We start from the raw sequence: 72089 nt of genomic DNA, 5'->3' as shown, positions 1-72089 counted from the left end.
CTATCTAGACATACTGGGACCCATCTCACTGGCTTGCTTTCAGACAATTAAGGAATCAGTGTACATCCTCAATAAGAAAAGCAAAATTAACTTACTTTATGGATCTGATCTCTAAGACAAGATCTAATCCAGGTAGATTTTGAAAATTAGTATATTCTACTAAGAGCAAGAATACAAATTCATGACCCACTCACATTACTTACAACAACTCTTTTATCCAGGCAAAGTGAAATGTGTTTAGCTTTTAATGAGTATTGCTGCAGTTGGCCACTTTTTTGAAGAAGTATGCTCAGGGTATGATAACCAAATGATGCGATAAAAGCTAGGACCTTCAAACCTTACCTCTTTCCCTGAGTTCTCCATCCTTTTTCCTCTTCCTCAGTTGCTGAAGCTCTTAAAGCAATCAATACCAAAAAAGCAACAGAAGATAACTTTGATTAACTCTATCTGCTCCCTTTATCACTGACTGCTGACTGCTTAACTAATATTTTCAACCCAAGTATTTATATCAGTATAATCCCAAAAGTCTGGAAAGCAGCTCATTTCATTCCTCTTCACAAAGGTGGAGATACTCTTAGTCTGTCATAATAAATAAATAATTATCAGCCAATTTCTAAACTGCCCTGCCCCTCAAAGATCCTTGAATACTTAGTCAGTACCCAGCTCAAATGTTATTTAACCAGATACTCTATTCTGAGTCCCTATCAATCTGGATTTAGAACACAACGTAGCACAATCTCTGCTGCCACCTTTGTCTTAAATTATATTGCATTCAGTGTAGATAATATGATGCATTGTGCAACTCTCTTTACTGTTGATCACTTAATACTTCTTGACAGAGTATTAGACATTGGCATGAACTCGTTGAGTTACATGTTAAGATGGTTTAGTAACTATCTTTCAGACAATCAGCGATGTATAAAAGTTGGCGATGTAACATCTGAGTTTCTTACAGTAACTAAGGGCATCTCTCAAGGTTCCATATTAGGTCCAGTATTAGTTACCATTTACATTAATAACATTGGCAGGTCCATCAATACCTGTGATTTACATTTTTATGCAGATGATACAATTATATACAGTTCGGCAAACACTCAGTCAGCCATTGATTATCTGCAACTCTCATTTAACATCCTACAATATGCACTTAAATAAATACAGACAAAACTAAGTTCATGTTTTTTCTCCAGAGTCAAGGAAATCAAGGGTAGTCTTCAAATCTGTCCATATGGCACCCATCGTTGTACCAGAAGGTACAATACACAACAGATACAATACAGAAGGTATAACCCTAACCCTCTGTCAGACGAGATCAGCACCTTTATTTATTCATCTACAAGGGATTGCTTCAAAAATTGCCACCTTACCTATTGTCACTCCTGTACCAAAGACATTACACTCATAACACCTGTTGTTAGGAATGGCTTACACTTTATGTTCCTGCAGGAAACACTAATCTTGAAAAGACAGCTTTCGGACATTTTGCCCCATTTTTCTGGAATAATTTACAGAGCAAACTGAAACTTGATGCTCTGATATGGGGCAATTCAAACATTTGCTTAGAGATTACATTCATTTTAAGAGTACACGTTTTATTTTATTTTAGTTTTGATAATTGTTTTTATACCTACACCAAGGACATTTTAGAATGCACTATTTATAATGAATCTATAATGCTGTTAAACTGTCTAAATTAATCCTAATTCAGATTCAGATTTATGAAAATTTCCATTCCATTTTTAATTATTCATCCAACATTTCCATCACTTTTCATGTGTACAAAGCCTGCCTGTTCAGAACAGGCTGATTGCTTGGCCTCTGGAATTGCTGCTTGCAGCAATACCACCTCTGCCGTTGCAGAGCTGGAGAACCCTGGCTGTTCGCACCCACTGTATTAGACATAGGCATGCATCTGTCCCCCCCTTAAAACCTTATGAACAACATCAAAATATACACTGCATACATGAAAAGCAAAATGTACAATCATTTTATGTATTAAAAAGGTCAAAATACAATCATCAGTAGGGGTGGGAATCACAGGGTACCTCATGATATGATTCGATACGCGACACATAGCCCATGATACCGATAATATCACAATACAGTGATTCTGCAATAATCAATATATTGCAAGAAGAAGAAGACAAAATGGCCATAATAATTGCAGGATTTCTCTGTTTATTCACTGCAAGTCAGTTTCACAGAATTTGACACAACTGAGATGAAACACTGAACAAAAAGTGCATAAAGTCTTAGCATAGTGCCTCTTTAACAAACACACTGACTGAAACTTGTCAATGTCCACATGTGCCGTCACATAAACTGGTAAAAGTCCAAACTGTAATAAAACAGCACAGTTCTGCAGCAGAACAAGTTTCTCAGTCTGTTCAGTTTTTCATACAAATTTTAGTGCTTTGCAAGCATAACCAACTTGTGTATGTACACAGAAAGGAAGCTTTGCTTTAAACATTGCTTTAGCTCCTTGAGAAAGCATTAGCTGCTTTCTCAAGGAGGAGGTCAGGGTGGATGGCGTTACAAGTGGCTTTGCATGTTCGTGGTGTTGCCCATGTACTTTACTTTTACCAGACAGTTCTTGCGTATCGCGTAGTCTTTATCGATTCGGTTTGTCCCGTCAATGTTGTAAAAGCTGAAGTCGGTCCAGACTTTGGACTTAAACGTGGCTGGGGCCTTATTTTAAAAAAATTAAATATTTATATTTGGTGCCAGCATATCGATACTCATATTGCACAAGGAAGGACGATGATATATTGCCATATCAATATTTTGTCCCACCCCTACTCACCACTGTATATGCTAAACTGTAAATTCAATTTAGCTGAAGCCTTGTTAGGTATAACCAGCAGTGCTGAGAGAGTGTGTTAATCCTTACTAATTCATCAGCCAACAAAACAAAACTGTCAGAAATATTCCTATGCTTTCAGAATTCCAGATGTATATGTTAATAAGATGTGAATCAATGTGGGATTACAAATGAACACTTCTTAGCTTTTGTTTCCAGTGAAGTAAAAACCTCCGCCGGGACTTCACCTGGATTTGATGAAAGGAGACAGGCCAGTGGAGGTGAGCTTAATTATCTCCTGTTCATCAGACTGTGCTAAGACCTCACTGACCTCAGCCATGAACTGAGCAGCCTGACCTCAGAGGCAGGACATGTGCTGGGTGCATTCTAGGGCATCAAGGGTGTCAGTCAGAAATACTGAATTTATGTTTTTTACGTGAAACAATGATCCAAGTAGCAGTCCCTCTCATAACAACTGAACCCAGAGTAATACCTGCAAATCCTATTTTTCTATCAGTGATTCAGCAACATGTGTTGGACATTGGTACTGTATCTTTTCTATTTAAGACCATACACAATTAAATTGGGATTAACAAATAGCTTCACTCACAGCAATACAGTGCTATAATTGGTGCTAAACCAGTGCCATTGCCACCCTGTTGGACCCTGATATTTGTCTGACTTTTATACAGATACTGTTCATCCCCTCATGTTCAACAAATTTGCCAATATAACTCATTAGGAATACTTTTGTGTGAAGAGCATTAACAACTACCATGTAAGAGAATATTGTTTGTCATTTCATTTAGGTTATTGTTCATATTGTATATGTTTTACTCTGGTCTGCCTCCCTTTATGTGTTCCATCATTATAAAGTTTAAAGGTGCATTCATTGATTATTTTATGCCCGCTTGAGGACAGTAAAACAAGCTGTAAACAGAAGATTGACATGTTATCATCTCATAAAGTCGTTATGGTTGACACGTTAATAAACACAAGCCAACACAGAGCAACATTAGCATTCCCTTGGAGTCACTTCTGTCCACCCTTTCAAACAACTCCTGAGAAAATAACCCGTCTCTTTAGCTGTGAATGTGCCACTAAGTTCACTAGTTCACTAGTCTCTTAAATTTGTCTGTTGTTTTCAAGCTGGACAGTTGTCTTACAGTGGGTTTATCCATGCTTTTTTTCTAAACAAGCCATTCCTTGTCGTTTGCAATAGGGTTGATTAAAATGAAACACATCAGCAGAGATTCGGTTCATAAAATCAAAATGATGAGCTGCAAGATGCTAAAGTGCTCTGTACAGCTAAGAGGATCTGCAGCTTGCACGCTCACATCCATCATCACTCTTCTGCTGCTCGCTCACTCTTGCAAGAGCACTCACTCCTTACGCTCCGCCACTCTCTCTCTTTTGCTCGACCACACAATCTCTACACATAGCACACACATGCAGTTGTTTATTAAAACAAGGAAACTCGATTTACTTGAGAAAAAGTCTGCAGGCAGCGACACAGAAGACTGCTGAAATGGCAGGAAGTGAAATCCTACATCAGAGAGCAGAGGACGAGGCGACTCTGGTTGTTCTGACCGACCAATCAGTTGGCTGCAATGTTTTAACTCCACCTTTTAGTGTCGGGTCAGTGTGCTAGATACGTCAACAGAAGGGTGACGAAAAAGCAGGACAGTATGGAACGGTTGTTTTGCTACCATCAACAAACTTTGACAATGGAAACGCAAAACTTAACTAACCCCGACTGCTCGGTGGAAACAGGGCTTATGTATCGGCAAGCAGCACTGGTCTGATGGCCCTCATAGTTTCAGCCAGAAGATATATGCCAATAATGCTGTTAAATGAACATAATAAAGTCACAAAATGTCAAGAAAGAAAATATTTATACACGTACTTTCCTTACTAAACAGAAAAATACAACTGTGGACCACACTTCATTCAAATTCGACATAAACTAAATAAAACTCACCAACACAGTCTTGGTTTGTTCCCCAAGTCACAGATTATATGTGAAAATATTCAGACTCTTCACACTGTTTTCACCCACGGCTGATGCCCCACTCTCTGTCGCCCTTCCTCCCGCTGCACACCTCTCCCTTCCCCGCCTGCCGTGTCTTGTCGTCCCCGAAGTCATAGTCCTGATCAGAGCTGCTGTAAATCACCTCCATACTGTATACTCTGTTGTCATGCTGCCCTCTGTCAGTCTCAGAGGCTGTGTTCAGCCCCTGTTGAGCTGAGTCCCAGTGATCCATAGTTTAAAATCAGTTTCTGAACTTCTGTTGCTGTGCATGTTCATTAGTTTCTCTATTCATCAAATAGATGCATTGTGGTCCTTTTTAGAGGCATAACAGTAACAGAAAAAAATGGAGGTAGAAACAATCATATTGGCATTTTTACTGTCATCTTAATATACAGTATGTCTCATCTGTCTCACTGTTTTGCACTCAATAAATAAATGAATGAAAACGATCCTTGGCCCTGATGCTTCTTGTTCAGCACATGGGACTATGCTGTGACGAATATGCCTGGAACCACACAAGGCCCAGCAGGTTCCATTAGACTTCACCATGTCGTTCGGGGCATCTACACAGGGCCACATTCTGAGGGAAAAAAACCCAGACCCAAAGAAGCATGGCAGCAGGGGAGCTGATGGCAGGGGAGGATGAAGAGCTGAAAGGCCTGCTGGGATTTCCTGAAGAGAAGATGGAGATAGGCGTGCACGATATCAATCTTTGTTTGCCTCTGTTGGTTCTCAGCAGGGTGTAAAAAAAAAAAAGTCTGGATTCAAAGAGGAATCCTTCCTTTCTCCGCAAAATACTCTTGAATGTGAGCAGCTCCAAACTCCAGACACATTTTCGGAAGAAAAACTGCATTTCTTGGGATCTGACAAAGCTGAAGATTGACAGCTGTAGGGGCATTAATAATTCATAGCTTGTGCTGGTTTTCATTCTAGACAAAGGAGGTAGCCCCAGAAAGCAAAATCTGAAGTCCAACAACTAAGAACAAACACTTTGGTGTTTTGAATCCAAATGTGAATTGAAGCTTTTACGACAGCCTGAATATTATTTTATGCCTCTTTGACTCATATATTCCTCCAAAACATGTGCAATGAGTTTGTCTGACTCTACAAAACCAACAACGCCCACGAACGCATCTCAACCATGACCGGGCCAACCGAGACATCCAGAGGCTTATGAAAAGGAGGAATTCCTGTGTGTCCGTCTTCGATGAAGAGGAAGTCATCAATCCACACAGGGACACAAAAAAATAACACAATGTGCTTTTTCTTTAGTAAAAAGGCGTTTGATTGAATACATTCTTGTTCTGACAGGAAACTGATCTGTCCTTCTGTTGTCACAGAGTATGTTGACTCCGTTGGACGCTTCAGGAACCCGATTCAGACAGCAGTTGTCCCAATAAATGTCAGTATGATGCTGTACTTTTACTACAAGTCTCAGTATTATACGATAATACTGTATCAATCGTCTATACTGTATATGTATATACATGTATATATAAGGGTCTTAACGCCTTGACACAAATCCTCTTAATACTATTAATTTTGTTGATGCGCGATGAACGCATGCATGTTATTACCTTCAGTCAGCTCTGTACTTTGGGAGATCAGAAGCGATGCAGCAGTAACGTTGTGGATGGCAGCAGAAACAAACCTCCTTGAGCAGAAATGGATAAAGAAAAGGGTCTTTTGATTGGCAAGTTCAGCTTCAAAGCCAGATAGTTCTTTCTACAAGAACAAAGTTATTTACATTTACAGTCGATGTGAACTGAGTTACCACCAGAGTACGTCCAGTCTCAAATACCACTTGCTGGCTGAGCACACAGCTGATGCAGAGTTCCCCCCCCCCTCGTCAAAGGCAGACCACGCTGTATAGTTTGCAACAGAGACGCCTGGACAACTCTACATGAGACACACTTTCATGCTACAGCTTGCAGGCCGATTAACATTGTTTAGTTAAGTGTAAAGTTGGACACTGCATTGTGTTAGTATTACTAAGTAATGTTACATTCAGGTCAATATGCCCATCTGTTGTTGCTTGCTGGGCTTGAGGTTGCCATGTTATGCTTTCAGCATATTTTTGCAGCATGCAGTACCTTTGAGGTTATTCTGGAGAATATTCTGGGCAGAATGTGTCATTGTGTTGGATCTTTGCAATAATAATAAACATACATTTGCATAAAGCAAGTGTATTGTCCACTCTCATGTTAATAACTTCATACGAGTTCTTGTTAATCTGGTTAATGTTTCAGGGTTCCAGCTGCTGATTATCAAACTGTATTCATCTTTTATTACTTACTCTCCTCACACATCCCCTCCTGAATATGACTAATTAAACCATTTGACTCTATTTTTTTCGACTTGTAAAAACTCAGGCTTTCTAATTTCCTGATGCTGATGCTGCTCTGATTAAGTATCACAAAGAAGCAAGCAGGATGTGGTGATTCATCCATCACTGTCACCTAGCTGAATCAGAAAGATCCTGATGCGTCTTGTCTCCTGGTCAGTGTAGTTACTTGATGATGGTGCATGTGCCTTTGGTTTAGTAAAGAGCACATCTGCTTGTTCGTAACTTCCACTCCACTGATGTTTTCTTGTGCTCTTTTGAACTAACTTCACAGCAGTGCCAGCAGAAACCGACATTCACTTTCAGAAGTGTGTGTTGCTGCTTAAACACATCAACCCGTCCGGAAAGTATTTTGATATGACAATTTTTGTCATCAGATTTATTCTGCTTTTATCATGAACAATATGATTTGGCCCATGCCTCTCTGAAAACAACATTGATGTCTAAGCTTGTGCATACTGAAGAAATGTCTTGAAGTGTGATCTTACAATATTGCCAAGAATACATTCTCAAACTTATCTTTCAAAGCCACTTAAAACTAATGTTTGCATCATGCAGCATTTTGTAAAAAACCTAAAGCAACACAAGATCAACCCTGAATGTGAAAATTTTGCATGATTAAAAAAGGTACACAATACAGGACTTTCCCAAAACAAACAAACAAACAAACAAATAAACAATGTGTAGACTCTCAACTGACAATCTCACTTTAGACCACAAAGCTGCAACCCTGAGCTTCATCACCCTGAACACCACCCCTGCACCAAAGAGGCCATTTATCACATACCCGAGCATTACATATAAATATAAATATTACATATTTTATCTTAATCTTATTTTACAGTAACGATTAGTTTCTCCATCCGTCCTGTGCTAAATGAGACTCTGAATATTGCTTTCTCATTCTTAGGCCTGTCTGATTTAGAAGCGTATTGGGTTTTTACACTCTTCAGTTTTTATCAGAGCGTGATAAAACCACAAGCACACTGGATAATATCAACATCTGATTTACCCTGTAGCTAATATTAATTAGCTTGCAAATAGCTTGTTGCGGCTTGTAACTGCTGTTGAGGCATACAGGACAATAACTGTTTGTTTTCATTGAACAATGTCAATAGTGTAGTGAAACTAAATGTAATATAGTCCATAAATAAGCTAAGAACATAATCACAAGTGTCAACAAATGAAACAGTACTGAATCTTAAGGGTTACAACTTTAACATACGTACTTAAAGGGGTTGTTGAAAACATTCAGACACTAAGTATTCCATCTCCCCCTACCATTGCATTCATGTCACCCCGCTGTTGTTGGAATCATCTGTTCTCTTAAGTGGTTGCCAGTTTGTTGCACATCTTTAACACTAGCTTGCTGATGTTAATGTTGCTGATGCAAACAAACGACAACATTGCTAATGCTAGCTAGCTAACGTTAGGGCAGTACAGTATGCTGGGTCATATATTAAGTAGAACTCGGCCATTTTTCTGTTTTTTTCCACAAACTGGCAACTACAATGACTCTTAATCAGTGATGAGACACGGATACAACGTGATACCAACAACATTAAAGGACTGGCTCACAAACCTTGTTAGAAGCTGGAAGGAACCGTCAGAATTCTTACACAGAGGTAAACAAAACAATCATTTTGGACCTGACACCTGGCCGCCATGATTAGTGATTATTATCCTCTTCTCCATTGCTATACATGAATGTTCGAACATCACGGATGTTAATGTAATGATGTCAGTATGAATGTGAACAGCGATAGGCTTTCACAACACAGTGTCACGCTATATAATAACCTTTGCTTGAGTTTATAATTTTCAACTCACGTGAATTTGTGCCAACCAGCGCAAATAAACTTGAGTTGGCATCTATTCGTGTCTTGTCAGTAACTTTGTATATAATCCAGATGCGCAATTAATGTTGGGGCCATCTGTGAGTGTCTGTGGCCCTAGTTATTGTGCTGTGTTATCGTTAACATTTAAGGCTTTAACTAATATCTTACTGGATTTACAGTAACACACACGCAGCTCTGGTTCCTCTCATTTACATTCTCCTGAACACCTTCTGTATGAGTTGTTCTTTGTGTGAATCATACTTGGTCAGTAGCTGATTTACTCATAAAAATAGGAAGAAAATGTCACAAGCCAGGAAAGGAATAGTAGACATACCTGTAATAGACTGTGACAAGGCTATGAACTGAGGGTGAACATTGACTTCAAAAGAACTCAATAAAGAAACCGGTATTTGTGACAGTGAAATCAATGTTATTTTTCTCTCTTTTTTTCTATTTTTACACCGGCGGCTTCCTAGGCGAGCGGCGTTGTCAGATATTTATGAAACAGTTGAGTGAGAGGGCTGTAATTGATATGACTGTTATTAGAATTCATCTTTGCTTGATATTTGTATAATAAACTATAATCCATACCTCTCACTTGGCTGTGTGTGAAATGATGTGGAGGAGGATTAGCAGGTCCCTGGAGAAATCTCCCACTGAGCTGACTTCTCTTTCATGTATTCACTTTTGTCTGCATGCTGCTAATGGTCCCATCTATGGCTAAAAAAAAAAAAAAAACCTTGAGAGTGCTAATTAAGTGATTTTTTTAAGCAAACTGATTTTGATAGCGTGTCTCTAGCACATGCTAAATGTGTCATTTTCTCCCCATGTTGATGAGAATCTCCTCTGAAGATTTTGAGCACCTATCTGTTCCTTCCGTTTGATTCGTGTCCTGATTGGTGACAGGTTTTGCTTTTGAAACGCCTTGGCTCGTCTTTTTCGAGTGCAGTGTGAGGTTTGTTTTTTTTTCATTGCTGCATTTTTCACATTAGTGTTGTACTGTGCTCTCTTTACAGCCATTAATAATTGCCCCCACCACATAATGAAGTGTCTCTGTGCCTGACAATATGCTGCCTGCTGCTAAACAAGACTCCAGACACCCTTCAGCACCGAGGCATGCAGGCTTAGACTTATGTTGTTTTTCCACCAGAGGGCAACATGGGTACTGTAATCCACAAACACCCCCTACGTCTCCTTCACTCCACACTCCTCTAGATGTAAATTACATTTTTTCTTAACATCTACATTTGTTTTGCAATACCACATGCCGTTAACAGTCTGGATAGATAGAAGATGGATGGATGAATTACGTTTGTTTTAATGGGAAAGCCTGTCTTTCACACTATGTCTCAGTATGAGACAATGAGGGAAAATAGAAAACTCAAGCTTTATTTCACTTCAGATTTTACTTGTTTATGAAGGATACAATAAAAAGACCAACATTATCTACCTACTCTTCTACAGTAGAAGCTGTTATCTGTATTTTGAATACATTAAATTAAATACAGGAGTACATTGTGGCTGTGAGTTAAGCATACATTACACAGCTTCCACCTTTAGGGGTCTCTCCAGCTCTGTGCAGGCCCTGCCGTCTAGCCAGTGCAGATAAATGGCACCTCGTTAATCAAATCTGCATGAGTGCGCTCAGGTTGCCATGGCAATAATTATCAGAGCTGCCTAATTAACTTTCTCAATTGCTTAATGATATACGACCCTCTGAACTCCCTCATTTTTTTCCCTCTAATCCAAGTTGTTGTGTTTTTATTCCTCCATTTTCACTCCCCGGCGTTAACCCGTGACCGCCAAGATAATAGAAATTATAGAGAAATTAAATTCAGCACCACATCATTTCCTGTCGGCCCACACCAGCCTGTTCCCGGGCTGGTGTCAAACTTCACATGCAGCACGGGCGCACACTACTGAGTGCCGACGCATGTAGCCGACGTGTGTCTGGCCTGTACAGTGTGTGACTCGCATACTTTGTCTTGTGCAGTGACCTCGTGTGACAGCTGACTGAAGGTTGGGAGCAGCGGTCCTGTCGTCCCTGATCAGCCAGGCGAAACTCTTGAGATACACCCAGACAGGGGGAATCGTACCTGGTGACACCCACCCTGCCATCCCCTGTCACAGTCGACCCCCCTGTACTGTCTACTGCCTTTCCTTGCAGCCTCCTGTCAGCCTGCAGCCCCCTCACTGGCTGCAGTCCACTCCCAATGTTGTTCTCTGTTAGTTTTTCACATCTTTTACTAAAGTTCACAAGATTCAACTGTATCTGGCCACCACTGGAATACTGGAAAAGTACTATCTAGTCACTGTCCAACTTTTTTATGGTGTTGTAGTTTCAGAAGCTTGTGCAACCTCTCCATGAATAAACAAGAAGAAGCACCAACAAGAAATGCTAAACTGTGCAGTTTCTTGACCTGAAAATGTTCCAGGGCATGAATATCAGACCAAATTGAGCTTTTTCTCCTCTAAAACCCTCATTTGTGGAACTGACACTAGCAGAAAAATGAGCCATAGTTTGCATCCTGTCTACTACCAAATGTCAGCTTTCTTTTAAGCCTGGCCACAATCATTACTTAATATTAATGGATTCATTTAACCAAACTTTTAATGGATAAGTTCAACCAAAAATGAAAATGCAGTCATTATTTACTCACCCCCATGCTGATGGAAAGTCCGGTGAAGTTTCATAGTCTGCAAAACATTTCTGGAGCTTCACAGCAAAACAGCGTTCTCCTAAACAACTGAAGTAGCTGGGGAGTTGTTTTGAAACATAAAAACCAACACACACACACGCAAAAAAACACATAAAATGGCTCCATACAGCTAATCCAAGTCTCCGGAACACCCGAGATCCTAAATTGAGACTTGGATTAGGCTAAATGAGCTAAATGGAGCCATTTCATGGTTAGGTTTTTTTTGGTTGTTTTTTAAAGTTTTAAAAGTCCCCAGCTATTTGAGATGTTTAGGGGAATGCTGCAATGCTGTTTTGCTGTAAAGCTCCTCATAATTTTGGTTATCAGAGAAATATAAAAAAAAGAATGGAAGCAATTGAGGCAGATATATCCTGAATTTTACCCCTCACTCTGGGTCATGCCCCTTAAATTCTGGATTCTACATTCCACATCATGCAACTTAATGCCAGCTCTGATAAGTTCCAGTTTTTAACAAAAATATTTGCTGCATTCCAATACCCATACTGCCATACTATTTAGTATGCCAGTATGTCCCAATACATAGTATGTCAGATGCCAGAAATACAAGGATGTCCTACGACATCCAGGCCCATTTTGCATCATGCAAGCCAGTGTGCTTTACTGGCTATTCTGACCCACAATCCTCTGCACAGAAGAAGATATGTCATGATCACTGAGTGGTCGACAGAGCACAGACAGATTATAGCTCATTGACAGATGACAGCTGTTTCAGATTGCACACTTTTTCTTTTTATTTCAGATTTTAAGCTCAGAGCTCTGATGGCTGTTTGAACAAGAGGGTCAAAGTTCAGTGCAGGGCAGCCGCAGTATGTACTGAAAGTGAAAAGATAAAGTATACCTCTTGGAAGGTCCAAGCTGCGAAAACCCTGATGACATCACTAATAACATCATCAGGGTCAAGAATGAAGTTTGGAACTCAGATTTTAAACCAACATTGACAGGAAGTTGTTTATGAAATGAAAAAAATGTAAATATGGACAACCACAATTCCATTAAAAACAGGGCAAGCTCCATCTGCTGATTAGGATCATGTGATATGACATAAAGCTCCGGAGCAGCTTCTAAATGGAGCCCACATTTCCATGATCAAGAATGAGCTTTGGACTTCAGCTTAATGTGTGGTTTAGTTTGGAGAACATGTTGGTAGAACCCCAGTTCTGTTCACGTTGCTCCTCTCTGTGAACCCTCAGTTGTGACGGTCGTGCAGAGGCCATGTTACACTGAAAAGTGGCCGTCCAGACCCATGCCTGAGGTCTGGGATCAGTGCTGGGTTAGCAGACCGCAAGGCCTGGAAGAGTTCATGTGATTAACTTTCTGCAACCACCATCAGGAAGCTTTATAGGACTGGGTCAAATCAAGCTTTGGCAAAAAAACCCTTACAGTGTGGTTACCACCAATGTCTGCCATATGTCTGGCACCGCCCGTTGACACAGTGTGATACCATTCCACTTTTTATTCCTCACATAACCTAATTTCACAAAATCCTAACCTTCCTCCGTTGCCTTCTTTCTTCCCCAGAAGACCTACTTGTGCTTTAATTGTACCTGCTTGCTTTTGTTGCTTTAAAGCCAGTGGGGGAAAAGTGGCAGGGGAAAGATTATCTTTGTAACACCTCTGCACTGCATCACAGTGTATTTTTTTCCTCTTGTGAGTGGATTTCATGGTTGAGAGTGCAATTTGAAATAGGATTAACAGTAGGTGTCGGGTAGTGTTAGCTAAACCTCTTTATGTCAGGTACGGCGGAGAGAAGTCTGTCACTGCGTCTGCCTGAACCCTTTCACCAGTGAACATTGCTTGAGGGGGGATTCTTTAAATATTACTAAAACTCTATTTGTATTCATCAAAGGGCTGTGAGGCAGGCAGGCTCAACACAATGCTGCGATTTCTACCAATAAAAAGCAGAAGAAAGTATACACGTGCATGGTATTAGACAACCTCAACATGTACTGCCAATATGGGAGCAAAATGCAGCCTTTTGTTTCTCTGGGATAAAAAATAAATAAATAAAATCTAAAAAGTGCTCCATCTCTTTTCTGTCTCAGTGCCTCTGTGACATTGGGAGGCCACATGGTTGGCTGTGGCCCAGACCCACAGAGAGGATGCATTCCTGGGATGGCCATTGGCAATGTATGAGCTGAGATGCCCGACCCTCCGCTCCCACAGTTTCCGCACACAGCAGTGAGTCCCGCTTGAAAACAACAGTTTCGGCAGGCTTATGTAACTGGGGTTGGTTGTGAAGAAGAGGGAGGGCTGGAGGGAGGGATTATGGACCGGTGGAGAGAAAAAAAGAGGGAAGGTTGTTTAAGGCTGAGCATTGAAACAAAGTAGAGTACAGTAATTGACTTGCCTAGAGCTAGTGTCTAGCTCAGAGATTGTCAACTAAGTGCAAAAGAGGACAAACTCTATGCAGGTTTCATTTTAAAACATTTCAGTCATTAGTCTTTTTCTTTAGTTGAGCATGTGCTAATTAGTTACTTGAGCTGCTGTAGTCTTTGAAATTACAGAAGCAACATGTTTTAGACAAATTTTGTCAGAGCTCATTTGTATTCAACCTTAAAGGGGCAATTTGTAAGATATGCCTAAATTTTAGTTTCAAACATTCAAAACGTGAACATTATCAATGGAATGTGAACAATAGTGTTGAGGTTATGTCAAAGATGTTAGTAGAAGTTAGCATGCTAACCAGCTAGCCCAGGTTTATCATGTCTCCTAATACCACTTTGTATTGCAAGAGGGGATAGGCTGATAGATCCAAGGGTTATCACCACTTAGTCGGCTATATACTACTATAAGTAGACTAAATAAAATTAACTCACAAAATGTCAAGAAAGGATTTTTTTTACACCTATTTTCGTCACTAAACAGAAAAATACAATTGTACATCATCTGAGTTGAGTTTCTCTAACTGAGTTTCTTTCTTTTACCAAACTAAAACACTCTCAATTGCCTGAAGAACTTATTGTAAAACACACACTATTCAAACTCAACATAAACAAAATAAAACTCACTGAAACAGTCTTCATTAGTCTTTCCACCATCACCTCTGGTTAGGTTGAAATAAATCCTCATTGTACAAAGCAAGATGTAAAAAATATTCCATCTCAACACGCTGTTTGATGTCTGACTCTGGCTCCCTCCACTTAGCTTTACAGCTAACTGAGCAACTTGCTAACGGCAGCTAGTCGCTACAGCCAAAGAGTATAGTGAGCAGTTAGTGGTTATGCTGCAAATAGGTCAATTATGACTCTTTCTATTATGAATTGTGCCAAGCGAGCATTGGACTAAATAGGTACCATCTTTAGATCTGGTATCTATTTCATCTATGGGTCAGCAAATCAACTTCATAACATGATAATATATTGGTGTTGTGTTTACAGCTTTTCCCCCCATGCCCCCTTGTGGCCAAATACTGCTAGAAAATATAATTTTGGTTTATTAAATCTTCTCTCTGGTATTCAGAGTTTTGTTTTAATTAGTTAAGTTTTAACCTTGAAAAGCTTCTGGTTCGCCACAAACTGTGTGAGGAGAAATTTATTGCAAGGTCCCGACAGATTTATTTCCTTTGTGTTGGGTTGATATGAAGACATCGGTGGGCAATGGTTGAGACTCAGCTTTATGATTAAATGCAGTGAAACAGGTGAGTCAAAAACTCATGGTGCAACCATCTCTTTCTTTCTGTTTTGCCTCATTATGAGCACAGAGGAGCACATCCCAACTTTCCTGATTGGAGGCGTCAGTGGCAGCAGTCAGTGTTACTCAACAGTTGAAAGCCTCAGGGTTTCCCAAGGCAGGGAGTGGCACCCTCTCCACCAGTAAACACATCAATAATCCCGCAGGTTGACTGACTGGCTCACTGGATAAGGCATGAAAATGAGGGAGGGAGACCTGTGGAGAAGAGGCAATTAGTGTTCACTCTAAGGTGCACGGGACCTCGGAGTAGTTAGTGGTGTAGTGTTAAAAAGGAGAGTAAGCCCTGCTGGTGATCAGACTAATGCGAGGAGAAAAATCAATTAGCTTCTCAGAGAGGAGTGAACGCAACCTTTTTATGAACCCATTTTCATGTACTGTAACTTTCATAAACTTTAACACCACTTACCATGCTATTTCCATGTATTTAAAGGAACAGTCAGACATTTTAGAGTTTACACTTCTTCGTCATCTTAAAGATCAGTCTAAATGTAATATCTGCGTCCAGTACAAGCAGGCTCTGGATGTTTATAGTCCAAGTTTTGCACGAAAACAATAAGCAGCAGGACAGCGCTAACATAACTCTGTTAAAAGTGTAAAAATATGCCTTCAGCAACTCCAAAGCTTTCCTTCTCATGCAACAGAAACAGAAATGTAAAAACAAGACGTTGTGGTTTATGCGTTTCACAACAAGTCTCCATACCTAAATGACAAAGTAGGTCATGTCAGTTGCAAAACAACCCACATAAATGTTTGCTACATCAACACTCTGTCACCTTCATGGTTAAAGATGCACTGATTGATTTTTTATCCACTTGGAAACAGAGGAACAGGGTTAGCGGTTGGGTTGACTTTAAACACAGATGACATATTATCACCTTATAAAACTGTTTGGGTGAATGTGTTTAATGTATTGTTTCCAGTCACCTGATAGCGTGTCACCAACTTTGTCTGCTTACTGTTTGGTGCTGGTCAGGTGATTTGCTGAGGGTTTTTAAAAGCCTTCTGATGAAAACAGCTGCCTGCAACTGGAAAGTGTGATGTAAGTGGTCAGACTGAGCCAAAACAATAAAATCAGAGACCATGAAACCAAAACAATAGGCTGAAAGATGGTAAAACTCTTTTGAAGAGCTGAGGGGAAATGCCAAGTTGGGTGATAATATTCTGTGGGTTTGTCACTATGAGTAGCTCCTTTCAAGTTACACATAGTCATTTCATTCATTGTTTATATGGAAATATTACTGCAGCTTTAAACACACAGTGTGTGATTTCTACTGCTCGTGATCTCTCAGTCATAGCAATGAAAACTAAATTTGATGATGTCGTGAAGTAAGTTGGGATCATGGGAGTTGTTTTCTTTATTGTCGAACAACCACCAAATCTATCGGATGTGACTCAGGCAGAAATGCTCACGGACATGTTTTAAAGTTGGATTCACTTTATGTTTAGTCTTATTCACCAACTTCCTTCCTTACACTCGGACTTTCTCCCTGTAGCGCCAGGTAACCAAATGAAAGACACTGTTAGTTTAAGTACTTAAATCATGGACTTCTCTGGTCTGGTTTGAGCATTGTTGGAAACATTTGTGATAATGTACGTACGAAACTCAATAATATATATACATACAGTATATATATATATATATATATATATATATATATATATATATATATATATATATATATATATATATATATATATATATATATATATATATGTATATATAAAGGGTCTAGTTGTTTTTAATGATGATGATTAATTGATTTTAATTCACATATTATGTCTTTAAGGTTTGGTTAAGTTTAGGGAAGTAAAACCTTATGGCTCAGGAAAGATTGTGATCATACTCAAAAGAAGCCAAGAGTTCAAAGTCGGGACGCTGTGTTGGTCCAACCATTCACCACAAATGCCTCCATAAGAGATTTTATGGCATTCTGACATAGTCATGCTATGTTACATTCAGTCATTATTTGTGTGACCATGACAAGTTGCTTGACAGGGGGAACATAAACATAGGTTTGAAGAAACAACCACGGCTGTCGTTCTTCTGGTGGAGAGCTCTCAAGCCAGATTCCAAAAAAAACAAAAAACCCCCAGAAAAAGTCGGTAAAAGTCCTGTGCTCATTTGCCCTGACCATCCACCCAGACCTCTTCCCTGTATGGGCTTTGCTGCTCTTTATGCTACTTTGCCTGACTTCCACCATTGCTTCTGTAATAATTACTGCAGCTGCTAGAGGTCGCCTCCTGACAAGAAACATCAGTATTGGTTGAAATAAGCTGCTTTCATAGTCGATCAGTATGGTTGTTTTTCTGTTGAGGAGGGGCTGTTACTTTCATACATCGTGCTAAGCTAGACTAACATGCCTCAGAACTACAATATGTCCGTGGTAGATGCCCGGAGAAGAAACTGATATAATTCCTCTCATCTGACTGAAGGTTTAATGGCAAGCATATTTCCACAAATATCGGACTGCTCCTTTAAATTTATGCCACCCTAAAGCATCTGTAAACAGATTTCTGGGGTGTAAGTTTTTTATCTTTCACTACATCCCTTCATTTGGGCATCAGCGGGCTTAGAGATAAACACAAAGAGGCAGCTTGAGGGAGGTGGCAGTGACAGTCAATATGCATATCATCAATATTTGATGCTGAGAAAATAGAAGGACAATGGATAAACATGAATCTCACACAAATCCAGTTGGCAGCATCAGTTAATCTGACAAATCATTTCTGGAAATGAAACACTGATGTAAAAATATGTTTCTTGGAAGAGTTGAATGTTCAGTCTCTTCTTGTAGTCACTTCATATTTTGCACAAACAGCCACAGTATCTTTGACAAATCCACTCCCCCTGTGTGAAACCATGTAATTCAATTCGTGTCCAGCCGTGTGACTCATGTTTCTCATGTTTACGCTGTGGCGGTACATCACCTAGCTGTGATGACGAGGACTTTGCTGTAAGCCACAGCTGAACACCCTATATCCACCCTGCTGGCACTGCTTCAGTGTTTTCATTCCATATGATAGGAGTCACACCACATTCCTGTTACAACTTCTCTGCGGCGCATAAAAATCTCCTCTGGAAACCGCAGAGCCATGTGTTTTAAATTTTCCCTCTGTTTGTTCCCATTTACAGCATCTCTCTCCACTTTTTCTTTTTGCTCTCTCTCTCACACACACACCAACACAGATCGCTCACTCTCTTCATGTTGATAGGCCCATTTAGTCCTCATGAAAGCATTCCATTTAGGTGCATTTGAGGTTATGGTTGTCACTGACAACCGGCTGTCAGAGAGTGGCAGCCTCTGTCAGTGTTGGGGGTTTCCAGACGAGCTTACAACACACAGAGAAGCTATTGATGGAGGCCGCTTTATGGACTCAGACCCACAAAGGGGAATGGTGTGTGACAAAGACAGCAAGGGTTGGTAGTTTGATTCTCTGACCCCAAAAATGGGAAGAATCAACACATCTGTTAATTAGTCGTTAATGCATGGTTGAGTTGGTTAATATCTTGAGAGAGCAGGGTGGTTTCATCAGTAAAAAGTAATATGATTAAGAAACGAACAGTTCAGACCTATAAAGCAAGTGGAATGTTGTAAATGTTGATGTATGAAATGTGAACTCAACACGTCGACCGGGGAGAAAGCAGGACTGTAGCTACAGTAAGCTCATTTCCATTGTAGAGACCATTTCAGAAACTCTCGTTATGACCTGAGGAAACAGTCTAAATTAAGTTCCTCTGTCAGAATTCCTTTACTTTGCGGGACAGCTGGATTCACAAGATCACAAGATGATGCGATCTCACAAATCCATCTTGCCAGGCTTCAGGCTATGCACTTGTGGCATTGAACTATTCGGCATCCTTTGAGTAGCTACTGGTAGTTAGGGCTGTGGTTTAGGTGTGATGACCAGCGAGAGAAAGATGGAAAAGATGTTTTCACTCTGTTCTTGACTGGCTTTTGGCTCTGCTGGTGGTAGCGCTCTTCTCCTCTTGATTTGATTAGTTGAAGTTAGCCCGTGATAAACAGTGATAGAAAGATGGTTTATCCGATCACCTGCTGAGCGCCTGCCCTTTTCCAAACAGTTTCTCACGGTTCCTTTTCATATGGTTCTGTGCTACAGACCATCTTGCACATCAGGTTAATAGTTCCTGGTACTGAAATAGTCCCCTCGGATCTTTTCTAGGAACCCTCCAGAACCTTTTCAGAAACATTACCTGCCTTTTGGCTGAGGGTACCAGAATCTAAATGTAGTGTCCCAGACTGAGTTCTTGTTGCCAAACACTCACTTCAGCAGCAACGTAAAAAGTAGGGTGCCCTTATTGAAGCAATGTATGTAGTAGGGGTGTTACGTCTGACTTTCAAACAAGAGACCAGAGTCGTGTCACAGACCTGCAGTAAACACGCCTTTTACACCGTGTCCTGGATGCGCATGTCCGATGTGAGGTGATGTCTGATGACTGCTGTCCAAGCTGAATCTGTTAAATATGCATTCTGCTACGTCATGGGAACAAAACACGTACCTATCAGCTGTGAGCTGGGGATCTGATTGGAGACTTAACCACTAGCGTACAAGATGGGTGAGTTTGCTTAGATAGCCTTTCTTCCCAGGCTTGTACGTCTTTAATAGAAAACGATTTTTTTTTTAACTGCGATATTTAGAAGTTTCTTGACAATATACAGTAGCCAACAGCACAAGATTATCTATTTTCTTAACAGAAACTCTCAGCTCCCTGGCGATCCCCCTCCGGCTGGCACCTTATTTATGTTTTCGCAGTAAAAGGAGAGAGTTTTTGAATCAGCTCTTACTCGTTCATGTTGCACTTTCAACGTCAGTGACTGAAATGAAAATAGAAACAGGGCGTGGCTGTTTAGGACATTCCAATAGGAAACAATAAAATCAAGATGATTTTCTTGCTCGCGTCACATACTGTGAGGATATGGTGTTCCTCACTGCAACCTCAATCTGTCCCTAATCTTAACCAGTTGTTTTAGTTATGCATGCTTAAACATACCTTAACCACATTTTATTTGCCATAGCCGCTCTCTTTAACCTTTAGCATACCAAAGCTGCCAAGTCCAAATATTGTAGAAAGCAAGAACTTCATGAACTTTAAAAACATTTGCATTGGACTTAAAAAAACAAAACAAAATGCCAGTGACAGTAACTCGGGGTTTTACAGAATGGACCTTTATTTATTTTCCGTTCAATAAAGATGCACACACTGCTGTTAATTTATAAATCCGTTATTTTTGACTAGATCTGTTTGAATTTGACCAGCGAAATGACAAACAAATGACAGCTCCACAATCTGTGGAGAAGACTTTCAAAAAAGCATTTTCACTTTTAGAGAAAGTCGAAATAAATTCAACAGCTTACATTTAATACAAAAAAGAAAATACTGAGCCTCTTCCTTTTGTTGGCGGAGGTGCAATGGAAGGGTTCATGACCTCAGTACTGCTAAAGTTCTGCTTCTGGGAGTAGAGGATTCACTTCTGGTCATTTATCAGCTGTACACGGTGTTTTACTCAGTGACCAGTTTCTTTGTTGAGGCCTGCGTTAATTGATTTAATCGACAGTCCTTTGCTAATTAGGTTATTAAAAAACAAAGAACATAATGTTAACGTTTATCTTTAATAATCAGTAATTGAATTAAAACTCATGGTGAATGCCACATGTAAAAAAAGAGGATAAACTACAAATATGTGATTACATTTGTCTGTACATGGTGAATATAAAAGACTGCTTTCAGAAATTGTATTGTTGGGAATATCATCCCCCCTCACACACACACACACACACACACACACACACACACACACACACACACACACACACACACACACACACACACACACACACACACACACACACACACACACACACTCCTCCTCCTCTGGAAACCTGTTCTGGAGGGAGTGACTTGATCCAGGCGGCGTCCAATTATATGGAAGCAGCACTTATTCCACTTTATTCCAAGCTACAGTTAAGTGGCTTGGAGCCTTCAGAGACACACGGGCTTGTAGTATAAAGGCAGAGCAGTAGGCAGAGAGACGGCACCCATGTGACATGTGAACGGAAAGCTAAAGACAAAGGTAGAAATATCTACTACAGCAAGTGAGGCGTCTGGCGGCGCGCAGAGGAGACGCAGAGGATGCTCCAAATCAAATCCATGAGGGCTCCTTTTTTTCCCCTCGTCTGGAAATTCACGGCTTCATATAAATGATTCATGAGAGCCTGTTTCTATTTCTAAGGGAGTAATTGCGCTCGCAGTGAGTTTCAGCTGAAGCCGGTCACCAAGCAATCTGCAGAGAGACGCTAGTAAAGCTGGGATCAGAGCCTGGAGAAAATTATAAAGTCTATTAATTTGTGGAGTTTGATAAGCGTTCCTTGAACCTGCACTGGACCTCATCTGTCAGAAGGATCAACTGTTGCTACAGCCGGAGCCAGCGCGCACACACATACACACGCACACACACAGACATTCTCCAAGTGTGTCTGCCTTTCATAATGGATGTTTGACCGTCACTTGGTCCTGCATGCAGCCACACAGCCGGTGTTGTGCAATTAACATGGAAGAGAGACTGATACTGTTGTTGATGCCTCGGATACACCTTCATCTGTCCTGATGCCACATTGTTGCACTGAGGAGAATGATAATATCCCACACCGCTGCCGGCTTTTTCATACTGGTTCATCATCTCTGTGTGTGAAACAATACTCATTTATTCTCTTTTCTTTGTACACGGGACCACTTTGGGCATCTGAACTCTCTGGCAGACGTCAAAATTGACAGGCTTTTTGTTATAGTGACCTTGCCCGGTTTTGACATCTGTTCAGCGGGAGATCATCATGCTGATGATGATGAAGAACAGCGGCATGGATGCGCATCAGGTTGATATCGATTCGGAATTTGAGCCTCACAGTCGGTCGCGGTCGTGCACCTGGCCGCTGCCGTGTCCGGAGGATTTCCCCGGGGGAGAAGAGGCGAGCCGAGGTCTGGCCCTGGCATCGGTCAAAGTGGAGCAGTACAACGTGCCCGCGTGCCGGGCCGAGAGAAAAGGCGGCGCACCGGCGGAGATCAAGCATCCAGCCGGCGCCCCGGCCCCGGTCGTGGCCGCTCCTGCCTGCATGTCCGGGGCTGCGCTCGACGTGGCCGGCCAGCTGCGCAAAGCCAAGTCCTCCCGGCGGAACGCGTGGGGAAACATGTCTTATGCAGACCTCATTACCCGTGCCATTGAGAGCGCCCCGGAGAAGAGACTCACTCTGTCCCAAATCTATGACTGGATGGTTCGCTTTGTTCCTTATTTCAAGGATAAAGGCGACAGCAACAGTTCAGCCGGATGGAAGGTAGGCCACATGAAAGAATTTTCTGACACCACATGGTAAAGGTTTAGTGGAGAAGCGGCACTATATTTAGTCTTAGTCTGTGTCTGCAGCAGAACTCCTTTTCTGCATATTTGAAAGCCACATAATTGAGCCCTGGTCCCGGCAATTTATGTCAGTGGCGTGTCCCCGTGTCACTCCACACTACAGTGCGTAGAAAGGGGCGGTGAGCATGGTTGAATAAGGGTTCACTGAGTTCATCATATTTAGGGATTGCAGCCTGTGCATATAGGAGTAGCCACAAGGAGCCGAAATCTCCCTCTCCACGGTTCCCTTTGGGTAGGTAACTATTACGCGCTGTGACGCATAGGTAAAGCGTTTGCTTCCAAGCCAGTATTACTCTGCGCTATCGGGTCACACGGGGGACAAAGTGTGCCCTCGGTCCGACTTGGAGCGTCACCCATGCCGCCGGTTGGGTGCTCGGGATAAACCATTTGGAGCCACCCCGCCCCCCTGCTATCCAGTGCGCGCACGTTAATTTACGCACAGGCTGTGCGAAAGCATGGCACAAGGCGAGGGGTTTAAAAGGACAATAACAAGAGATGATGACATGGGGTGTCACAGCAAACAGATGTAACTACAGATTATCCCTTAAATTCAAATTAATATGAGGTTAATCTAATAGATTGGTTGCTGTAATCTACTTAAGTTTACCACCCGTTCTGTGTAAGGATTAATGGTCTTTTGTTTCCATGCCTTGTACTGGAGCTTCCCCTCATACTACCCTTTGTGTTTGACAAAGTTTTGCTTCTACATACAACTTTATCAAATTTTCATCTATTTTATCATTTTTAATACAGCTCTACTACTTAAAATGACAGTTTAGTAAATTCTGAATAAATGTACACTGTATACCTACATCTTAGATAATATGTAAGTCGTGTAAACACAAGTAATTCATATTTTAATCAGATTTTTCAGGAAAGAAGAAGAATAAGAAAATTACTTTTATGTGAAAGTCTGATTTTCTGTGTCTCCTCTTGTGTTTCATGCTCTTTTTTCTGTAGTGGGAGTTTCGTCAAAGGGCTACAAGGGTCAACACTGCAGTTAATGGGAATTTCTTAAATGCTGGATACACACTGTTAACTTTGACAGAACAGAGGAGTAGCCTCAAATACTCCCTTCTTGTTTAATTTGACAGCAACTGATTCACTTACATTGTTCTATTCAGGAGCCTGAAAAACAGGTGCTTTTAACATGAGAACAGCCTTAAAGGTGGCTTGGAAACACGTTTAAAGGGCTCCTCCAGTGATTTAGGATTTCACTTCTACAGAGTTGGTTAAGTCACAACAGACTTGTTAAAGAATGAAAACTGAGCAGCAGAGGCCAAGATTTCCTGACTTGTAGTCCCTTGTATGGGTCGAGCTCCAAACACACTTTGTCCTACAGTTCCCATAATGGAACTCAATAACTTTCCTTGTTAGACTCGCTCTGCCAAAATCTTCCAAACCCCACACTTGTAACACAGGCTTTCCATTAAAATTTATTAATTTAATATTAAGCCTTGAGCACAAGCTGAGATAACCCTGGTGACATCAATGTGACATCATCAGGGTTATTTTTTTTAAAACTTTAAATCTCCCTCAGCGGCGACAGAATACATTATACAGTTGTTTAACTGAGCTTCAAGTGTAAAATCATACCTGCCGACATTTAGCTGTAAAAAAAGGGAGATTTTCAAATGGGCTCCCCTCAGTGTCCCTCCCCACATTACCCTACACCACGGATTGATAGAATACATACAAGGACGTAAAAAAAAGAGTAAAATTACTTTTAAGTGTTGAATTCATCACTGACAGTAAAATAAAATAAAAAAGTTCATAAGAAGTCAACATCTTAAGTCTACGCCACAAAAAGAGGGAGGTCTGGCAATATGTGGAGTGAAATCTGGTGCATATTTCCTCTTCTTGGGACCTGTTTCATCGTTTTTCAACCGCACACTGAGGAGAGCAGAGTGCTTGAGCTATAGTGCATATATGAGTTTGTATCACTATGAAATCATGAGGTTTTAACCAATCGGGAGCACAGTGGGATAAAGGGTTAAAGAAAAGGGAGACTCCCACAAAAAGTGGGAGTGTTGCAGGTATGGTAACTGCCCCTTTATTATTTTTTTAATGCTTTTAAACTTTGGTGGTTTGCTTTCTTGTGTGTTTGCTTTTCTGACGCAGCCTGGTCATAGAGTGAACGCAGAGGAAGGGGAAACACGAGTTGCAGTGGGATTAACAGGCTATTCACACCATCTGTGTGCGTGACATTGAGTTGATCCAAAATGCCTCTCCTGTCATGTTATCATATCCTTACAGCGCTTTTTTGACAAGTGCCATTGTCTTCCTTCTTTTTGTCCCTCTCATATACAATGTTTTTTCACTGCTTCCCCCTGCAAAGACATCTCATTTAGCTCCATACCACAGTCCAATTGAGCAGTATTAAGACGCAGATTAATCTCAATAAAATCACTGTTTGATTTAGGTCCGAGCGCTGCGGCAACAACCGCTCTCTAATCTTTACGGTACAGGGTTTTTTTAAAAATTGGATTTAAAGCGGGGCTTAATACCCGGGGCCTTGTTTGTGCTGCCCAGGGATGCCCAGCTTGATACCCACTCCTGTTCCAGCTTTGCGCAGAGGTTTTGATTGGTTAGTCTGGCAGGGGAGCTGATTGGTGGAGAGCGGCTCCAAGTTGAGGCGAAAAACAACTTGTTTCAATCATACTAACACACGAGGAGAGAGACACACACACATCCACACACATGTTGGACTGTAACAGTTGGCAGCGACTTTAATGAGATTTGAAACACGGAGAATCGCTTGCAAGCACACGCGCACACGCACATACACACACACACTTGTGCACAATATGTATACACTCTCACACATTCCTATATGTTTCTGCTTAGATTGACTTGGGGAGGGGTGGTGGGTGGGTGGGGATGTATATGGATGGATGGTTGGATGGGGTGAGTGGGAGGGAAATAAGATCCAGTCAGAGTATTGCTATTAAAAGCAGTCTTTAAGAGCTGTTGTGTAATCCTGTCTGAGAGCTGCTGCTCAATTCAGCCGCTGGGCTCTTTGTCTTCATCTGGGCCGGCAGCTTCTCCTGCCTCTTAATACCACACACACACACATACTGTACACACACTGTTGAGGTGTCACTCACTTGTTTAAGTGTCAAGCGCTAACGCTACAGCGGTGAATTGGATTTCTTTCACGTGTTCTCACTCTTCTTGTGTCCACTGGTAGTGTATAGATTTCTTTCATTGTGGCTGCACACACACACAGTGTTGCTTAAGCATCTGGCAGGTTACCATGAAGACTATGTATGGATTTCTCCAACTGTGGTTCAGTAATTGCGGTCAAGTGTTTGTTATTGCATATGAGGTGGGAGGCTGTGTTTGGTCATATGAAGTGAGTTCAGTTCTGTAGGTGGTCACGGTGGTGGCGGTGGTGGTTGTGATGCGGGGGTCTGCACTCATACACACACACACACACACACGATGTGGTGTTCATTTCACAAGTGGCTCTGCGTGGGAATGGATGTGCTGAGCTGTGGCCTGTCTGCAGGCTGTACTGTACACAGATGTAACGTGGTGCAGGCAGGTAGGAGCTCACTGACTCCACCTGAAGGCTTCACACAGCAGCACGGTAAAGGCAAGTTGTGGGTGTATGACTGTTGTAATCAGTGATATAATGAACACACAAGCTGCAATACGCACAAAGATCAATTATAATTTAGAAAAGCATTCATTCCTATGTCCAACTTAACACCCTCTTCTTACTTGAACAGACCCCATTCACAAATTCAATGTGTTATAAAGTAACTGTATGATAACTAACCAAAAAAAGGGATTTAGTTTTTAGTTACTCTTTAGCTAAAAGGAATTTGGTCATTTTTCCACTTTTAACTAATACAGGAGAATTACTTTCAGTATCACAATATGTATTAGGGGAGTGATTTTTTTTTTTCAGGCTATGTAACTGCTCATGAATGCATCATTCTGGGAAACCTTTGGACAACCCAGTTATCAGAATAGATTTTGGCATTGTTCATTTCTGCAAACCACGACTATTTGGTGGAAGGAAGGAACTTCATTTCTTCATGTTGCAACCTGACATTTCTTGAGGTTAAATTCTCAATTTTATGTTGTGACAACTCTGTGCTTATGGTCTGGTTAGGTTTAGCACAAAACCCACTTGGTTAGGGTGAGGAAAAGATCACGTTTCGGCTTAAAATACGCTTACAAATTGTTGCGCTCACAAATGTTGAAACACAGTCTTGAACTGCGGTCACTTGCTTCACAGCCTTCTCGCATGTAAATCCATAACCATCCCCTAAGCTTCCATATATGAAAGTTACGTCATAAACACATGATGTGAACATGAAATGACACGTATTGTTGAAATAAAGTGTGTAGCCTATGAGTCATACAAATGTGAATATATCAGTGGTTTGCAGAAATGTTAGCTGACAACATTTGATCCTGATGGCTGGATCAGTTTAAATCTACTGTCAAAATGATACACAATCCATGAACACCTATTCATTGGAGAGTTTTAATACCTGACCCAAACTCTCGGGGTTCTGGCAAAGTGTGAGGTTTTGTGCATTTGGGTTTATTACATCTGCCAAGGAGGTTATGTTTTCACCCTTGTCGGTTTGTCGGTTTGTCGGTTTGTCAGCAGGATTACACAAAAACTACAGAACGCATGTCCACGACCCACAATAGACCCCATTAATGTTTGCTGCAGATCCGGACAAAGGGACGGATACAGATTTTTTTTTTCTCACTTTCAGTAATGTATGAAAAAAAAAAAGAAATATAGCTTTTAGCATTGGGCAGGTTAGGATCAATGTTTGAGATCTGTGCAGAACTCTAGTACATGGACAGGTGCAGTGGAGACTAAATGTAAGTAAAGTAAATATATGGAATACATGAAAAGCTCCCATACACTGTCAACACTTACATGTATGCGTTGTGGTACAACAACCTTCGCCTGGCATTTTATTTAGCAAGTCTGTCAGCTATCGAAGAAAGAACATATAGAAAACAGACACCTGTTAAGGATTGGTAGACGAGAATTCATTTTAAAGGTGATACACTGTAGGGCCCCTCATGCACCCAAAATAATCTGCCAGAGTTATAGAGTTATAACAGTTTTGGTACTTTCATATGAGAGATTTCTGTGAAATTGGCGAGTGCATTCTGTGTGTTTTTGTCTGTGTTCTTCTCAGTGCGGCCAGAGATTGGTTGGAAACGGATGATGTGTCCAATAATATCCAAAGACTTTTCTTTCCAAAAGTCCAACTTTCCTTTTTATTTAGTTGTGAATGTTTAATGTGTCTGGAAAAAAAGTGAGACATAAGGCCTTAAAGCTCAGCAGCTAACCTTCGGCAACACAACCAATATAGGTTCGTAGATGATCCATAGGTAATGTACTGAAACTAAACTTTCTATGAAGGATCTAGGATTCTACCTAGGAATAATGCATGCAAAAATATGGTGTTAAAATCTATTACAGAAAATAAAAAGGATGTTAATGCAGAGAAACACTGTTTAAATTACAGTTTCTAAAGATATGTCAGCCCTAAAAATAGACCGACTGACTTTAGGTTGGTTTACCTTCTGTTCTCTCCCTCATTACTTAGAGCAAAAGTGGATCTTTACCTCTAATATGCTTCTAATCTGCTTGTAATGCATCACAATGCACTTCACGTAAAGTATTACCGCCCACGCTGATGGCCATCACCTTGTTCTGCTGAGATTCTACTTGCAGGAGATAGAGACAGAGAATAAGGTACACAGCACAGAGAGAGACAGAGAGAAAAAAGAGGCAAGGCAAGGAGACATTTTGAAGAACAAGGTATTATTTGTCCTGCCAATAAAACCTTTTTTGAATTGGATTCAGAATTGAGTGGGAGAGGGAGAGAGGCGGGAAGAGAAAAGATAGAGCGAGCGCGAGAGTGGTGGCGGTGGCCCCTGCTGCTGAGCACATTGATAGCAGCCTTAATGCCTGTGATGCTCCAGTGCCAGCCGAGACAGAGGGGAATTGGTTGGAGATGGTAGAACAGGCTTAGAGGGTTCCCTGTGCCAGCCGGCCTGGCGCGGGCTCAACAGAAAGCCCTCTGCACTGCTACACAGTTATTGTTATTATCACAAAGGCCCAGCAGAAGGAGAGGCAGCTCTCGAGTTGGCGGGCTTGGCGCTGGGTTAACCGGGGGCGGGGAATGGGAAGAGGAATTTGGAAGGCGAAGGGGGTTGGTTGTTGAATCTGAGACTATGGTAAAACTCATCTGATCAGTGCTGTGAATGGAGAGAAAACAGTTGGGCAGAGTCGTTGAGGGCTTGAATGGAAAGGAGGCCATGCGGAGATAGACAGATTTTGATCCGAGAGGATCAGTTGCCTTGTCAGTTGATGCCGAGCTACAAAAGGCATTAGAATAGAACGCGGGCAGATATCGCTTCAATCTGGAGAAGGGCTGGGATGTAAACAAGGGATGCACCGACAGTGGAGGCGGGGTGTTCACTGCTTAAATGAGTCATAGTGGTTGGAATAGAACATAATATTCTCGCCCTCAGCCCTCACACTTCAATCAGTTGGAATAAATCAGCTGGAATAAAATGTTGAGAAACACTCTACAGACGGAAATTCCAGAGAGAAAACCGAGTCCAGACACAGAACAGTCAGTCAGGCAGGCGGATCTTGGGAATCGTGCCTGGTGGTGTGTCGTAAAATGTCGGCCCAGCACACATTCTCTCCGTGTTGTCTAGCAGACCTCAGGGCTTCAAAATGTTCTGGTGTCTGGCTCGGACGATGAGCAGAGTGCTAGTCGAAAAACATTCAGTCCTCCGTCCTCACTGTCAGACTGTGACTCAGGAACAGGTCAGCACCTAATATCGTTACACCACTAACGAGGCCTTAAACGACCATAACAGGGGATCTCTATCATCTTTGCTCATGTCCTACAAATCATTTTCTGTTGAAAATGTCATTCACATTGCCAGTATTTTTTGTTTTTAGCTCTCTAACAGATCATCTACATTAACATTTGTTCTGAACATTTTTAAAAGCAAGCTATATTAATGTTTTACTGGTTTTTACTGGTTTCCCACCTTTCGGGCCAACCCGTTCTCACTCCTAACCTGTCTAATACAGCAGCCTGATCAGTGGCACACTGTTCTAAGTTCGACGCTGTAGGTACTCCTCTAGCATCACATCTTGAAGTGTCCCTCTTGTGTAGTCGTATAAAGAGCGATAGAAGTCTTTGAAAATTGTTCGGGATGACTTCGAAATACAGTCACTCTAACAATCCCAGTCCATCAATTCACGGCAGCACCAAGCTGATTATTATCCCACTGGAATCAGAGAAAAATGTTATACTGTAATCATGCCTCTGAAATTGCACTAAATTTTAATGTGATTAATGACACAGTTGCTTCATAAAGTATTCAACCCCCTAACTTTCTGCATATTGTACTCATTATACAATGCACTGATTTTAATAAATCATCATGCACTCACAGTGTGTTTATTTATAATGGACTTTTGATGCCTTATAATGCCTTATGAGCAACACTTCAAGTAATGTGTTGCCCTGATTTTTACTGCAAATGGGATTCGTTTTTGAGTTCCTGCACACACTCAAATGGGTTTGATAGAGGTTTGTATGGATCTGAAGATTCCAGTGTGTGTGTATATTTGTGTGTGTGTGTGTGTGTGTGTGTGTATCTGCTCTTGTTGTTGTATAGCAAGGCCTGATGGGAGTCCAGGTCCGGGGGGTACAGCTCTAGTTAATAATTCAGATGAGGCTCATTATCAAGGCAGCGCAGATCTCTCTCTGATTCCACCTTAATTGCAGGCAGGATGTGCCTCTCAGACACTCTCAAATTCACTCCCCCTTCTGTCTGCAGCTGCAAATGACTACCACACACACACACACACACACACACGCAGATACCCATTCGTTCTCTTCCAGACCTCACCTCTTCGCAGCAGGTCTCCTCACTGACAGCAAATCTATGTGCGGAGCAGGTGAATGGACATTTGGAGATGAGTAGATAAATCCCACTCTTAGCTTATGACGATCACGGAGTATCGTATCCAAGGCCAGGCATGTGCTCCTATTATGAGTCACTTACATTTTTAATCAGATCTTCATGAAGGCTTTCTCCTGTTGGAGGGCTCGGCAAACTAAGATGGATGGGAGGTAATCAGTCGGAGGACAGCGGCTCCGTGATTAATGCTGCTGGAGAGTGAACCTCTCACCGCAGAGCTAGATGACCTGGATCACGGCTTCTCAACCCCAAATCTTCTGTTGTGTTGAAGTGAGGAGGGCGTGTAAAAACAAGACGACTGCTGCTTAGTATCGTCACACTTGTGTTTAATTTATACAGTGGCCAGGTATCTCACAGAGAAGTTATTACTCAGAGATTTCCCACAGGTGATTGTACCAGACAATCAAAATTAACACAGGACAAATTTATGTGTGTGGGAGATGATGGAGAATGAAGTATGAACAAACCCTAATCCTGTCTTCCTGAAGATATGTTGTTCAGACTGAGATATGATTGAATGTGACTGATGTGACTTTCATCCTGCTACTAAACATAGCCTTCCTGGTGTTTGTATTTTAAAGGTACTTTACGTAAGAAATTGGCACCTGTTAAATTCATATCATATCACCAGAAAGTTGGGGTGTCCACAAGGAAATACACAGTCCCATGGGAATTTATTTTTTCCAACGAACAGCTAAGTAACATATTAAACTAAAACGTATCTTTATAAGCTAACGCTAATAGCCAACATTAGCTTTGACAGCTGTTTGCCGGTCTAGAAGTAACGTTGCCAATTCAGCATCAAACTTTAGATCTTCCCTAACCAAAAGCTGTCTCAGGCGGAGGAGAGCCATACCAATGTTAACGCTAGTTTTGCTTCTATTTCTTTCTTTCTTTGCGGCTGAATGTGGTTTCTTGCAGGCAGTGGGTGGTTACAACATATGTCCTCAGGGCAGGGCTACTTCTTCATTCGCTCATGTTGGACTGAGGGAGTCTTGATGCTACAGTGAATCACTATTTCCTCTCGAGGTACAAAGTACCTAAGGAGGCATTAGCAACCTGTAGCCTGCAATTTTCAAGTCAAAGCAGATATCTTGGTTGATGGTTTTCTTGCTCTTTAAATTGTTCCAGTCATGATACAGTAGGTGGGAATCTTTTTCACTGGAGAGCTGCAAAAGGGCTGTTTTCTGTTTGAAAGAAAGAGATTTTTTTTTAAGTTTAGCGATTTCTTAAAGAAAACCACACAATTAGGAATGCAGCTCACTGACTTGACTAAGTGTGTGGGAATCTGTGACTTTTATCTCCGACTTAGTTTAAATGAAGTGAAGAATGTCAATGGCCCTGCAACCCAGTGAGGTGAGGAAGGCACCAACACTGCCAGGGCTAGGGCTTTTATTGTGAAAAAATGTACAGTATGCATTCATTATCCAAGACCCATTCAAACTAAAGGATTGAAGTGGTACAGAAAAGTGCAACTTGTTGCATTCTGAAATTTTCTCATATTTAGAATTTTCTAAATAGAAACTGGATTACGAAGAAACTCTCAAGTGGTCCAAGTCTGCCTTTCTACAAAGAAGAAGGAAAAACTTTTCAAATGGTCATAATCTCAAATTCATCCTGATGAGGACATGAATGTCGACCAATCCACTAGTTTTTGAGACATTTCACTCCATTAATGTCCAAAGCCATTAATGTCAGTAGGCTCAGTTCAGCAGGCTCCTATGGGATCATGACTGTCTGTACAAAATGAATGGTAACATGGTAATTACATGGTAATCTATGAAATAACGGTTATACTGTAGATACCTCCAGCTCAATCAAATTAGTGGCCCTACAGACATTGCCATCCAAACAGCCAATCTGCTAACATGGCTGAAAATAAAATGAATTTAACGTAAATATGAGGATTTATGCATGACAACTTGTACAATTCAGTCATTGGAAAATTCTCACACTCAAACAACCACCTCCCATAGTATCTATCTTCACAGTAGTCATGGACCACTCAAACTTTTCTTTTGGCGTTTAACTTGATTTCAAACCATTCCTTCTTCATTTCTGATGATACGACTCAGATGCAGTGTTGACACCTGCACTAAAGGAGGCTCGGTCTTCTTTTTACTGTTGGGTGACATTTTTATGAATGAACTTGATTTAAATAATGTCTTTTGAATGGTGGCCATTGAAACCACATCATATCACTGCTATTAAAAGAATGGAAAATATGCTCATTCACTTTCTTTCTGAGAGTCAGGGGAGAAAACTGATAAGTGGGATTGTGGGGTAAAATAAAACCCTACCACCAGCGGCTGGTTAGCCAAGACTGGTACAAAACCTGAACACAGAAACAAAATCCAGGCTTTACTATCTCATTTTGTTTGGATCAAACAAAAGATATTGAAACATTCTAATTTATCAAATTTTGTCACCTTTGAACCGTTTCCAGTCTTCATGCTAAGTTAACCAGCTGCAGACGTTAGCCCAATAGGCCTATTTACACACGACAGATCTATCAATCTTCATAGCTCTCATAAGGAAAGTGAAATGAGCCATTTCCATCAAGAGGTGGAATAAGTAGGTCACTGTTTTTTTCTCTCATAATTTTAATGCTAGTTAGGACGTGAACAGAGCTTAAGAGTTTAAACATGCTCACAAATGGAGCAGAACAGGTGGCATTTGGGTGCTTCAGTTATGCTGATGGTCAACTGTCACTAATGCATTGTTGGCATTCATCAGGCTGAAACAACAACAACAACAACAAAAAGACAAGTTGGTGCAGTTAAGAGACCTTGGTGAATCCGACTTCGAACATTTGTATGAGCAAACCTCATTTTGAAGAGATCTGTGGTTTAGGATAAGAATACAAAAGCATCTCGCATGAGGCCCAAGGCCAAAAAAGTCTCTACAAAGTAACATGTGAGATATGAAATGGAGGGAAAGGTGTTAAAAATAGATCTGTATACCAAAAGATGCTGCAAATGCTCAAATTAATGGTTGCAGTGTTACAGGGCATATTAGTAAAAAGCTCCACTCCATCAATTTACAATACTATCAATCACCCTTAATGCGTATTGTTCTCAGCGTAGTTCAGTCATGTTCAGGTGATGTTCAGCATCAATCAAGTCACATTCATTTGCTGCCAATTGAATCCATTTTCATTAAAGATGTCTATAAATGCACTTTGATCATAGTTGATAAAAGCCAGTTGAAATGAAAGCCATTAGTGCCTTAAGAGCGGGATCATTTGGTGTGTTTTAACCAGATTTATTTGCTCATTGTCTTTGTCAAAAAAAACAAAAAACTCTGTTAGAGCAGTTGCTACGCCAGGAAGGTGTCTGCTAACGATGTCAAGTTGAGAGCAGACACAGAAAAAGAACATGCCTCCTGTCTATTGTCACGCAGAGTAGGGTCAGGGAAGAGTATTTTTACTTAATGAATATTCATCAGTCCAACGGCATATTTGGACAAATTACAATAAAAGCCTTTCAAGCTGGAGCTGAGTGGCAATAATTTACAATCAAGTCATTTTGGAGACTATTAATCAAATATCATTAAACAGTTTTATATCATGGCAAAGCAGATTTGTATTATAGTATGTACGGATCGTATAATTGTGTGCGCCTGTGTGCGCCTGTGTGTGTGTGTGTGTGTGTGTGTGCGCCTGTGTGTGTGTGTGTGTGTGTGATGGCTTGCTGAGGGCGGTCGTGGAGGCAGACAGAGGTTAGCAGCGTAAGACGGCCTCTCAGTGGATTTCTGTGTCAGTTTGATGAAAATAGGTCAGGATTCAGAGCTCGGCGTTTAGCATTCTGCCCATGTGATGGCTGACGCCGAGCCTGACGACAGCTAGCCTCGAATGAACTCCAGACTCTTTCTGTCTCTACTTCTCCCCCCATCCCTCCCTCACCCCTCTCTGTCTCCCCCTCTCCTCATTCCTCTGTAATCTAAACTCTGTCCTGTCATCCTCAGTGAGCTGCCGTGACTTCCATCGCTCTGAGCTCACGTAAAGAAATTCAAATCTGTGGCCGTAGATTAAGCTCGCTCCTCCACAGAAATTGCACTTAAATCCACAGTAGTCTGTGTCTGGTGGAATTTATTTGATTTAGATGTACTTTTGAGTATTGTAGTCCCGCTGTGGAGAGAGAAAATAGATGTGCTGCAAAGTTTTATGAGGATAATCTTTCAGCCATGGCCAGCAGTGACCTAGCTTAGCATAAGGTCTACAGTATGTTTGGTCACCACGAGAAGGGCTTGATTTATTATTCTCCTGCAGAGCGGGCCCCCATCTCTCATGACTGCCATGTCTTTAAAAAGACTCTCTTTAAAGGTGAATTCACTTACAGATGAGCAAGTTCAGGGTTAGCTTCATCTGAGGCAGCTGAGTCACAACAACCACCTCTGGCATGTGGAGAATTGGCAGTACACAAATAATGGGTAAATACAAAGCTAACAACAGGAGGAGATAAGTGAAGAGACTGCTGCCAGGTCAATTCTGTTAAGTGAATGTTCTGATAAGGTTGATCTGTGTCCAATTAGATTACATAAACAGAAAAAAGGTTGTTTCATAGCTTTCAAAACACTGTCGCCTGAGAGGAGTTGGCTGTCTTGCCTGGCTAGTAGCCAGCAGCTAATTGAGAAACTCAACAAATGTAATTGTGAACATGTAACTTGTAGCTATCTAGCTAAAGCTAGTTTTTGCTCTGTAAGCACCAGGGCTTAAGGATGGAGATTTTTTTTAAAGTTTATCAGTCTTCACCCACCCAGGTTATCAAACAGGCTACTAGCCAGATTACCTAGAAATCAAGACAATGGTTTGTAATGATATTGGTTAGCCCATGGATTTTATTTTACTGCGACTCCTATACAGTGTACACATGAAATATGACAATTAAATGGCAGATTTCAATTCAATTTATTGAGCAAGTTCCTGTTACCCAGAGCACAAAGCCTTTTTCTTTTAGCTGTTCTTAAGTGCCACCTAGTGCTCAAGGAATCAAAAATTCACTTTTCATTCACTTTTCAAGTGAATGAAAACTGTGCTCAAAACAAAATCTGGAGGTAGTGCAGCCATGGCCGGCCATTAGGGAAGAGATTTCTAGTGCCCACTGACAAAGGGGCCTACGGAGGCCAGCAATTCAGCTCACCTGAATGATAACCACATTTTATTTTGAACCAAAATACTCACCATCACTTATTAAAACAACAACAACAACAAAAAACATTTTAGGGACCTGAGAAACTGAATGATCCAAACAAACTACTTTCTAAAGTTCTTGTGAGTTTCCTTGGAATGCCAGAACCAGCACATAAATCTGGGTTCCTGAAAAGAAAGGAGAATAAAAAAGGGAGCTGGCAACAGCTTTAGAACCAAATAATAATATAATGACCAACTTTTTCAGTCAGCTCAGAAAGCTGCTACCAGCCAGGCTGAAGAGGCGAGCGATAGTAGGCTAACGTTACAGCTAATGTTCGTAGCTAAGATGTCACAGTCACCTGTGAGGAAGAGGGCAGTGTTGATAAAAGTGAAAGCATTCTGCATAGTGAAAGAGAAAGAACATCCAACATGTGTTGAGATGAGTAAAGCAGATTTTGGGAGGGCCCATTCACTGTGGACGGGCCTGGGTGCGGCCAGAGGAGGAGTTCTTTGGGTTAAAATGGCTGAATTTATTTTAAATCTAAGGCATGGCATTTATTTTCAAATTTACTGAGAACATTCATGCTCCAAAGAGGACGGGCCCTTTTAGTGTCACTCCCAGGAAATACTTGGCGTGCCGGCCACACCTACGTCCACCGTTGTCAGCAGCAGCATGTGTTGTGAAGCACAGAGGAAGCATCCCCTTAACACCAGAGTCAGAAACATTTGCATGAAAATTAGGTCTACCTAACCTTCAACACTTCAAAAGTAGCCCAATTCTGCGGGAAAAAACGCAGACTTGGCAACCCTGCTTGCTGCGTCTATTTATAAACGGGGCGGTCCAGCGGTTGTGAAGGTACATTCACGCACGGCCAGAACAGCTATCCAAAACAGAGAAGCTTGGTAAGGAGACACAGAGAGGGAGTGTGACGTCACTCTCTGCTCAGGACGTCTGGTGGAGACTGAATGTTGTATATTGGACCTTTAACAGATCCACCAATAAATGAGGAAAATCAGATTTCAGCATGGCAGTGAAGGCTAAATACAGGTAGACCTGCAGTATTAGTTGTGAAAAAACAACAACTTGTAATTATCAAGAACCCCAACAGCTTTAACAGTCACATGTCAGTTGGTATAGGTGATTTGATTATTATTATGTAGAGGCCCCTTGTCCAAATCTAGTTATAAGACCTGTGTTAGCAAAGTATATTCTGCTCACTTGGTGGGTATTTACTGAATAAAGTTGTGTTCAATCCAAATATGTAATAGTTTTAATCTAAATATCACTAACAGAATATTCAGCTTACAGGTTGGCCTCTGGGTGATTGGGCCTATAATGAAGCTGCCATGTGTGTTATGCTATAGGCAATATATACACAAGGATATGCATGGTGTACAGAGAGTGCTAGGTGGAGATCAATAGGGGCCCAAAAATAAAGTTTTGCCCCAAGGCCCCCTGCTAATAACATGCAACAATGAAGGTAATCATGTATGTTTATAAGACCAAGTAATACACAACAAGCCGATCAAAGTGCCTGTTACTGTAACTGAGGTTCAGTGTTTGCACAGCTGTACACATGCCCGTCGTGTTCATTTTCTGTAAAGTCTTATTTGTCTGGTATCTGTTCCCCCTGTGTCAGCCTCTACCTTGTGAAGTGTTAGATTGCACCTCCCTAACTGATTTATTGGCCCTCTGAAAGTCTGACTTCATCAAATCCTTGATACCGCTAGTCATATATACTGTCTTTGATGAGTGCCACCAAAGTCGATGTGTGGATTTAATAGCAGCATTAATCTGCCTGTTTAATGGTGTTGTTGAGTGGAAGGTGGTCACCACAAGATGCAGCACTAAAAGATGAGTTATGGGCCCAGCCGTTGAACGATGAAAGGGCAAAATGCAAAGCAGCTGAGTTGTGGAGGAGAGTGGCGGATTTAAGCAAGGTCTTCCTATACACTGTACATAAGGTGACGAGGATGGATAGAGAGAGCTAGTTACTGAACGTGGTGTGAAAAAGAACTATTACGTACAGAGCTGTCAAAGTATGCAGCGGGTTGTCATCTGTCGCTAGGTGTTGCTAAACACATGCCGGAGGTTATTTTATTTGTTAGCACGGTTTGCTTTCCTGCTAATTTAGTGAGAACACATGATAATTGTCTCTCATGTGACATTTTATTGGATCACACAAGTATATTTCTCTTCTCCTCATAACTCTGTTTAGCCTGCTAAAACATCTCCAGACTAAACACCAGCTTTTTTTCCTGGTGTTTCCCAACACATTGTGGCAGGTTGTTTTTGAAATGAGGCCCAGTGAGGGCTTGTCTAATTGGCCGTGGTTAAGGATAAGGTTACACCAATATACTGTATCATAATAGGCTTTTATCATGTATTCTGTGCTAACAGTGACCTCTGATAGGATGAAGATCAGTGGTGAGGCGGCACTGAATACATTTACTCACAAAATGTTCCAGAGTACACTTATAATTAGTGGTGGAATGATACAGTTATGAAGTACTTGTACTTTACCTTAAGTACATTTTAAGCATTTAATGCTACTTTATACTTCTACTCCACTACATTTCAGATGTATTGACTAGTTTACTAATCAAGATTTTACATATATAAACATACATTGACATCATGAAATATGATTTATTTTAATAATATAATGAGTAATATTGATCACTCAGTTGCATTGTGGGTAATGTAGGCACAATGTTTTAAAAAAAGCAGTCTTCTGGTCTAGCATTGCACTACTATAACGCTATTGGACTACATGAACAAAATTGATTCCACAGAACCATAGATATCACTTGTTTTATTCCATGCATTATTTTTCCTTTTTAAAACCTGGCGCCTACATTACCCACAATGCAACTTAGCCACTGATTGACATCTCTGGAGGCCATTTATCAGATTACAAGCAGCTTCCTCTGGAGCCACAGAAGGCTTTATACTACTTTTTATGCAGTGGTACTCCCCAAGACCGGTAAACACTCTTTAATGTGTGAAATTGGTGGAGTTACCCTTTAATTAGGAGATCGTACCTCAGCCCTTCGTTCACCAATGCTCATGCTGCAAATGTACTTAACTTTAAGCTACATTCTGCTTTTACTTCACTACATCTCAAAGAGAAATATTGTGGTTTTTACACAGATTTCTTGTCGTGAGCAACATTTATCACCCTGTGAACACAGTTGAATGAGTTTTTGAAGTCTGAGGTGATAACCCTGATGATGTCATCTGGAAAGTCTGACAAAAATGCCCTCTCAAGTTGCATAATAGGAATTGTAGGATGCAGGGTGTTTGGTGCTTGACCCATACTAGGGACTAAAAGTGAATTCTTTCAAGTTCTTCAACCTTGTGGAAGTGCAGTACTCGCTGAACATTTTAAAGCAGGACTTGAAATTTTGTATTTTTATATTGCTGCTACCTTTAGCAATATCACAATAATTGGAGTAAGTCTGTCATCACTGATTAATGTGATAAAGTTTAATTGATTGAGCTTGATCAATACTACAGCTGATAATAAGACATAAATCTGATCTGAATCTAGTACATTATTCTGGCCTGATACTATTATAGCCTGACTGTTATCAGCACTAATATTAATCATAGTATCAGCTGTTTTAGTGGAGTCCAGTTTAAATGTCACTTGATAGTTTAAATGCTGTATCAGAAGCTTATTTAAGCAATATGATCAATAAATATTGTCAATTTGCAGGTTGCCTCTAGAGATACTGACAGATGTGATTGCAGTTGTAACCTACAGTAATGAAGCTGATGGCAGGACAGAGGGGACCGGGACGGTTGTAGCGGTATGGTTGCGTGACTGAGCAGTACACGGGCCTGTCTGTGTAATTCTCGTAAGACGGATATTAAAGACGCAGCGCTGAGGCCTTCCCTCCGCTCCGTCTCTCCCTCGCCTTCCCCATTCTCCCTTTCCCTCTCTTTCCCTTTCCCTCTCCGTCTCTGCTAATGATCTGCTCCGCCTGTCGCTGCCTGGCTGACTGATGCCCACTGACAGCCCCACTCATGCGGAAAGGCTGCACACCCCTCCTCCCCTTCACACACACACACACACACACACACACACACACACACACACACACACACACACACACACACACACACACAGAGAGTAATGAACTCCTACACATTCTAACGCTACTTATTTACTATGCATGTGTGACACACATGCACCATGCACGCCAACTTGCGTAAGCACTCACGGTGAGATGGATAGATCTGCTTTAACAAATCACGCCCATTTGTTCACTCACATGTCAACAGACATATATGTAGAGCAGAGGACAAACTAGACCACACGGTATATCCACAGATAGCACTCATCCTATGCAGCATCCTCAGGAAGCAGCTGACTTACCATCCATGCATTTTTATGCAAATGACGACATATTGAATGAGACAGGCTGAATAGAAAATGGCACATATCAGTGAAATTCCAGCAGTGTCACAAAATAGTTTTTTGCTTGCCTGAGGCAGAAAACTTTTTTGTTGATAAAGAAATAATGTCATAAATAGAGGTGGGAATGTATTAGTCATATGAATGATGAGGCAGGTTTGACATGATAAGCGTGGTAAATGCCTCAATCTCAGCAGTCAGCGCCGAGGACATGATGCATTGTTTACAAAATGTCTTTTCAAACCAACTTTCCAAAGGGTACTTGTACTTTATTACATTTAGTTTGCACATTAAATATCTCCAACTGTATACGTCTAGGTATTAGTGCTGAAGCAGTTGATAGATGAATTGATTGATAATTTTGATAATCAATTTGAAATCATTTGTCAATCACAAAAACATAAACTGGTTCCAACCTCTCAAACGTGATACACTGTTAATTGAACACTTATGTCTTTTGGACTGTTGGTTAAGCAAAACAAGCTGCTGAACTGAGACATTCTGAGGACTTTTGTTCAGCATTTTTCACTGTTTTGTCACATTTTGATGGTATCACCTTACTTTAAATCCACTTTTTAACATTTGTAAGCAGAAATAAAGCCCGACCGATTCTCTGGGGCGAGGTCGATACTGATATTAGGAAAATTTTATCTCAATTTTTCGTCTGATACACACGTTTTTGGCAATGATCCCTCAAATGTGACAAAGATACGTAACAGAGGCAGACAATTAACAGTTTAACATGAAACTTTATTGTCTACAAAGACATCCATGCACTGAAACAGTAAACTCCACTGGTAATTTAATAATTATAGATAATCTCAAGCATTGTTTTCCTGCATGAAAAAGAAAGTTTTCATATCAGCACACATCAGACAATATATACACCGATACTAATATACCTGCGATAGGCCAATAGTGGTTGATAATATCGGCCAACCAATATGGCAACTTGCTTATAAAATGATTTATGAATCAAATTCATCATAATAAAAATGTCTAGATTTTTTATTTATTAAGAATTGTTAGCTGCCCTAGTTTGTATGTCACTGGATTGTGCACTAATAATCTCACAATTCTTTCACAGTTATGATAATACATGTGGCATATTAATGTAATCACTTTAGTTTCATTAATCTCTTTTTTTATGTTATATTATTTCTTTCAAATGATTTCTTTTATTTGTTTTTCTTAACTCTTTGGTTTGAGTTTATAGTTTCCCATCTCTGTTGCTGTGGAAGCAAGAGTGTGTGTGTCGTAAATCTAGTGTCTGAACACGTCTGTGTGTTCTGGCACCTAATGTCGTATAAACAGAACCATCTGCACGTCTGCTGTCCACATCATTTTTAGACTGTACCTGCGCCTTTAGCCCATCTCTTGTAACGGATCAATAAAGTATCGAATTACCTTATTAATTTGGATTTGTAGCAAACAATGTCTGATGCAAATTATGCGTTCAAAAAACTATTTATTCACCTCAGCATATCTCATAGAAACACAACTACCTCTCTTTATCGTTGCATCTTTTCAAATTTTGCTCTGGATCCGCTCCACACCTGGATGCAGCGATTGAGGCTTGATTAATATTGGTTTTGATTGCCAACACTAATCCAAACATTTTCAAACCTGCTGGTAGGTGAGATGTTCTCCTAATATTAAATGGATTTATGCACACTTTAGCCAATCTGAGATGAGGTAGAAAACACTCCAGTGGTGCTCAGAAATAAATCGTCGCCACTTCACATATTTAGCAACATCTCCAAATTGCAGCTTCTGGATGTAGCCTACTTTCTCGATAAAATAATAAGTGAAACTCTCTCTATTCTTTCATCGAGTGTGCTCAAGCACTAAATCAGTATTCTCTTGCTGCTCTTGCTCCTAATTACTAATTGGCCCTTACTAATAATAAACAGTCATGCATATGGAAATCAGATTAAAATAGCTTATTTGAATCAATCCAGGGTAATTTATACCAATAGACATTCAGTTTGGTATTGATCCACTCTACAATCGATCCATTATATATCACTGGAAGACTCCCACTTGTTCATATTTGATTTCTAATAAAATACCAATTTATGTAAGCTGCTTGGCTCATTCCTGCCTCAGCATCTCAACATCAGTGCCCTGCCAGGGGAGTTTCAGGGAGGTAAGAAATGAGGTCAGTAAGCAATGCTGTGATGCAGGGCGACACCCCTGGGCTCCCCTCAGTCCCAGCCTGCACACGGCCCTGAATCCCCCAGCTGATGGCTCAGCCCTGCCATTACACTCAGCTGGGGTTACGGAAGGCTACGTGACGCCTGCCGGCTCTGGCACAGATTAGACTGGGAGAGTCAGCCAGGTACTTTAATGCTGTATGGAATATCTGGCATGCAGACCAATACGAGACAGTTATAGAGGGATACAGAGCGTTCTGTACTGGAGCATATATAATACAGATTGTTATTTTCTGTCAATACATAGTGTTTATGGTAGAGTATTATCCCCTGCTCCCTCATTTAGCACACCTTAAAGGTTTATAAATTGTAACTAATAACTTTATTTATAAATCCTGCACAGATGAGTTACAAGTCATTAATAACTTTTGGGCTGCCAGCCTGTGAAAAATCTCTCATGCTGCTAAGTAATTAATAGCCAAGTCAATAATAAAAGCTTATGAGTTTTTCACTTACTAATCGGCCATTATGTCTGCAGTTATAAATGATAATAGGTCAGTAATAAAGAACAGTAAATCATGAATTCTGCAATAGCAGGGGTTAATTATTTCTCACATTATAATGCCATCAGCAAAAGTTAGTAAGTCGCTTGGAATTACAAATAGTAAGTCATTGTCAATTCATTGATTGATTTTCTTCTTCTTTTTTTTTTTTTATCGCAGTCAGCTATCAAACCTGACCACCTCCTCCAGAACTTAATCAACTTTGATGCTGCACAGTAAACAGACCTTGTTATGTTTTTATTTTATAAAAATCTATCTATCTGAATGTTTCCGTGTGGTATCAAAAATTATATAAAAAATACATAAAAAATATATTATTATACCCCTAATTAAGAATGTGTAAGCAGCATGATGAAATCAGGTGGTGAAGGCCACAATAAAATTCTCAAGGAAACGTTGACTTCTTGCAGCACTTTCCGCTCTTCAAACAACTGTGGATAAAAGAACACACACACACACACACACACACACACACACACACACACACACACACACACACACACACACACACACACACACACAAAAGTAAAACAAAATCTATTTCCATTTTGTTTCAATTAACAGGACAATTTTAAACTTTGTTAGCTGCGGTCGGACCGTCGAGAACAGTCGAGTAACTTCTCAGTTCAAGAAAACGCGACGGCGCTTAGATGTGCAGCAGGAAGAACTTCAAGCCTCTAATGAAGTTTCTCGTCTACTCTTTGAAAGACTGAACGCTCTGCTATACTCCACCCCTCAGCTACCAGCTTGACCCCCCCTTCACTCACACTCACACTCACACACGCACACAAACACACACGCACAAATACACACATGTGCAGACACTCAAACACACACAAAAAAACACACATTCCAGCATCCCCATTAGCAATTCATGAGCAGCGTCTCATTAGACTTTAAGTTTTACCATAGGCCTCTGAAGTATATGGCTGGAGCAGTTATTAATATTTCATAGTCTCCCATTGAGGAGCTAAAAACGAAGTCGACCCGCTTCCGCTACAAAGTGACTCGCGCTCCTCTTTTTTTCTCGTCTTTTACTTCTTTTTTACCCCCTCTTTTCCCTGTTCGTTAGACTGTCTCTCTCTTCCCCTCTCCTCGCCGTTCGCTCCTCCGCCGCCGCTTTCTCTCTTCAGCTTCCTCGCTTCCGATCCTTCTCTGCCACACAGACCTTAACTCAAACTGACTTAATTGGGCTGTCTTTGTTCTGGGAAATGTGGGCATACCTTCCCCTTCTCCCCGGCAGAGAGAGAAAAGAGAAGTAGAAAGTGAAGAGGGGAGGGGAAACGACAGAGGAGGAGGGAAACGTTGGAGGAGAAACCTGAGTGAACCCCCGATTGCTCTACTAGTGCTCCCTGTGCCATGCTTGGGTTAGAGGGGCTCACGGGCGGGAGGTGGGGGTGGGATGGGATAATGTGAGTGTGTGTGTGTGTGTGTGTGTGTGTGTGTGTGTGTGGATAGAAAGATGGGGAGGGGAGTCTCGAGGGTTCACGGGGTGTCTGTCAGACTGGCAGACAGGAGCTCTGCCCCCGAAACAAACCCATGCATGAATAAGTCAATAAAGCCATGTCTGTGCAGTGTGTGTGTGTGCGTGCGTGCATTTGTGTGTGTGTGAGACAGAGTGAAGGGAGGGAAGAGGAGAGCATCAGATGAGGATGAGGGTGATGAGGCTTCTTGTTTCCCAGCGTCTGTGACAATGAGACAGACGCCACATTCCCCTGCAATGAGAAACAGACTGAGAGAGAAAGAGAGGACGAGTGATCAAAACCAGAGAGACAGAGAGGAGCACTTTGAATTGGTTGGGACAGTTACAGCATGTTTGCACATTGCACGAAATTGGTTGGAAGCAAAGTATGTGGGAATATGCTCTGTGCTGCATGTGTGTATATGTGTGTGTGTGTGTGTGTGTGTGTGTGTGTGTTAGAGTTCAGCACAGGCTTCAAACTCAGGCCTGAACCCGGATGAACCCAGTTGAACCCTACTCACGCTGCCAAATATGAGACCCAACCCCAACCCAATCGCTAGAATAGATGTTGGCAGTGTACGTTTCTGCAAACCACAGAGATGTGGTGTGCTTATGCTCTGGTTAGGTTTAGGTACAAAAACCTCTTGGTTAGGCTTCGGAAAAGATCTTGTTTTAGCTTAAAATACCTAATTTAGTTGCCACAAATACTGCAGAAGATGTCCCAAGGTCTTGTTAAAAACATCCACTTTTGTTGCCACAAACATGATGGAGGTGTCCTTATAAATAACCAGTGGTGTCTCGCTTACAAATGATGAAACACCATGGTCCCTTGTTAGAAGTATACAGTGGTTTTACACTTATAAAGGTTCATACGTCGTCTGGAACTGCACTTATTGGCTTGGGAGCCTTCCCTCATGCAACTCCACACCCCCTCTATCTCCCAGTATGAAAGTAAGGTCATAAACATATCATTTGAACGTGATGACAGGTTTTGTATAATGTAAATATGGTACGTAGCCTATGAAACGTACAAATACAAAAATGCTATCTGCCAACATTCTATACTTGCAACTGGGCTGCCAAACAAAGGCTTTGTTTTTGTGTTTCCTTTTTTTCAAAGACAAAGAGACATGCTCAGGTTCAGATTGTCAGTTATAACAGACACTACCAAAAGTATGTGGTCAACCAAAAGTTTCACTCAAATGTGATAGCTGAACATGTCATTCTAAAACCAGGACCGTTAATCTCCTACTAGATGTTGAACCTGGCTGCAAGGATTAGCTCAGATTCAGACACAAGAGCATTAGTGAGCTCTTACGCTGATGCTGGGTGATAAGGTTATCTGGCTTATAGTCGGCATTACAGTTCATCCCAAAGGTGTTGGATAAGGTTGATGTCTGGAGTTGACTTTGGGCACAGGGTCAGTGTCTTGTTGAAAGGGTCAAACTGTTGCCACAGACTCAGAAACTTTTGTCTAAAATATCATTGTATCATTTTCCTTAATTTGAACTGTGTGGTCTACATTGCTATCAGACCTGAGAAAATGTTTCCTCCTAAAAAAAAAATCCACAATCCTATTACAGAATTGGTTCATAGAGAGCAACAGGGATGACGTATCTTTGTAGGCTTACCCAGAAGTTAGCATCATCCTGGTTCCCTCGACAAAATGCCAATGGGAATTTTCAATTGGATCTTGGCTTACTGCAGAAAAATAAACTCTGTGGCATGATACTAATTAATGACAATAATCCTCACAAACGAACACCACTTTTATGATTTAAGTGTAAATGCAATCGTCTGAAGTGAAAGCTAACATTAAGCTATAAACAAACTACACCACATATTATACACACTTTTTCTAAATTTTGATCAATCTACAAGTTGTAAAGTTAGAGTTAGAATAGTTTATAACTAAAGTCCACGGGTAAGGAAGGACCATTGAGCAGATGAGCCTCCCTGTTTGGCGTGATGACGTTTAATGTCCCCGACAACTTCTGCAGTCTTATTTAGCCACTTATCAGCAACCGCCTTTTGAAAGACAAGACAAGACTTTATAAATCAAGCACGGGGTATTTATTGACATATTTTATATAGGAAGAACAAAATGTAAAAACTTCTTAAGCTTGTGTTAACCACAGACCGTTTTTCAGGTATTTAACTGAAACCCCATTCAAAAACCCACTGACTTTGACACAAAAGAACTGGTGCAAAAATAATAACTGTCTCTGGGTTTTAGGACTCATTCCTGTGGCACTCTATATGAACACTCTGTATGACAGTAGGCTTGAATGCACATGGACACATGTAATTTAGGGGGCACACGAGGGAGAGAAATTTCTTTAAGAAAATAACATCCTGAAATAAACCAGAACCTGCTCCGAATCTGGATACTCAACAAAACATGTTCTACGGCCTGATCTGAACCGGATCCCAAACCTAATTCTTTGCCGGGTTCACTTCAGGTAGCAGAACTATCGAGGCGGTCAAGCGTGGTGAGGGGAAAGAGCTTTAAGTGTTATATGTTGCAGCTCTGCTATTATAGCTCCCTTGACACACATGTACTCTTCAATGTGACGAAGCAGTCCGAGGCAATGAGAAGAGTGATTTAATAAGAGCCAACGAAGTCAGGGAGAGAAAGAAAAACAGAGGAAAAGAGAAGAGACGTGGGAAAGAGGGAGGGGGGTGAGACAGTGACACAAAGAAAGAAATGGAGGATGGAAACAATTCAGTGTCCTTGGAAACCCATAAGGCTAATTTGAATTTGAGACTGAGGACTACTTCTCTCTTCTTTTGCCTCGTATGACCTCCTCGTCGCCCTTCTTCTTCGCTCCCCAATCAGTTTAATCTCTCCCTGCTCATCCCTCCCAGATGCTCTCCCGCTCTCTCTCTCTTTTCTCTCCCTCCCATCCGTCGTTCATTACCGCTCACTCTCACCAAAGCAGATTTCTTTCCATGACGGATGGGCTCTGTGAACGCTCGTCCAAAAGCTCTGTCAGATCTTCTGCTCATGTAGTAAAAGCTGAGAGGCGGGCGGTTCAGTCAGGGACATGTGTGGCAGTACGGGGCAGGGATTGAGCAAGTCAAGAGAGGGTTTTGGTTCAGGGTACTTAGCGTCATTTTGGCATCTTTGTCAACGCCTGGATCTAGTTGTGGTCGGCGAGGCAGCGACCATGTTAGCCCTGGGAAAGCTGCTGCATGCACGTTAGCTTTCAAAAGAAGGGGGGCTCTTTTTTTTTCAAGGTCTCCCTCTTCTCCTGCTCTCACCCCATCAATTTTCTCTGTGCATTATTTCTACAGTCTCTGTGGTTCTCCAGCGAGCTCGCTGCCTCGCAGGCATCTTTACAAGTCCTCCTCTCTCAACATCTTAACCATAACCCCCTCCAGCCTTTCTCTCCACACTTGGTTCTGCCCTCACTTTTCCTCCCCGTCTCTTATTCTCTCTCTGTCTGCGATGGTCATGTCTCATGGGGGAAGACAGTTGGCAGGATGCAGGCTTGCTGCCATGGCAACAGGAACCCTCCCTCTCCCTAAGGTCTCCTTAGCAACTAGTAGCTTGGCATTGTAGTAATGAGCCGGCCCAGCATGCCACACTAGTGAAGCACGAGATATGTGTGTGTGTTAGTGTGGCTTTGTCTTTGCAAGGGTGATCTGCGTCAGAGTGGGGTTTGACTTCTGTTGTGATATCAATTAATGATACAGGTCTAGAACTTCTGTTATATTTATATGTCAATATGTACAGTATATCCATTTCCCCCTTGTCAGTAACATGTCAGTTTATTGAGATTGCAAAATGGAAACGTATAGCCTTGAAGAATGACAGTCATCACACATCAAACAGAAAAGAGCATCTAACTTTTTTCTGTTTGAAAATTGGCTTACTTGGAAACAGCACATCTGACGAGAGATGTGTTCCTCTTAAAAGAAATTTGAGTTCTCGAAAAGTGTGACAGTGTGAATTGGCAAAATGATTTACCAGGAAAAAATAATACATCTCAAATCACATTCCCATGAATTTTTGAAGAGTGTATCCAAAGCTGGCTGAGTAAAGATGGCGTAATTGATTCAAAAGATATTTATCGTAGGCAATGTGCATGTATTCTTCTCATAAATAGGATATCATTACTATTCCTGTCTAGCTTTGGTATTTGAGTGTGGGCCCCAGAGCAGGTATCAGGTTACAGTGAAGCAATTAAAGATGAAGCTAATGATGATCCATTATGAACAGAGACACACCACCCAAGTTGCAATGAAAATTGATCCCAGCAGATCTGTCGGTGTATTTAGTTTTGATAAATGTTGCAATCAGAGGCCATTCTGAGATTCTGGAGAATTTTAACAGCTCTACAGAAACTGTAGTGCGCTGATGTGATGTGATGTTCGAGCCTGGTTCCAGAGCTCTGAATCAAGATTTCCAATTTGTTTGGTAATTAAAATATAATAGCGTAGATGAGATTGATTCAGTGTCTTCGGTTGTTGTAAGATGAATACAGGAGTGACTCTTGTTAAGTTCAGATTTTAGTATCTTGCAACAACACATGCCAGATGTACAGTATAGTATAAAGAGCATTGGTGGCTGTAATCATCCCTTCTGCTCTGTGAAACAACACCTTTGTTGAGTGACTGTTCTACAACGGATGGGGGACAAAATTCACAGTCTCAGTTTGCTTAGGTTTAGGCAAGAAAACTACTTGGTTAATTTTAGAAAAAACATCTTAGTTCGGGTTACAATCACTACGTTTCACACTGATCAATAACTGTGGTTTCCTGAATGAAAGTCCTGTGCTTGCTTAACCCAACCGTCCATCGCTGACATCCCCGATATACAGACTTTTAATCTCAATACTTCTTAGCTCTGACTTCTGCTAGAGGTTGCCGCCTCACAACAAACACAAATATGGTTCGTAATAAGCTGCTTTTATTTTCAACGCATGTACGTGGTCAGCATCCTCATTTAGTGGACTTTCTTACTCTTTATTCTATGTCACCTGACTTCCTCCTTTGCTGCCATAATAATTACTAAGAAGAAAAGGACAGGCTGGCTCCAGCTTTATATTAGCTTCTTCTGAACTTTAAAATACGTTTTGGAACAAGAGCCATTGTCCCTAATTTCCCATTGCGTCGTCACTCTGTCAGCGTATCACGAGTATGGACAATAGTCATTATATGGCATGTGTCTTAAATCATCATGAAAAACGCTAACTGCTCCCTGCTACTCTATTCCAGTTTCTGTGTCAACTGAAAATTACAATAGCATCAGGACAGATATGTTACTATAGGTTATGACAAAATGGAATATAAAACCATTCCTCCCAAACAATAACCAGCTAACCTGAACACAATGTCGGACTGAATGAATGAAGTGAACCAAAATGGCAGTCTACCCTGACTAACAGGCTTGTGATGTTCCCCGCTGAAGCAGTGAATTCAAGTTGGTAGTTTGATACTTTAATCAAGCTGCAGTGTGGGAGCAAAGGTACTCAAGCTTTGAATATTCAACAATGCAGCCCTTTTTTCAAACTAATGAATATTCAATACGAAGTGTTGAATACTCATGGTCATGATTGTGACTTTTCAGTACCACTTTGGATTAAATCAAGCCAACCAATAATTGAGAAACAGACACTTTGAGAGAAGTTGATCACCTCTATTTCAGGAGTCTGTTATTCATTCAAGGCTACAGCGTTCTATTTGGAAACTCTCTAAGTTATGGATGAAAGCCAAAGGTTGAACTCATTATTTGAGCATGAGAGATAGTTGTTATTCTTATAACGAGTTGCGTGGCAGTGTCTGGTGTTTGTACGCTCGTTCCAATCTTTCCAATTTCTCAAGTCAATCTAGCCTTTTTTCTTTTTATTAATGTGACATTATTAAAAAGAAACAGCCCGTGTTTCTGCCAGTGTATCAGCTTTTGACTGTGGATCAGTGCATTTGTTGGAGGTGTCGCACAGCCTCAGTGTGTGGATGGATGTGACAGCTGAGTGCTGAGGTGGGTGGTGCTCTCCTGAGACCTGATGGCAGGTGTGATCAGGCCTGTTTCTCAGCTTCTCCTCTGGCTCCCATAGGTGTCACGATGCTCCACCTGGCGTGTGAAAGCTCCCAGGGGAGGGATATAAATCACAGCCGTGGAGGTAGACTCCTTTTATGAGTGTGAGTCAAAGGTGGAGGTGACAAACTACATTTCTCCAAATCTTTAAGCTTTGAGCATCCCATCAGCAACTGGCTGCATCAAAGCTGCACTGTCACATAGAAAAAAGTGATACTTATAAGTGATACTATAATATTAAATGGTCCGATATTAGTAAAGAGAAGCCAATAAGTCAGCAGTCAGATAAAGGTTCCTCTGTTTTTAGCTGTCTAGCTAGTAAACCCAAAGTTTAGCTACACAACAAGCTAGTCTTGCTCATTTGCTAGCTTTTTGCCTTGTGAAATAGTTTGATAGTTAAAAAGAATATTGTTCTTAGAACTCTTCATTCAGTTGATAACATCATGTGATATAACATTTTTTTACATTGTGTTGGGACAACAGAGGAAACTGTTGCTTAATCCTCTGGTTCATTTGGCAGCTGGCTCGTATATTTTACCAAAGACGGGCTGAAAATACAAAGCAGAGAGCCTTCACGCAATTAAAAATCAAAAGGGAAAATATTTCTTTTATTGTTTTTACTTATAAAAACCCCTCCCAATAAACCACTACAAAGTAAAAGAGTTAACTGTACAAATGCTAGCTACACAGTTGTGAATTCTGAGCAAACAGGACACAAATGAAAATGTTTTCATGAGATGCTCAGATAGTCATTTTTATTAACTAAAGGAAACAAACGAGCACATTTTACTGTATTTGACCCCAGGAAGTTGAGTACTACAACACTTCATTAAAATTTAAGCAAAGTCCTGGAGCAGGACATAGTAGTGTGCCTTCCCCCCGGTGCTCGTGATGTAAGAAAGGCCAACAGGAAGGAAGCACCACTCATGGCCACTCCCGGTCCATCACTCTTTACAGAGCTGGCCGTGGCCTGAGGACCGGGCATCTCTGGCACGCAGGGAGGATTTTCCGATCCCCTGCCCCGCTTTCAGATGCTCGTTAATCTGCCGGCTCTATTTTTATCTGCCCTCTCCTCCCGCCCCCGGGCTCTCCGCCTTCACTCGGCTCCTTATGTCCATCCGCCGAGGGAGAGGCTGCCTCGGCAGGCCGGCAGCTCCAATTAGAGGCCTCTCTGCTGGGGATTGGGCTTGCTGTCCGCCTCTGGCCCCTTAGGCTCTCTTCCCGTCTACCTTTCTCAGGTTAGCCCCAGACGACGCCTCGCTCCCTGCCTCTCTCCACCCGTCTTCTCCCTCCCTGTCTGCCTCGTTTCTCTCTCTTTCCCCCAGAGCTTGTGGAGCTCCACAGGGAGCAAGGGGGAGTGAAAGGCCTTCTGTCGCCTGAGGGCTGGCTCTAGTCCCTCGGCTGTACTTTGAGGCAAAGCTAACTGGTGCACCTTTCAGGAGGCGTCTTCAGTACAACTGCTGGAGACACTAACTCTGATCGTATTGTCACAGCTGCTGCGAGTGTACAACTGAAACTGCTGCTGCTACTGTATACACTATTATTCATCCTCCACATAGAAAAAGGAAGGTTCTTCTTATTGGACGAGTTCTGTAGCACTTTTATGACTCAAAGAAACTGCCAAATACCGAGGACCTCACAAATACACTGTAGTTGCAGCTTCAGATGGTTCTTTGTTGAATCAGACCATTCTTTTCTTAATCTTTACGCTACAAAATGTTCTTAACAGTATTATAAAGTGATTCTTTATGCTGCTGTTAATGAACTACAATGCATGTGATACATGCCTAAACAGCCATTTTCAGGTGCTACAGTTAATAAAACATGTTTAAAGAAAGTATTTCAGTTACTATTGTGATTGTTAAGTAAGGTTTCATTATTTGCAGAACATCCTGGCCATTGTGTTGGCCAGGCTGTTTCAGCCGTAGCAGCAGCACTGTGGCTGTGCTGTGAAGTGTGACTGCATATCTTTATTGTAACTGATTTGTCTGTGTTATTGCTGGCCTTAAACACAACTAAGTTATTGTGTTTCTGGAGTGTTCCTAGCTACACCACATTCCTCTGGATGCTCTGACCTATTATCTTCCCGCAGTCCCACCTAAAGAATAGCATCTTTTTTCCCAGCTTAGCCCCCACTCAAACTCTGCATGCTCACACCTTCTCCAACCCCATTAATCCCTCAGCCTCCCACTTCTTTATTTCCCTTCAAAGAGACAAGCGCTGCCCGTGACATCAGTCACAGGAAGTGAATCTTTAGCGTTGACTAATTTCCATCGATTGCCTCCAGACAGGCTTAGCAGACGAGACCCATTCCCACACAGAGCCTGGCTGCTCTCATTTAAGTCTCCCCGCCTGCAGAAAGCGCTCCACAATGAACGCAGTCAGCGCTTTTATCTTCTCCCCCACTCCTGCTTATTATCAAATAAATGCGCGGCATAGAGAGATACCCATTGACAGGACCGTGCATAATGACTCCTGGCTGTGTGAAATGGATTAATAAATAATGGTTGAGCAAGGGGAGAAAACGGCTTTGCCTAGTCCCACTACTTCTCAACAAGGCGGCGTGCAGCAATCCCCACAACACTCGGCTGGATTGTGCCGGACCACATCTAATGGAGCACTGCATGGAATTTAAAACACAACCCTCCTCTTGAATACGGCGTGGAATGCGTCATAAATTAGAGGTGGGCTCCTTAAAATGTGAAGCAGAAAGCACTATAAAATCCACTACATGATGTTCTACTGAATCCTCTAAAGAATCCCCTCCAAGAGACTGCTCTCCTGTGAGGATAGAGAGGTAAAAGCAGCCTATAAAAATGTCCAGGAGCAGAACTCCACTGCAACCTGTTCCCCGTCTCGCTGCTGACAGAGCTGCAGCGGAAGGTAAATCAGTTTCCTTTTTGCTTCTGCTTTCACGCTCTCATGAGTATACCAATGCTTCAAACACACATATCCTGCAGTTTCCATGTGCAAACTCAATCGAACAGGCACGCAGTCGAGCCCACAAACACCAGAGGCCTTCTTGTTTTTAACAAAGCATCCCTATCCATCCCCTGTCAGTGACATATTGCTTCATTAACACACTTGGCTTGGCTTTGTGTATATTGACAGCTTTTTCAAAATGGCAGAGAGTAAAAGTGTTCCTACGCCTGCTCTGCACCAAAGGGGCTTAAACAGACTATAAAACCCAAACTGAGAGAAGTGTGCTCCCGCTGCCACTGTACCCCTGTGCCATAGTAATAAGTCTGTCTGAGACATGGGGTGAAAAGGTCTCAATCTCCTTAACGCTAGATTAAGGAGCAGCTTGATCAAGGCGTCTTAAGTGCTTCATTTTGGAATCAGGATCAATAGCCACTAAGAAGAATTGAGCTAGGAGCTTCACTAGGTAGAGCTGATTGAATAGAGTCTAATGACTTCTCAGAAACCCCTTACACCGGAGGAATGGCTTATACTGTATACCCTGCTTGTGTTTATTCCAGTCCTTTAAATGCTATAGAAAAGGTTATTCTATCCCCGAGCACCAGTTGTTGTATCAGTGTCTTGTATAAGTGTTTACATGCTAACACACAGGACTCTGGTGGTAAACATGTTTTCTATCAGAAGCGGTGACAACAGTAAGGCTGTGGCGTGACGTGGTTGGTGGGGGTCAATCCGGACATATTTTGAAGACCCGTGAAAACCTGTGCTTGTTTTTCTTGGCTCCCAATAACTGCCCAACCAATTATGTCCATCAACGCCGCGCCCAGCCTCAATCGCCATGATCCGACCAATCCCCACCCTGTCTCTGTGGTTTCAGGATGAAACCCAGCTGAGGAGTGCCCAGAATTAACCAGGATTAGCCTTGGATTGTCGGGGATTACTCAGGCTGGAGAGGGATTAAGTATGATTGCCAGTTTGGGGTGGGGGGCTGTGGGTGTCTTTGTGTGTTTGCCTGTGTGCGCATGCACATTGAGGTGGACATGTGTCAACTTGTGAAATATATATGTTGTCGCTTGTTTACATGTGCAGCGTGTGTACAAAGCTGAAAAAGCTAAAAACCATTAGATATGACTTGATTTCTACATCGTTAACAGTCTGCAAAGAGGAGGGGAACTGTCTGGAATCAAATCTTCCCTCTATGATATGAGGTCCAGCACACAGATATATTTTGATATTAGCTGTTGTGTAGAATTAATATAGGAGGCTTTTCTCTGCTCAGACACAAAGCTCCGTTGAGAGAATTGCCAGTAACAGACAACAAGAGGAAAAAGGGTGCAAAGGGTTACATCATTGTCGTTGCTATGCAACACAAACTGGATAATTTGTTATAGATGTAATTAGCGTTAGCTACCTAATCCAGAATAAAAAAGGGACAAGGGGGTTGAAAATAATAATAATCAAGAAAATTAGCCAGTGCTCTGTTATTGCTATTGTGAAATGGAGGATGTGGGCACACGGCTGAAGAGAGCACAGTTTCTGACCATTTTAAAGGCTTTGTGGAGACAGTGGAGACTTTGTGGAGACACCTGCAAATAAAATGCAGGTACATAAGGGTGTATTTCTGAACGGTCTGCTGTACTGGACTGAATTATACTGTGCAGATGTTCCTGTTGCTCTGTCCATCTCCTGCATGTTGAGTTTGGAATGCCAAGAGGAGAAGGTTAAAAGGACACACAGGTGCTTCTCGGTCTGTGGAAACAATCATATACTGTTCAAAAGTCTGAAAAAAATAACTGATAATGTCGTCAGGGTCTAAAGAAAGATGTTGAGCTTGAGACTTAAAGGGCCAAGGCCCAATAGTTTTCTTTATTTCAATCGAGCCTTATACAATTTCAAACCCTGTTGCCCTGTATCACTCTAAACTTTAAACCACCCATAACTGCTGAACCAGAATTTAAGATCAGTGGATCTAGGATCTGCATCAAATTGTATTCACTCACAGATACCAGCCACCAAATTTTGCCAGTTTTTTAATTAAAGATTCATCCATAATTACCTGAGAAATTAATGAGTTTTTGTGTAATCCTGCTGACAAACCAACCAACCAACAAAGAAACACAGGTGAAAAAATAACCTCCTCTGTGGAGGTAATTAGGGTGAGAGTGTTATCTATAACTTACACACTTACAGCTATAAAAGTCCTGTGTATTGAGTAATACCAGTGTCTTGAGCTTGTGATTGTACAGTCAGAGTATTTCCAAAGTCTGGAGTGAATTTTCATGCTCAGCATCCAAATTGTAATTTATGGTCACATTTAAATGTTCAGCTGTAATTACACTGCATACTGTATAGAGTGATGCAGGATGATGTAATTCCCAAACCCTGTCATGAATTGTTGCCCGGTTTGGCATTTTGAAAAAGGGAAAAGTGTAAAAATTCAGTGTTTAGACAGCTCTGTGTGTCCACGGGCCATTAGCTAACCACTGGACTGACTATCCCCTGACTCAGTGAAAGCAGCAGTGTGTCAGGGTCAAACTCGGTAACTATTTATGCATAATATACAGTAGTGAGGCTGGATACAGTGCAGCGTGTTCCCTGTAGAGGAGGAGGGTGGATGTGAGGACAGATTCAGTCACCGCTCTCTCTGCAACAGTCCATCTCCTCCTGCATTAGTAGAAAGGCAAAGGCTGAGAGCCGAGGGAACAGGCTTCTCCACTTCAGAATCAGTCTTTCTGACAAGTTAATATATACACTGAGGTGGGGATGGGCAGCTATGTGCCACGGAGGACTGAGAGTCTGCAGGTTTCATTCCAACCATAGACTATGCTGGAGGACTTCACTGATCAGCTCCCCCTCTTTGGCTCACATGGTGCTAATCAGTGACATCTCCTGCTATATAAACTTTGATTGCATTAATAACATGGAACATCTACACCCTCCCTCTGCTTGCGATGGTCCAATCTTGCACCAGGGTCATGTCGATATACTGGATTCATGTAGGAATCATTAAATTGGACAGTCCTTGAATTTGTCATCTTAGTTGTTTTTATTGTAGTTATTAAATTTAGATTTAGTATTTACATCTATCTGGTTCCTTTTAACTTTCTTGTTGGCAAAGTTCATGTTGTCTGTCATTAACCAGTGAGACTGACTCATTATTGGCTAATGACACAGAGTTTCTAACAGTCATGTTGTGTTTTGTTCCCATTGCATGCGTCTCTAGCCACAGTTGCCACAGCATCTTTTTATCGAATATTACTCCAAATTACACAACAAAATACATTGTTTGCCCTCCAGCACAATTCAAAAACAAGTGTTTTCTGATCAGAGGCCTTATTTGGCAGGAAAACATTGTTTTTGTGTGCCTTCCAAAACTGTTGCAAATCATAGTTGCAAAAATAAAAAAAAACTTCTGCTGATAACACTTTGCTTATGGTTTGATTAGGTTTAGACACAAAACTACTTAGTGTTGAGGTCAATGGTTGTTTGAATACACACACACAAACGCACACACAGACACATGCACTCGAGCACGCACACGCACACAAAAGAAACTATAAATACTAACTAATCAAAAATAATCAAGTCAAAATACTTCTATATCTTTTGCCAGATGGCAGCAGAGTTTAAGTTCAGCTAACTTTATTGCCCTTAAAACAAAAGCTTGAGAACTTATTTTGATGAATGACAAAAAGAACAGACAGGACAATATTCAGCTCACCATACCAATGAAGCCAACAGACAAATGAAAAAAGACACAAACCATAAGTGAAGAAGAAGGACTCTGTATAAATGTGAGCTATTTTGGCTACGAGTAAGTGACTTAGAGATCACAATCTCGTTTTTTGTCCTTAATCAAAACTTCTATTTATGTATAAATCACAGTCAGTGCAGTGTCACTCCAAAACTTGCTTGAATAGTGTACATGTGCATGCCAGATGCCAGTGAGAGAGGGGTTTCTCTTTTTTAGCCTTGCCTCATTTATATAAATGGGGGTGGACAAAATAATAGAAAACTCTGTCAGTGTAAAGCAATACAATTCAACTGCAACACAAACTGGAGCCTGAAAATTAAAACGTTTATGAAGGGAGGATGTACAATTGTATTGGACTGCATTCTGTTCAGTTAGGTGTGCCTAATAAACTGGCAACTGAGTGCACATGAACAAAATAGCAAAAAAAAAAAAAAAAAAAAAAAATCAAATGTAAAACTTTGCTGGTTATTTTTTGAATGTAGGACTGTAGGAACACAAAGAGGAAAAAAGATATAACATGCAACATAGCCTGTTTATGTCCACACAATTATGTTGAGTATAATTAACATAACATTATTATTTTCTTGATGAAATGCACATTAGTTGTCTATTGAAAGTTCATACTCAAATTGATTTATGCTCAGAAACTTCCGTCTGTCAAGTTTAGAGAACTCTACAGGCCTCTGGCCCTCATCCTCACGTGTCTTTTTCCTAATGTTTAATTGGATCCTAGCATTCCTGTGCTTAGATTATGATAGAAATCGTCTTATATGGCCATACAAACTGTAACATTAGATACTGATGGTATTGAGTATCAGCACCTAATTTACACTATTAGCTATTTCAGTACAAAGATGTCAATTTCAGCCTCAAATGGATGTTAGTTTAACCTTAATATATAAAGAAGACAATGCAGAGAGCTGCCACATTATAGTATTATACAGTATATCAGCAGGTGAAGGAAAAGCAGTGTACTGTTGGGGTATAATTGTTGCTCTGGTAGTTGTACGTAAGCTCTCTATCCCCTCACTCACTCACACACACACACACACACACACACACACACACAAACACGTCTGCTAATCACAGCTTGGTACAGGTAGTGAGACGTTGGGACTACTGGTGATTGAGCCTCCCTGGTGGATTGGAAGCAGGAATCTGACAGACTCAGATAAAAGGCTGTTTGGAGTTGCCTGCAGCATCAAACAGCATCAGCCACCTCCCCTCCTCTCTCCCCATCTCTCCTTCCCACCATCACCTCCCCTCTCTTCATTTCTCCCTCTTTTGGTTTACTCTGTTGCCATGGCTACGCCCAGCCGGAGCCGTCATGTTGTAGAGGAACCTGTCAGGGTGCCGCTCTCAGATCACCTGATGCGGGTCGCCTCCACTGGTGGCCTCTTTCACACGGCGTCATCGTTCAATTTGCCTTTGATAAAGTCTGCTCTCCATTGCGCGCCGCGGCTGAGAAGTGCAGTCGGCCCATTTCGTCGGCAAACGTTAAGCTTGTGCAATTTTAGCGACCTGGTGTTTTGGAGAGGACCCCTCTGAACAGCAGAAAAAAAAAAACATAAATACATCTCCCGTATCCAATTTTCATGTCTGTGAAGAGAGTGTAGTCAGCAGTGTGATTTGAGTGGAGGATGTGGCAAAATTACCTGTTTGGAGTCATGCTGAGGGGATGGGTGTGTGTGGAGGAGGCTTTTCGACATGAATGAGGGTAGTACTGGGATACAAGACTGATTTGAAACCTACTTAAAGCTGAATTCCTCCTGTAAACATTTTGCGAGACGCATATTACTTGCTGTTCTGGATGCTGTGCTATTCATAATACCCTTCATCAACAAAGCCATCACCTCTTTTTAGTTGTTTGTCCAGTTTGAAGCCATGTGGCTCCATATGCTGCCAGAGTATGGGGGAGTACATATGCTGAGTGTATGGATTGCCCTGAAGGGTGAAATGTAAGCTGGTCCCCCCATTGAACACGTATTTGCATCTCCTGCTGTTTGGTTCCGATATTTGCTCACTTTTCAGTGTGAATGAATGAAGAGGGGGGAGAAGGGGGAGGATGGAAGTTGCGTAAGGTGATGAGAGGATGGATGTGGAGAGAGGGAGAGAATGAGCAATGTCGTGATCAAGAGATGCTGGGACACAGAGAGGGAGATGAATGGGGCTGAGAGCAGGAAAATTGGACAGGAGGCGGGGAGTGAATGAAGATAGAGAATGGCTCGAGATATCAGGAGACAGAGATTGTGAGCTATGTGCAGGTAATAAACAAGGCAGAAATAGATAGATATCTCCAGAGAGGAAAAAGAAAAGTGTGTGATTGTGCGCATGGGGTAGAGGGTTGGGGTTGGTGGTGGTGGAGGGGGTTTGTTCCTCCCCAAAGATGAGAAAGGGAAAAGCAAAAAGAGAGGGAAAGAAAAAGAAAGCGGAAAAGCAAAGGGAGGAAAGCTGGAGAGAGTGTGAATAATGACACAAGCAGGAAAGATTTGGATGAACATGCTGTACTTAGACTAACTTGGCCAGCTGAGATGATGTGTATCCCTGCTAAGCTCTCCTTTAGGCAGGCTTAGATCTCATCAACTCACTCCAGGTTGGCACCGTCTTCAAATGCTGCTGTGGAGCCCTGGATTAACTATACAGCCGTCACTCAGGCACTTAAACAGGGGTCTGGAGAAGCTTATCCTATACACCCCCCCGCACTCCACACCCACCTGCAACCACCACATCCGTCCCCCTTCAAAGCTATTTGCAGGAAGACTTTATCATAACGATATCTGCCGTCGTTGCCTACCGTCATGTTAATTGTGCCGTGATTTTAAAAGAGGTTAAATGAGCATGTCCCTCTCCTCCTCCCTCCCGCCGTTTACTTCCCCTCTATCTTATTCCAGGCCTGTGTAAGAGTGTTTCTTTTTTCATTCTGGTGCTCTTCCAGATCTTCTCCTGCCAACCCCCTCCTCTCACCCCTTCCCTCCCTCCCTGTCTCTGGCTGGATCTCAGGCTCTCATATTTGGAGGCCCTGCAATCGATATGGGCTGTCTGTGATTGGGTTGCCTCGCGTGATTCATTTCTGTAACCTTGGTGATGGTTTGATGTGGAGGCTGCACCCATGTCCATATTATGACTCAGTGAGCGCGTGTGGAGAGGAGAGGCTGGTCAGGGGAGGTATCGATTGGTCCTTCACTCTCCCTGCCCTCTTTGCTCTCCCCTCCATCTCCCTCTCTTTCTTTATCCATCTTTTTTCTCGCTTGCCGTGCAGCCTTGATAGTTTGGCCATAATTTGAAATGACTTTGTGTTCTCAAGAAATGATTATTTAACCCTAAATGTTCCCATGGGTGTTAATGTTTATCTCTTTCCTTCTCCCTCCCTTTTCTGCCTCTCCCTCCCTCTCTGCCACCATCTCCTTCCCATTTTTCTCTCTCGTTCCAGAATTCAATCAGACACAATCTGTCCCTGCACAGCCGCTTCATCCGGGTGCAAAATGAAGGGACTGGGAAGAGTTCCTGGTGGATGCTGAACCCAGAAGGAGGGAAGATGGGGAAGGGACCCAGACGGCGTGCGGCCTCTATAGACAACGGCACCCGTTACCTGAAGACCAAGGGTCGCATTAGCCGTAAGAGAGCAGGGGCCATAGGCCTTGGACGGGGGCAAGGTCAGGGGGCCGGACCCACAATGCAAGGCTCCCCCGAACATGGCAGTCCGGCAGGGAAAGGAGGTGTGGTCATGGGGGGTGAGGAGTATGATACCTGGACGGATCTTCATTCCCGCACCTCCTCCTCCGCCTCCACGCTGAGTGGCTGCCTATCCCCGATCCTGGCTGAGGCAGAGGCTGATGAACCAGAGGAGGGTGGACTTTCCTGCTCAGCTTCCCCACGATTGTACCCTAGCCCCACCAGCACCCGCTCCCCGGCTCTGGGCACTGGGGGCCACATCCCCACTGTGGAGCTGCCCCAGCTGACTGACCTGACTGGGGCTATCAGTCTGGATGAGAGCAGCTACCCCCAGCCACCGCAGATCAAATGCAATGGTTATCCCTACGTGCCTGGGCCCAAGGCAGAGGGCTCCTACTGTGGGCCCATGTACGCACAGCCTTCCATGGGCATGCTCCGGCACCACACTCCCATGGAGACGATCCAGGAGAACAAGCCAGTCAGCTTCCAGCGCCCAATGAGGGGCTACTCAGAGAACAACGCCCTGCAGAGTCTGCTTACTGGAGGACCTCCCTACTGCAACAAAGACACAGTGCTGGGCCAGGGACGGGAAACACACACACTAATGACACAGGGAACCAATGGTGTTCATAGTCCGCACAGCCACAATCAGAATCGCAGCCACAATCATAACCACAATCACAGCCAAGAGCATGCTCACAATCCCAGCCTACACAATGGTCATGGTTCAGTTCATGACCAGAACACAACCCACCATCAGAACCACAATCAGGGTCACAAACACCAAGCCAGCCTCAACTACAGCCACAGCCACAAGCCCCATCCAGCCCATGACTACGGTCCAACTCACGAGCATGGTCACAGTAACAAAGTAAATGCCAGCCATGATCACAACCCTCGCTCCAACCAGAGTCACATGCACAACCACAACCCCCACAACTCTCATAACCCTATGCACAGTGGGCCTCACTCCCAGGCCCTCTCCCCACGGGTTAGCACTGACATCCTGCAGCCCTACAGCCTCAAGACCTCCAACCACTATGGGCCCCGTCCTCACCTCCCAACATCGCCATCCCTACCGCCTAACCCTGCTGGTGTCATGGATGTTCCACAGGACCCCTGCCGCCTGGCATCCGCACCTCACCCCCGTCACCAACCTTACCCTGGAGCTCATCATCAGGGTATGACTGACTCCTGGCATGGGTACTATCACAACAACCACCAGCCAGGGAATAGTGGTTACCAGGGGCAACAGCACAACTCCCATATTAGAATGGCTGCCAACCTGGAGATGGAGAATGTCCCTAATAGCCTGGACTGTGATGTAGACTCCATCCTGCTCAGTGACTTTATGGACACAGAGAATATGGACTTCAACTTTGACGGCTCTCTGTCCCAAGGCTTGGGCATGGGGATGGGCATGAGCTTGGGGGCATTTGCCTGCCCTCCACCAGCACACAGCAACCAGAGCTGGGTGCCAGGGTGAACCCAGGCCCAAGGGTTTGGATAGACACATGACCGGAAAGCTCACCCACTGGGCCAGGCTGCTGGGCTGTACCCTTGGACTGACGGACTGTGATTCTGTTTCTCTGAGACTGTAGAACAAAATACGTATTGTCATTTTGTTTCCTGCGGACTCCCTACTACCCCCACCCCTACCCCCACCCTGTTTATAAAGCCTTCTGTCTCCACATTGAACCTGCCCCCAATGAGCCCAGTCCTAAAGCCCCCCTTGTTCATGCCCTTCAGTTTTTGTTTTGTTTTGTGTTTTTATGGTCTCCTCCAAATCTCGTCCTGCCTGTTCTAAGCTCTCAAGCACTTTACATCCATCCTTTCCATACAGATGCAGTAACACAAAGACCAGGCAAAGTCACGTTGTGTTTTGGCTTAAGTTTAATGTATGCAATCCACTTTACAGTATTATCTCCTCCTACAAAGGAGGTGTTGTTTTTGACTTGAGAACATGATCAAACAGCTGCATAAATATCTTTCAATGTAGAGGTGCTCGCAGATTGGGGGTTAAAAAGCAGAGGAGGCTTTGAGGTTTAAGAATGAATAAAAAAAGAGGTTTTTAGAAGAAGGCAATAAAAGCTAAAGGGATGGAGGGATAGAATGGAAGGGAACTCCAGGGTCAGTGTGACTTCTCTCACTGGTGGACAGTGGTCTTTCCTGTTGGCTTCAGTGCAGGAGGACAGTCATCCATCAGGCAACCATCAGCACCACTCCATTGAAATGCAACGTCCCTTCTTTAATCTCCAAAGTAATGCCAGAGTGATGCATCACTATTGCAAATCTAATGCGCCACTCTGTGTTTTTTCAACCCCCCTCTCTCTCCTCAACTCCGGACACACTGGCTTAATGTGTTTTGGCGAAAGTGATGATTAAAGTCACTCTGCACTAAATGGGGGAAGGATTGAAAGGGGTTATGTTGGGAAGGGAGGGGGGGCATTGAGGAGAGATGATAGGAGAGGAGAAATGCAAATATTCCCTCTGTGCCTCTTCCTCTCCATTTTGTGGATTTATGTAGCTTTCCCTGTAATGAAATAAGCAACGATCAGAGCCTGCTGTACATCCTGAGGAGCTCTCTGATTGGCCCGAGCTGGGCTGCCTCAGCATGGCTCCTTCACCGGCTGACCCCAGAACAGCTTAGCGAGCAGCTGTGGTCAGGCCAGGATGTTGATGGAGCTGCCGTCCTCAGACCCCAGGCAACCTTGTCTAATTCACTAACACCCAGGTTCAAGCCCACTATGTGCTTTTACTCCTGCGAATTGCACACTGATGAACAGCGTCAGCAGATTACTATTTGGTGCTATCTCTTCTTCCCAGGCTCCCTCCTATCGCGCCGCCCCATCCCGAGGTTACTCGGAGGGTAAACAAGAGTAATTAACCGCCAAACAAGATGGATGATTTATGCAAGTGTGTGTATTCGCTCATCGGCACAAAGTCATAATTCTTCCCCCCGCCAAGAACAAGGAGGGCGATTTTTGAGAGGTGATGCCCAGCGACAAGGTAAAGCGGCTGGCAAGCAGTGTGTGCTTATAGTGTCCTTCAAGTCCTTCAAGCATCCCCTTTAGAAGCGTTCCCCGCCCCGTCCCGGCCATAGCTTTACTTTGCTGTAGTCTTTCTTGTGCTCGTTCTGTGATTGTGCAGTTGTCTGTTCTGTTTCAACACAGCTTGGATAGGAGCTTTCGTTTGCATTTGATTTTCTTCATTCCCAGAGGGAAAATTGGGAAAGAGGGCATTCACCAACCCCTGTCCTGGCATCTGTCCCACTTTAAGACAGAGCGAATAGGAACAAGAGAGAGAAGTAAGGTAGATAGATACAGAGAAAGACTGGATGGGAGGGAGGCAGCTAAATGAGTAGGCAGGATCTGTGAGAATGGGAGAGATTTTCCAGCTCGGTAGCTTTCTGTAGAATTGGCTGTTTGAAACAGGCCAAATGTCAAGTGCTACTCAGCCAGCTCCAACGAGCTTTGACCAGAAAGCCACTTCTCCCTCCTGATCAAGGACAATGACGGGTATTTCCATACACATTTCTTTTGCTTTCTTCTTTCCTTTTCATGAGTTAAGATGGCCCATTGTTGTAACCCAACTGTAATTTGTTCTCTGGCCTGTGTGCACTTGTGTGTCAAGCTTCTCATGGGTGTGCGAGTGTGTGTGTGTAGCACAGTGATGTATAAGAACTGATTAAGGGAATATTGTTGAGAACTAACTTGCCCTGGTATTGTCCATGCCTGGATGAGTGCAGCATACATAATATATACAGTTTATATTTATTGGTTAGGGAGTTGGGTCTATGGAGGTCCGCTCAGACCCCTCACTGCTTTGTCTTCTTGATGACAAAGAGGCAGAATGCTGTTTCAGTTTGACCACATTTCATTCTGTACATAATCTATATTGAGAAAATTGTATTATAATTTTTTTGCAAATATCAATTTCTTTTCTAAAATGATGTATCTGCTCATCTGGTGACTGTAAAATAAAAACAAATAAGAACATAGATGTTTTTTTGTGTGTTCCTGTTATTTGCATACACAATCACATGTGCACTTCTGTCAGCCGAAAACCTTGTATCTCCTGCAACTAAAAAAAGCATTTTTTTGACTGATATAGCCCGATATCACAAATTACAAAGTTCGGCATTCATTATTCTGTTGTTAGGCCCACAATTTGGAAAAATACAAACCTTTAATGCAAAAATAAAGGGAGAAATATCAGGAAGTGCCACTGAAGAGGGACCCCACTTTCAGGAGGGATAGACATGTAATAGGGGTCGTTTAATCAGAGTAGAGAGAGATAACAACAGTAAAACCACAGTATGGAGAATAAAGATTACAACATTAGGTCTATTACAGAAATATTTCATGGCTAAGATGAAAATAAGATGGCCCTTTCACAAAACTGGGCTATCTATGCTGTAGAAAGACCCAAATATTTTGCTACTACATGACCAGAGAAAACAGAGGAAAGTTGTGGTATTCCCAGTTACCCAAAAGGTAGAAAACCTTGTTTTGAAACAGTACAAAACTAATCAAAACAGTACACTAAGATATGTTTCTGAAGAGAAATAAAGAATGAACAGGGTTGTGGCTCATATTTGGTCAGCGCTGCCTTGTTTTTGTTTTTACATGAGTTTTTCAGCCTCTGTTTCATAATACAGAAACAATATGGCGACTCGACCTACAATCTTTTTATCTATTGTAGCTAAAAAGTATGCTAAAATACTGTATGTTTCTGAAAGCATTTTAGGTGAGAAATAGGCAGTGTAGTAAAAAATCTTGGTTTGTAGTTTATCAGCTGCCTAGTTTAGACAGTTTGATTGGTGAGTGCATCTTTTGGATCACTTGATTGAAGAGAGCGAGAGCGACAGCTCTCTGTCTCGAGATCTGACGATACTCTTTGTATCCGTGGAAGCGTTCATAAAATATGCGGAGCATCAATCTGTAGTTGATACAACGGTCCTAAAATATGCCAGGTTTTACGTAATTTGGTGTTATTGCCACTTAAAAAGTGGGGACCTCTAGGTGCAGGCAAAATCAAAAAATATTTACCATTGTTCATTTTCATATACTACCACTATTGTAGTGATACAAAGCTGGTTGAAAAGTGGCATGGTCCCTGTTTAAGTGCAAACTTACTGTAAATGAAGAATTGATATTAAAATGTATAAAATTAGTTTATTACAAATTGGGTCTTGTACTTTTTGCCACAATTTTATTATTAATGATGACAAGAAACACAAGCATTATTATGATCAAAGAGGTTTTAAACAAACTATCAGATTAGTCAGATTATCAAACCTCTTTACTGGGAAATTGACCTCAAAATGTCAGAAATAACACGTCACGTCACAAAACTGTATCTGTTTCACTGTATTTTGAATTACATAGTTTTCACATTAACAGCAGTCATAGGAGCAAATATGTCATATAGTTAACATCAGCATGATGGTATATCACAAGATACTTCATTAGCTGTATGCATGAGGGTATATGCATCTGTATGTGTATACGTGTGTTGTGTCTATATATATAGGTGCATGTGTGTGGAAAACATGTATGTGTTTTAATTTCATGTATGTGTGTCTTTGTGTAGATAAGGGAGCACGTGTGTATAGTCTGGGTTGAGTGTATGTATATGAGATAACATGGGTGTGTGTGTAGATAATGTGTGTTTTTCAGGATATATGTGCCTGCGTGTTTGTGTGTGTGTGTGTGTTTATCAGTGTGTATGATGGAGAGTTGAACACACAAGTATATAGCCCTATAACTCAGTTTTGGGATTATCTGAGTGTGTGTATGTGCGTGACTCCCTACACGTGTGTGTGCGTGTGTGTGTGTGTGTGTGTGTCTAGTCTAGCGCCTGTGTGATAAGGCTCGTTAGCAACCCGATGCCATGCCACAGCTGTGTCTGTCCCAGCGGAGGCTTCCTCACTGAGGGACTGACTGCATCTGCACTGCCATACTGTGCAACACACACACAGACAGACAGACTGACAAACACACATACACACACGGCTGTGTCCTCATCGCCTCCTCACCTCTGTTGCTGTGTGTGTGGCCATGAGCCTGCAGAGAGAAAGTCAAAGTAATACATAGTTAGTTAGCAGCAGCTCACCTGACAAGATGGCTGATCCTTGTACACCTGGGAAGATGGCGGCACCCAGTGCTACACACACACGCAAGCACGCACGCACACACACGCACACATACACACACACACTGTCAGACGCCAATAACAGCTCTCCATCATCCCCAGCTCATGCGGTTCTATAAAATATGCCTCTCGGATGCTAGTTAGTTCATCTGGTAGAGAGAGGAAGGTTAGTGTGAGACAGAATGCATAATAAGGACGGGCTCCTGCTGCACTCCATGCAAATGTGAAGCTTGACGTGTCAGAGCCGTGATGGATCTGTTCTGACAGACACAGTGACAGCCTGGTGACAGCAACTTAAAAACCTACACTCCTTCTCACTCTCACTCTCTCCCTCCTCATATATATTTACAACCCAAGCATCTTAATGCACTTTTCCTCCCTAATCTCCCATGTTCTTCTGCAGCTAGTTCAGAGACGCCACCGTATTTCACAGGATATGGAATTTTGTGATCTGACAAAGGTTGTAGGCTGATATGCGAACTCTTCACTGGTGTATGATATCTGCATAAACTATGTGGTGCTGTATAATGTGTAGTGTCTGTCAATAAACATTAATGAGACACAGTGAAATTCTCCACCAAATCCAAGGAAACTATTCTGACTACTAATCAGTCCCTTTGGGATGATCATGCAATCATATGGTGTAGTTTTATTAATGAAAATCATATTATTTTTGATAAAACTGTTAATGAGCTCTATTCTAATTGTAGTCTAACAAAAGAAACAGAATTCTTTGTAAAGATCTGTATCATTATGCACTAAGTCATTTAGTTTCATCAATAAAATAATATATTTAACGATATTTACATCTTTAGTACTATTAGTACTATTCTTTACTGCATTATCTTTGACTGATAAGGAGACAAAACGAAGAAGGAATAGTGTATAGGCCCCAGTATTGTCTGTTAGCATCAAGGGAAAGACGTTTTACTGAAAGATGGTGGGGACATAAGGGCTCTGATGAAGAGACATTTTTTAAACGGTCTTCAACATTTGCAATTTATGCAATGTAATGGGGGAATAATGGTGGGACAATACGAAAATACAGCAAGCTTTTTTTCTCCACAACATTTTTATCAAAACGTGCTTTAATAAAGTGGTGGGGACATATCCCCAGCATCCCCACAACAAAGGGTATTATGACATTTATATGGAAAAGCTGGTATCCCAAAATATTGGTATAGCTCGGGACATTTCCACAATACATTGCAAACTGTTGGTATACACCTCCATGGCAACTTAATGGCCCAAAAAGATATAATATGTAACATTTCACATTAAATTATGTCTAAACAACTAGCCCTTTATTATATATTTTGTTGAGTTGTGTACTTAAATTATCCCAAATGTTTCCGATGATGTTCAAATCCAGACACCCACAAGTTTCCTTAAGGTAATGGTGTATTTCATTCGGTCGCCTGTTGCTATAGGTTCCAGGAGAGAACAGCACAGTCGAATTTCAGGCTTGTTTTACAGTACATTTTTGAGATAATTAAATCACTCAATTGAGTCAAACTGAAATTTTAACTCTCCTCCTATTTTGTAAGGAAATACATAATGACACTGAAGCTGTTGCTTGTTATTCCATATTCAAAGGAGAATGAGCTCTTTATCAGGTTGGTGAAAACAGTGTCCAAGCTGTGAGCCGTTAATTGTGTTTCTTATGGTACTAGCTGACTGACAAAGATTGTCAGTGCACTTCTGACTGGAAAATGCTACAACTACCAATGTAAATGCACAGTGGATATTCCCCATTTAGTATTTTCAACAACCACATTACAGTAGCAACATCATCAGTCTGTATCAAAGATTCACAGCCACTAGAGAACACCAATATAGGGTCGTCCTCACGACCGTCAAATTAAAGATATAATATGTAACATTTCTGCATTTAAATGTCTTATAAAGACTATGCTTTTTCTTGTTTATATTGTTGAGCTGTAAACATTTTCCAAGATTTTCAAAAAATGTTCAAACCCAGAGAAATTTGTAATTTTGCTTGTGGTAATGGTGCGTTTCATTTGGTCGCCTGTAGCTGTAACTTCTGGGCAAACACCAGATGACACGCAAGAGAGTGAGGAAGAAAGTTGGCATCATGACAAAACCTTTGACAAAAGCTTTGACACTACTTTGTCTGTGAACCTGACTTCTTTCACGTCAGATAGGGTTTCATTGTCAGTGGTGGCTGTTTGAGAAAGAAGATAACTCCCATGACCCAACACTGCTTCACGACATCACCATCCTACGTTTTTTGTTATAAATGTTTTTTAAACAGACAGACACCCCTAGTGTCAGAAGAAATTACATACGGTGTGTTTAAAGAATAAATAAAACTGCAATTTCTTATACATGAAAATAAAGGTGGCGGCGAGGAACACCATCTTATCAAAATAAGGTAGGCTTCCTTCAAATCCTGAACCATTTTGTGTGTTTGTGGTGAGTTTAACTGATGGTTACTGTAGGTCCATTTCAGTGGGTCATCAAACACAAGTATTGTTTCTATGGTAACATGTCGTCTCATGTACCTTGTGCATTTATTTACTGTATAATGGTGGTCAAATTGTGCTCCATGGCTTTCTTTAATGTGTGCTGTTCTGCGATCTTAATGAACACCTGCCAGTGAATCAAAAATGATCTTTTTTCACAAAGAAAGATGTGCAACCCATAAAATAACATTTCTAGTTAATTTTCTTATCCACAGAGGACGCAGAGTGTGACACTGGTGGTCAGTGGACATACTGTACAGTTACGTGTCGTGATCCAGTCTTCGTGGCCTCCTGACCCCATGCAGTGAGCAACTGGGACAGGCTGATGGGACTTCCTGCTGGTGAGTGCGTGGCCGTACGCTCACTGATGTGGTTTATTACAGCAGAGGCTCCCCAGGGATTCAGCTGATGGCCAACATCAAAGCTGTGCCTGGTATATTAAAACAGCAAGAATGTGGGTGGAGGTCATCTCCAATGAATTCTGTTTCCTATATGGGACAAACGCCTTCAGCACGTTGCATGAATGCTCATTATCTATTCATGCAGTCATTGAACACTCCCTGTTTCTCTTCAAATTTCCTTTTTTTCTTGTCTTTAAAGCGAGCTGAGTTTTTTTTTTCTTTTTCGAGCATGAATTTCGACAATTCAAACTTCCGCTCAATGACAAGCTACGAGTCCCACGCTGGAAAAAGGTCCCATGTGTTTGAAGCATCTAGGCCGCTCCATCTTTTTGATCAGCAGCTCGGCTGTGAATTCTGCAGATCAGAAAGTGGATCAGAGGCTCCCTGGGGACCGCCATTTACGCCTGCCACCAGCAGAGGATAGAGAACGTAATTAAGAGTTTGTTAAGATGCCCAAATTCCTTCTCATTTCCACCCGCCTTCCTCCATCCGCCTCCCATCCCTCCTCCTCCTGCTCCCAGTAGCTCTGATCTCGCCACAGATTAAACCTCTCATTCCCCGAGAAGACAGAGCCATGGAGGGGAGCTGCATCTCCAGCCACACAGGCTGATTATCTTAAAGAGTAATTAGTGAGTGTGACAATCTCAGAGCCAGAGCGCTGTGTCGACATGATGGAGATGGATTATTCTGACTGGGGTGTACACGGGCCCCTCTGAAAGGCACAAGAAAGAGGAGAGCATGTGTTGCATGTGTGTTAATTATCAGTGTCACTCACTCTTTATGTGTCTTTATGTGCTTGTTAGTAATTACTGTTCATGTATGTGTATGTATCAGTGTCAGTCAGTCAGTCAGTCAGCGAGCAACATCAAACCACCGCAAGGCAACAATTATCCCCTCAATAATACGCAGCTCGGGCTTGGTACATACTGTGTAAGATTTGATACTGAATGCTAATTGATCTGGAAGTTGATTGTTAGATTTGTGGGGGAGGGTGAGGACTAGAAAACCCCCCCCAGATTTTTCTGTTTTCAGTCAGTCGGAATACATTTCATATTTTATTAATGTTATTGGTCTTATGAAAGCAAAAACAAAGACAATGGGAAGTAGCATAAATTACATGTAGGTAAAGAGACTTTAAATGTCTTTTATCATCATTTTTATTGCACTATTCCTCATCATCATTCCTTCCCACACTCAATATTACAAATAATACAGTTAAATACAGTCATTTAAATGAGTAGAGACTAATTGCAATGGCTCAAAGAGCTATTAAAAATGAATTAAATTTAATGTGCACACAAGGAAAAGTTGAGGAAATATGTGAAGAGACTCCATCGTGGCATCATTATTTTATGGGGGTAGTCACGCCATGAGATCTGGTTGGATGGGATCAGGAGCTGTTTCCCTCGGTGTTCGTGAGTACAGACTTAGGCTAATTATAATTTCATTATTAATAATTTTATTAATGGAGATTTCTATGCCATTCCATTAAACATACGACATATTGTTCTTACATGGAGATTTGTTGTTGGTAAATACACCCAGTGACTAGCAGGTGCAGTTCTTGTGTTGCCATACGATTTAGCTGGCACAACTAATATTAGCTTGGATCGATTGAGAATCTTGAGATAGCATGTTCACTGTTCTTGATTTGAAATGACAATGTCATTAAGGTGTGTCCCCTTCATTTTCTTATATTTTTCTAGACACTATAAAGCAAGCTGCTGGATGTTTTTAGCTGGGTGACATATCCAAGAATTTGAATGCTGTTGTGTTACATGTAATAATGGTAATGCAATGCCTTATCTGACTAGCAGTGGTCATCTGTTTATATGAAAAGTAAAGCACTGGGTCTTTGATTGTGGGTTTGCCAAGGAGACTAGAGCTTCTAGTGGCCTTCATGAAGACAAGGCTTTATCAACAGACATACTGGAAACAGTTTTGCGACTCTGTCCAAAATGATTAGTAAAAAATGAAACAAAAAAAAGACGGGTATAAAAATGTAAGTGTTTAATATACTGCTTATCCAAGAATGCAAACATTTGTGGAAATTATTATTGTTATTGG

The 72089-nt window shown here is 41.9% G+C and overlaps 1 protein-coding gene across 1 annotated transcript; it reads left to right on the top strand.

Moving 5' to 3' along the window:
• Positions 1-22273: 22273 nt before the first annotated feature.
• foxo6b (forkhead box O6 b) lies at positions 22274-62465 on the top strand. Its single transcript, XM_073463493.1, has 2 exons — positions 22274-22771; positions 60738-62465. Exons 1-2 carry the CDS (start codon positions 22274-22276, stop codon positions 62463-62465), a joined length of 2226 nt encoding a protein of 741 aa, XP_073319594.1.
• The last annotated feature ends 9624 nt before the right edge of the window (positions 62466-72089 follow it).

This window comes from Pagrus major, chromosome 3, assembly GCF_040436345.1.
Source record: "Pagrus major chromosome 3, Pma_NU_1.0".
In the NCBI taxonomy this organism is placed as follows: Eukaryota; Metazoa; Chordata; class Actinopteri; order Spariformes; family Sparidae; genus Pagrus; species Pagrus major.
This window is presented reverse-complemented; position numbering and strand designations above follow the sequence as displayed.

Coding starts and splice junctions, on each gene's coding strand:
- foxo6b (XM_073463493.1), top strand. CDS start 22,274: ATGCTGATGATGATGAAGAACAGCGGCATGGATGCGCATCAGGTTGAT. Junction 22,772..60,737: donor ACAGTTCAGCCGGATGGAAG/GTAGGCCACATG, acceptor CTCTCGTTCCAG/AATTCAATCAGACACAATCT.